Source organism: Schistocerca nitens, chromosome 9 (genome assembly GCF_023898315.1).
Source record: "Schistocerca nitens isolate TAMUIC-IGC-003100 chromosome 9, iqSchNite1.1, whole genome shotgun sequence".
Taxonomy (NCBI): Eukaryota; Metazoa; Arthropoda; class Insecta; order Orthoptera; family Acrididae; genus Schistocerca; species Schistocerca nitens.
The window spans coordinates 234,848,069-234,920,157 of NC_064622.1; positions in this window are offsets into that span (position 1 = coordinate 234,848,069).

Here is a 72,089-nt window from a genome sequence, read left to right on the forward strand (position 1 = left end):
ATCTTCCTCTTTAAGAGGCTGTTTCACTATGCCGCGAGCTTCACCAAAATGAGTCTGTTTGCCGCTCCCACCCTGGTGTTCTGCACCCGCTGACTTGGTGTGCTGTCTTAGTCTGATATATCTTTCATGTTCAGATATCCGTGTGCTGATGGATCGTCCCGTCTCGCAAACGTACACTAATTCATATTCGCACCCCATTTAGTATACTCCAGCGGCATGTGGTTTGCCAACTATATGTTTCGTTGTGCAAAGAACATCTCTTATTCTTTTGCTGCTTTGGAAAATCGGCTTGTTGCCTGCTCGGCGGAGAGTTTTGCCCAACCGTTCAGTGACACCTTGAAGATATTTTGTGCTTCCTTCTGCTCTTCTCAATTGCCTTCATTCTTTGTCGCCATAGTTTTATCAGTTAGTGTCATCTCATAACCATTAGTACCAAAAATGGACTTAGGGTTTTGTAGTTCACCCATTAGATCGTCCTTATCGATGACCCCGTGAGCCCTCTTGGTTAAAGTGTGCAGGGCGGATTTCTTCTCCCTAGGGTGATGATGAGACGAGGCATGTTGGTGCCTGTCAGTACTGGTTGACTTCCTGTATACTCCATGGTACAGTTGTCCATCAGGCTTTCCATAAACTTAAACGTCGAGGAAAGGCTGCACCCCATTCTTTTCTATTTCCAAGGGGAACTGGATTCAGCTGTGCTGCTGGTTGAGGTGTTGGTAGAAATTTCGTAGATGGCCAGATAAGGAACGTATCATCAACATGTCGGAGTCACCATTCTGGGCGTAATGGTGGGGAATGGACCGAAACGACGGAAATTTTACATTTTGACAACGCGGCCACAAACCAAGAAAAATTTTATTGATTGCACATTAGTATGTTTTGCTACCCAAACCACAAATAAAGTGACGCCAACAGGCAAATATTTTTGAGCGCTGCAGGAGCTGATGCTGAATAAATTACTGTAACTGGAAGCTTTAGACATCTGAAGGTTGTCATGAAATACCGCAACGGGCGATGCATAAAATAAGCTTTTTGAAAGCTTGTTTCGTTCTTCACCGACGATCATTAACTGCCGCTGAATTCATCAACACCAGCATGGATAAAAAAAGTACAGCTCTGTTGGTACGACAACTACAACTTTATTGAATACAAGAACTGTGATTATGGTAATGCATAATTATGGCTGGTGGAGGAAAAGTTCCAGTACTGAAAGTAGTTAGGCAACGCTTCTACACCACCTCACAAGCGGTTTCAATAACAGGCCTAACTACACTGAAAGTCATTTTGGACAGATCTAGCTGGAAAGTGTGTCTATAATGAAATTGGTTAGTGGAATTTATGGTAAGAACTTTGGGACCAAACTGCTGAGGTCACCGGTCTCTAGGCTTACGCACTACTTAATCTAACTTAAACTTAAGGTAACGACAACACACACACCCATGTCCGAGGAAGGAGTGGAGCCTCCGACGGAGGGAGCTGCGCGAACCGTGACAAGACACCTTACACTGCACGGCTACCCCGCGTGGCAATTCGTTAGTATATTTGTTCTTGTCGTCGAGTGGCTAGAGATTCAGAGACTGCCGCTTGCTAAATACGAGGGCTATTCGGAAAGTAAGGAATGATAGGTCGTGCAGTGAAAATCAAACCTGTTTGATTTGAAACGGTTAGCTACACCTTCCAGTCACTTCTCTACACAGTCGCCGCTCAGACTCCGACATCTGTCGTAGCTTTGTACCAACTTCTCAAATCGCTCGTTAGAGATGACAGCCGCCAGTGTTTTCGAAAATTTTCTACTCTGGACTGCAGCTCTTTGTGAGTGTCAAAATATTGTCTTCATAGCTAGCGGTTCATTTGAGCAGAGATTAACCTCAGGGGTAGCAAATTAATGGCTGTATTGTGGGTGATCATACACTTCCCATCGAAAACGCTGCAGGAGCGCCTTATTTGCCCCTGCAGAGTGCGGCCGAGAATTGTCGTGTAGAGCGAATCACATGATAGTCTTGTTATGTGGATTGCATAGCGTCAGGTGAAATCTTTCGCCAGGCCCTCGTAAGTGGCGGGAGACGCTAATTTCTAGCCATCTTTACGTTTTCACTGTGAGCTGAGAACTGAAAAGAGCGACATGATGCGATCGACAGATGTACTAGACACAGTGCCCAACTCATCTGTGCAAAGCTTCATCCGATTTTCACTGTACTTTCCATTTCGCGAGCAATCGTTTTGTACTTTCCGAATAACCATCCGAAAAAACTTTTTATTGTCATTCATGATTTAAACTATGACAGTAAGGTAGCCTTTATGCAAGGCATCCTAGATATGCTCAATAATGTTAATGTATGGGAAGTCTGGTGGCCAGCGGAAGTGTTTAAGCTCAGAAGAGTGTTTCTGGAGCCACTCTGTAACATCTGGATGTGTGGGATGCCATATTGTCCTGCTGGAATTGCCCACGACCGTCGGAATGCATAATAGACATGAATGGATTCAGGTGATCAGAAAGGATGCTTAAGTACGTGTCGGGGGTCTCATATCAAATGTTCAAATATGTGTGAAATCTTATGGGACTTAACTGCTAAGGTCATCAGTCCCTAAGCTTACACACTACTTAACCTAAACTATCCTACGGACAAACACACACGCCGGCCGCGGTGGTCTCGCGGTTCTAGGCGCGCAGTCAGGAACCGTGCGACTGCTACGGTCGCAGGTTCGAATCCTGCCTCGGGCATGGATGTGTGTGATGTCCTTAGGTTAGTTAGGTTTAAGTAGTTCTAAGTTCTAGGGGACTAATGACCACAGCAGTTGAGTCCCATAGTGCTCAGAGCCATTTGAACCATTTTTTTTGACAAACACACACACCCATGCCCGAGGGAGGACTCGAACCTCCGCCGAGACTAGCCGCACAGTCCATGAATGCAGCGCTCGGCGAATCCCACGCGGCGTCTCATATCACTCCAACTGCACACGCCTAGCAACGTTACAGAGCCTCCAAAGATTGAACAGTCCCCTGCTAACACGCAGGGTCCATGGATTCGTGAAGTTGTCTCCATATCCGTGCAAGTCCATCCGCTACATAGGATTTGAAACAAGACTCCTCCGACCAGACAACATCTTTCCAGTCATCAAAAGTCCAATGATGGTGTTGACGGGCCCAGGCGAGGCGTAAAGCTTGGTGTCGTGAAGTCATCAAGGGTACACGAGTGGGCCTTCGGCTCCGAAGGCCCATATCGATATTGTGTCGTTGAACGGTTCGCACACTGACACTTGTTGATGGCCCACCATTGAAATCTGCAGCAATTTGAGGAAAGGTGCATTTCTGTCGTGTAGAACGATTCTCTGCAATCGGCATTGGTCCCGTTTTTCTTCGATCTTTCTGTGGCCGCAGCGATGTCGATAATTTGATGTTTTACCGGATTCCTGAGATTCATGGTAGACTCGTCAAATGGTTGTAATGGAAAATCCCCATTTCATCGCTACCTCGGAGATGCCGTGTGCCATCGTTCTTGCCCCGAGTATAACACCCTGTTCAAACTTACTTAAATCCCGATAACTTGCCATTGAGCAGCAGTAACCGATCTAACATCTACGCAAGACACTTGTTGTCTTATAAAGGCATTTCCGACCACAGAGCCGTATTTTGCCTATTTACATATCTCTGTATTTGAATATGCTTAGATATATCAGTTAATTTTGCACTTCAATATAGAAACAGAGTACTAGCACCGAAACGGAGTACTAACACAGATGCACAGAGTTGGGCGAAAATATCTGTCACGAACTTTCTCAAAGAAACAATTAAACAATCACCTAAAAACTACGCCTAGGTGCTTAGCACAAGTCTTGGATCCCGCTTTTCCCGAAAACGCGTCAAGTGTCCTTATTAGTATCAGAAAATTACCTAGATTCTTAAAACAAAAGTGTGACAATAACTAAAAGATGATCGTGACTTGACAGGAATGTAACTGAAATTTAAGAATTCATACATTACGATGTCCATGAAATGGTTCTTTTTCCATTCAGCGAACTCATCTGTGCTAAACGTCCCGTTACACTCTACACGGCCGGCCGCTGTGGTCGAGCGCTTCAGTCCGGAACCGCGCTGCTGCTACGGTCTCAGGTTCGAATTCTGCCTCGGGCATGGACGTGCGTGATGTCCTTAGGGTAGTTAAGCATGCTTAAGTAGTTCTAAGTCTAGGGGCCTGATGACCTCAGATGTTAAGTCCCATAGTGCTTAGAGCGATTTGAAACATTTGACCACTCTACACGAGATCTATTCCTTCTCTGTCAGCTCTGAGGCTATACAGATCCTTTTTCCATGGCCGTGAGTCACATACAGTCAAATGCCAGTGACAGAGAAACGCTGCTGTAGGTTAAGAAACGCCACAATTAGCTTAAAACATTCGCCAGCTTCAAAACCGTACCACCTATAAAACCCAACCACTCGAAACTTTTCAACAGTGTCCTACTGCTCACACCCACGAAAGGATGAACCTTAGTCGTACTGTCTAATGAGTTCATACCGGACATCTTGTTACTGTAATTCCTGATAATGTGCATTTAGATTTTTCTTTATTCCTCTTAGCCTAGGTACACACCTGTATCTCAATTCTGAATTATTGCACCTAACTTTCTGTATACAGGCAACATAGACAAATTTAACGCAATCATAGCACAAGAAACCAAAACCTTATTCAATAAAAAAAAAAAAAAAAGAACCACGGAGTACTGCACGAAGGCACGAATGCATTTCCTATATTAACCATATGAAAAAAAAAACCTCTTATCCCTTTCTAGTAACTCTTGTCGCCTTCTACAGGATGATCCGTCACACAGTTTGTTGACATGAAGCATGGGTATTTCTCTTTTGTTCAAACAAAATAGTTTATTGCGGTCATAACTCGCATAAAATATTCCTGGCGCTCTATCGGTTTCGATCTGACTAATTTTCAATGTCAATCGTGCATCATAATGTCTAGCATCACCCGGCTACCGTGACACCTGTAGTAAGCATTTAAACTTAATAAATCCGATCTCATCTCCTTCCTATTTGCCTCACTCCAAAGTTCTACAAGGTATTCCAATCCAGTATCACCCAGTACATCCGTAAGCACGAGGACCATCTGCAGCAGCTTCTTACTAACGAGTTTGGCTTCTCGCCTTACTTTTCTTCCGGTAAACAAATACTATACTAGCAACGCAAGGAGCGCAAATAGGTTTTTTATATGCTTCGGCATAGGAAAAGCCTATTATCTAGTACTCCACTCAGAACCCATTTTCAAAACTCATGACGTATGGACTTACACCATACCCTACCCCTCCGGTTCACCTCCTCCTGTACGCCAACAAAACCGTTCTACCCAATACATTTGGCCCTCCAGAACCATCTCAGCCGATTTAAATCTTAAGACAATCAGTGGTCCCTCAAAATAAACATTTACAACAACCTGGGAGTAATGAAAGCGTTCATCTCATGCAGCTTAAGCGTTAACGACCTTAAACCAAGTACTAAGTCAATGATATACAATTAGATAGAACTAGAGCGTTTACACTTGCGTATTCTCAAATCTTATGCCAGCATACACCAACCTTAAAACTGACTTCTCCTGCCGGACACCCCACATGACATAAGCAACTTTAAAGGTATAACGAATATCAGTTCTATTTTCTGCGTACCATAGGACGTTTCTCCCTTCTGATACTGATTATAACAGCGTTATTCTACAAATCTTATTATACCTGAAAGAATCCTTCATATAAAAAACCGTAATATACCTTTCTTTTTCTTTAATAGCGAATCTACTTCAAACCTGTTGCTCAAAATCTACAAAATCCCTATCCTTACCCAAACGCAAAACGTGATATTGATTATGAACACCAACCAATTTCATCAATATCAAAAGTAATAAAAACAAAGTGCAACACCAGTTTTTGCATACATTGTAATAAATAATTAACAAAACTGATCATCAACGTTTTAAAATAAGTTATATTTTGTTTTAAAACCCGTATGTAGTTAGAATGTTTCTAATATTGACTATGTTCCGGCGTAAAAGTCATGCGCCGGCACAACGGTCAGGAACGGTAGAGCAGAAGGGGCCGTGAAATAGATAACAGCTAATAGTACGCTGACCGATCCCTCTCTAGGATGACACCGAGGCAGCAGCGGCCTCTAGGCGAAGAGAACATAAGCGCTGCGCCGCCTCGCAATGGCCCCAGTTGAAGACTAGCCGTTCCATGAGCTATACATCAACAACTTGGGAACTGTATTGTTTCACTTGTATTAGGACTTGTGTGTACTGAAGAGATTTTCCTATTTTGTCAGTCGCGCACTGCTTCCGATACGCCATTGTAAATTCTCATATTTAGGTATGGTTATTTATCTTCCTGTAATGAAAATTCATTAATGTGATTGTTGTATAGGGATCCGAGAAACGGTCTAAGGTGCTGCAGTCATGAACTGTGCGGCAGTCCCGGTGGAGCTTCGAGTCCTCCATCGGGCATCAGTGTGTGTGTTCGTCCTTAGGATAATTTAGGTTAAGTAGTGTGTAAGCTTAGGGACTGATGACCTTAGCAGTTAAGTCCCATGAGATTTCACACACATTTGAACATTTTTGATCCGAGAAAGCAGGTTTGCAAGGCACACCACAGTCGATCAGTATGCAGGCTGTATTTCATATTTTTTAACATACGTGATCTGAAGGGCTGATACTATTTTTACTGATGATGGAAATGTAGCCTGAGACTCTCACTGCTAAACCAGCCCCATATCCGCGCCAGCCATTAGCATTAACACGTATGCATTTTGTTGTTCCCGCTCTAGCAGCTACTGATTACAAGCGTCATAGTCATCATGGTGTAGCATTTTTTTTTTTAAGTAACTGTAGCGGATCAGAAATGGAGCTCCGACTGACAATGTTCTCTATCAAATCACTCACCAGAGGATCTTATGTCCCAGGCGACGGACTTCGTCTCTTCTACAGGTCTGTCGTAGCTCAGTAGGAATTTGGTTTACGAAAGGGACAGTTACGGAAGCCGTAGACAGTGAAAATCGGGGTAGTCTGGGGGAACATATTACCAGAAATGAATACATAAATTCAGAACTGCCAGATACTGAACTTCGTGATGTTTGCTCTTCTAGAAACTGCAACGGAATTGGGTTTATGTAAAAGCTAGGCCAATGAGCTAAGGTGCACCTCCGCGGTACGCGAAAAGACCCTCGTAGCCAATCTAACAGGGGTGAGAAATGGAACCGTCCCTGCAATTCTGGCCATCTGGAGAGGTAGAGTTCCACCCCTCATGTTGGGTGCACTAAACTGGCCAGAATTGTCAGAAGGCGGGAGAACCGTATGAGCGTCCGCCACCGTGTGGCCCTAACGACGATTTGAAATAACGGCCAGAACAGCTAGCTAGTTTTCTATGTTAATTACCAGAAAAAAAAGGTTCAAATGGCTCTGAGCACTATGGGACTTAACTGCTGAGGTCATCAGTCCCCTAGAACTTAGAACTACCTAAACCTAACTAACCTAAGGACATCACACACATCCATGCCCGAGGCAGGATTCGAACCTGCGACCATAGCGGTAGCGCGGTTCGAGACTGAAGCGCCTAGAACCGCTCGGCCACAACGGCCGGCTGTTAATTATCCCTTCTAACCGATCGCCCTCTACGTACACAATAAGTCGGTAGTGTCTGTGGACTTGGAAAAACTGATTTAGTGGGACTAATTCAGTGATCAAGTTGGATGAATTGTTAATTAATTATTCGACTGGTCGTAGTTAGGTATCACTTTACTCGGAATTTTATATGGAGTTGAAATCTGTGATCATAAATTAATAATTTTATTTTTCCTTCCTCCTTTGTGGTGACGACTGGTGTGGCCAGATGATGTGGCCTTGCTACGTGCTTGACAAAGTCGCAGCTTTGCAATGGGACTAGGAGGTACAGCACTTACAGATATGAAAATAGTGAAACGATTCATCTAACTTCCAGCGAGCAGTTGTTTGAGCTATTTTCTAATTGTGTAAACTGTTTTTACGGACCAACCTCATCTTTGATTATGCGTGTTAATTGCAGACTTTGTTTGATCGTTCCTTTCGGAATTATTGACTTGGTTTCATTTGTAATTAACCACAAGTGTATTATACTTCAGTGAGTTTGAATAAAGCATACTCCTGACATTGTCTGTCACGGGGTGATTTGCAGTATATGTCAACTGAAGAAAGCTTCAAAACCCAAGATCGCTTAAAAAAAAAAAAAAAATTGGGCAGCCGGTTAGACAGAGCTATGCTGTCATCTTTGAATTTTATACTTTAAATTATTAAAGCATATTGTCCATCAGTTCGAATAACATACTGTTCTCCATACGGAGAACGTGTCTCCCAGCTATCGAATGGAGAATGTGTCGCCGAATATAGTGGTACCTATTTCCCAGTTATTCTTTAGTTTGGGCTTCTCAAACGAAGGAACTAAGACCTTTAGGGCAGTGTCGAAAGAGTCTCCCCGAAGGCCGAATGAACCTCCTATTACAAGGCAGCGATGCTACCAACTGTTGGCCCGAGGATGGAGCCCTGGGAAAGACCGCAGAGCCAGGAGCCGGAATAATGCGCTTGCCATCCATATTCAGGAGACGCCAGCGCTCCTGGCGGCCGGTGTGGGCGGCTCTCCCCGGCCTGGCCCGGCGGAACCGCTTTTAAAACTTGAGCGCCGAGTACGGCTGTCTGCGCTGTAAATCTTTTCTGCCGCACTGAGTGTGAAGTTTCGGGTAATTAGATTACTGCTTGGGTAACGCTGGTAATTCTGAAGAGAAGTAATGTTAATGGCTTGTAGCGCCAGTTTATTGTGCTTGCCCCACTAGCGAAAACTTCTTTTTAAGAGACTCAGCTGCTTGTTCGTAAGAACGTAAAAGTGTCTACCGACAAAGGTGACGTACTGCGTACCATCAGCACCTTAGGTTGACCAAAAAAATTTAGAGATTAACGGTTCTCTATCGTGAAAAATAAAACCTTTCCGTCCCATCCCTAAAAAACTATATTACACCATACACTACTTATTTTAATATCGGATGCTCAAGCACGTGCCTGAAAACCGAAAGGTAATAGGAAAGCATCCCAATAGGACCATGGAATAACGTCTTCCTTCATCTTAACCTTCACTTTTCAATGATGTGAGGATTCTCCAGGAGGAGCTTGTAGTTGGGATTCCACGTTAAATTGTAGGTCGCCTTTTCCCAGTAGGCTTTGTGGAATAGGTTAGGGACATGCAAGAAGCCTAATTAGCACCAACTGAAACACGTGCACAAGGCCATTGAGTCACATTTAATTATTACTCCTTACCTTAATCGTTGCATGAGCTCACATTTTAGAGGCAGCGCATGCAAAATCATATGCATTATACAGCTGCTCGGTGTCAAGCGAATTGTTGATGTGTCTTACCTGAAGCTAAAGTTTTCATATATGAGGCTTCTACAGGTGGTTTTATACAATTTTTTGGAGTGTCCTGCAGTGCAATTCGTGTATGTTATATACAAAGCAAGAAATACGGCAATATCAATACAAAAACGAACAATTATAGTTTAGCTTCCAGAAGACAGTAAACAGTGAAGATGTTAGAGGTAGAGTGGTAACGAAAACAGACTGAAATATCCCCGAACAGGTATAGTCGTTGTGTTGGATTAGTACCCTATGGCGAAGCACATTTCAGTCACCAGGTTAAAAACATAATCTTTGATGCCATCATCGCTTCAGATCTTTATCTCGTCTACAGCAAATATTTGTGTGATGACTTTTGCCTCTGTACATTTTTCTTCTAATATCGATTTGTTTTTGAGGTACTTTTTGCCATTCTTCTCCCTTTTCTGCTACCCCTACCAGCGCCACATGGTGTGTTCATCGATACCTTAAAAATGCTCCATCATTCTACGAAAAGGGCATTTGTTATTCTTTCCAGTACATCTCAATTTTATACAACATTGGCTGTAACCTTCGTTTCATGTGCCACTGACGGAAAACCATACCTGCAAAACTCCTGATACTGATGCTGTTACTAATATTCTGTCGAGTCACATGAATGTCACCAGCTAGCGACAACATGGATAACCACATTATGCTGAGTGGATCGCTTCGAGACGTGATGAAAGATATTCAATGGGGATCTGGAAGGTCCCGACAGGGATGTGGAGCCATGCTGATCCCAGTGCAACGGTCAGCAGCGCCAAGTTTCTCGGTTGAGGAACCATGGCGCCAACAGTCCGATCGTGGTGGTCCCAAGGATTCCGTTGTCGGGGAACTACAGTGTACTTATCCTAGTGCTCTTAGATCCACGCACGTACACTACGAGCTGTGTGACACGTTGCATTTTTCTCCTGCTAGATGCCATAGAGCCGAAGAAACATAAACGCGATGCAGGGGTCGATGTGGTCCTCAATGATAGATGCTTAATCGTGCTAATACACTGTGCCCCCCAGAACGATGAGGTCACTCGGGGAATGCCACGAAAACATTCCCCAGACCATACCGCTTCCTCCTTCTACCTTTACCCTTCCTACGATTGTCTCAGGCTGTTTGATTTCTGTCCCATAATATAAACTGATTCACCTTAAAAGGCCACCTGTCCCCACTCAGTGGACCTCCAGTTGCGGTACTGGCGCGAAAATTCTGGCCTTCGTAGCCAATGAACAGCAGTCAGTATGGGTGCACGAGTAAGGTACCTGCTGCAGAGGCCAATACGCAGCAACGTTCGCTGAACGGTTGTTGAGGAGACGCTATTGGTAGCCCTTTGGGTTATCTGGGCGGCCAGCTGCTCCACAGTTGCGCGGCTATTCACCACACTCGTCTCCACAGCCATTGTTTGATTCTGTCACGTATGGCCCGTGGTGCATATCTGTTTCCACTGCACCAGTTTTGGATTGTGCCAATTTGCCATGCACGGTAGACTTTAACCACGACGCACGAAAACATTTTAATAAATTAGCCATTTCGGAAATGTTTCCAGCCTTGGCGTGAAAGCTAAAGCTCATGCGTATTACGACAATGACTGTGCCTCCCCGGTCCACCGAACTGCTTCACATACGCTCCACTGCTGGTGCTGACACCACAGTAACCAGTGAATGGATACTGCACGTTGACATCGAACACAGCCCCAAGTCACATTAACGTGTCTGGACCGCGTATTTTCACTTGAGTTATGGCAGCAGTTCCGCTAAAAAAGGAGCTATAATTCTCTAGTAGGCTGATGAACTGGAAATAAATGAAATAGAATTCAACCTAAATACACTGGGGCGAGTAGCAATGATGGTTGACTGGCACATTTCACAGACTAGACAACTGTTTCACCTGTGGTATGTAGTATGAAAAAATATGTCTACAGCAACATGCACTGATAAGTAGACACATTATGATCACTGCCCAACACGAGGTTGTATGCTGCCTTGTGGCGCTGACGGCAAGTGACCGGTAACTACACACATCAAAAAAAGTTTTGCAACACCTTGGTTCCGAGAGTTCCGGAACCTGTACAGAAAGTAGGAATAGAGATCAACATAAACGTCATTTCCGCCCTTTTTAATGGTCATGAAAACCACACATTGCATGTTGTACCACCATACAGCGAAACCTAAGAGGTGATGGTCCTGATTGTTGTACACACCGATACCTCCAATACACAGTAGCACGCCCTCTAGCATTGATACATGCCTGTATTCGTTGTGGCATACTATCCACAAGTTCATCATGCACTGTTGGTCCAGATTGTCCCACTCTTCAACGGCGATTCGGCGTAGGTCCCTCAGAGTGTTTGGTGTGTCATGTCGTCCATAAACAGCACTTTTCAATCTATCCCAGGCATGTTCGATACAATTTATATCTGGAGAATATGTTGGCCACTCCAGTCGAGCGATGTTATCCTGAGGGTAGTCATTCACGAGATGTGCACGATGGGGGCGCGAATTGTCGTTAATGAAGACTAATTGCTCGCTAATATGCTGCCGTTATTGTTGCACTATCGGTCGGAGGATGGCATTCTCGTATGGTACAGTCGTTACGGCCACCTTCCATGACCACCAGCGGCGTAGGTCGGCGCCACATAGTGCCACTGCAAAACAGCAGGGAAACTCCACCTTGCAGCACACGCTGGACAGAGTGTCTAAGGCGATCAGCCCGACCTATTTACCTCCAAACACGTCTCCGATAATTATCTGGTTAAAGGCATATGCGACATTCATTGGTGAAGAGAACGTGATGCCAATCCTGAGCTGTCCGTCCGTCATGTTGTTGGGCTCATCTGTACCGCGCTGCATGGTATCATGGTTGCAAAGATGGACGTTGCCATGGACGTCGGGAGTGAAGTTTGCATCATGCAGCCTATTGCGCAGAATTTGAGTTCTAACACGATGTCTTGTGGCTGCACGAAAAGCATTATTCGACTGGTGACGTTGCTGTCAGGGCTCCTCCGAGGCATAATCCGTCGACAGCGGTCATCCACAGCAGTAGTATCCCCTGGCCAGTGTGAGCGAGGCATGTCATGGTCAGTTCCTGCGTCCCTGTACCTCCACCATGTCCCAACAACAACACTTAGGTCCATTCCGAGACGCCTGGACACTTCACTTGTTGAGAACACTTCCTGGCACAAAATAACAATGCGGACGCGATCGAACCGCGGTGTTGGCCGTCCAGGCAACACGAGCCGTGTACCTTCTGCCTGTTAGAATGACTGGAAGTGATTGGCTATCGGACCCCCTCCGTCGAATAGGCGCTGCTCATGCATCGTTGTTTATATCTTTGGGTGGTTTTAGTGACATCTCTGGACAGTCAAAGGGACTGTGTCTGTGGCACAACACCTACAGCCAACTTGCATCTTCAGGCGTTCTGGGAACCTGGGTGATGCAAAACTTCTTTTGATGTGTGTATATGAGCGGTGGAGAGACGAATGGAGAATAATTTTAGCGACGATAGATGGCGCAAATGCTGAAATCCGCCGACATAAGCGACTTTGACAAAAGCCAGAATGTTGTGGCCCAGTGCTTGGGAGCGTGCATCTCGGAAACGAGGAGGTCGTTCGGCTGTTTGCATGCTACTGTAGTGAGCATCTATGGAAGTAGATGAAGAATGCTGAAACCACGAGTGGGCGACTAGAGGTTGGACGTCCATACCGCAGCATAGAACATAGGGATTGGAGGCTTTCCCGCTCTCTAAAGCATGATAGTCGGCGATCTGTGGCAGATCTGACGACAGAGTACAGTACTGGCGCAGCTATAAGTGTTTTTTGAGCACTCAGTTCAGCGCACTGTGTGGAACTCGGTGTTCCGCAGCAGAGGACCCTACGCGTGTGCAGATACGCCGTCATCAACGCGAAAGGCTGCGCGAAACATGCAGCGTGCCACGGATGTAGGCTGGTGGAAACAGTACTGCGTTACGGGGCATGTTCACTTGGGCTTCCATGGGGCTTGCTGTAGTAATCAAAGGCACCATGACAGTTGTGGATTACGTGAACATTATTAGGGACCACCTGTAGTCCCTTATGCTTGATGTCTTTTCCAGCAGTGCTGGCATCTTCCAGCAGGATAACTGTCCATGTCACAAAACCAGAAGGGTGCTGCAATGGTTTGAGGAGCATGACAGTGAACTTTAGTTCATGCGTTGGTCATCAAATTCTACTTAATCTGAATTCGATGAAACCCAAGTGGAAGGCTATCGCTCACCAGCTCCGCCCCCACAAACTACCCGCCTGTAAATTACGGGAAGTATGTGACCTGTGGCGACGCATCTGGCACCACAAACCTCTGTAAACCTATCGAGTATTTCTGAAATCCATGACACGCAGAATCACTGGTGAATTGTGTACTGGAGGTGGATAAACACGCTAATAAGTAGGTGATCATTATGTTTCGGGTCATCTGTGTGCTTCCTATATGTTAACTGGTTGTCAGTGAAGGAGTGAACTAACACTGTATTAACACCGAGTGGCTTAACTGTGGTGAGGCAGCCTGGACGCCGTTTCTCTGGGGGAATAGATAAACGAATGGTGGAAAAACAGTGATGGTCAAACAAAAAGCGGACCTGAGAGGGCGAATTAGGAGGTGCAAGTAGAACACTTTATCAAGGAGAAGGAAGAAGAAAATGATGAAGAAAAAGATGGGGGTATATTGAAGGAAGCTAAAATCGGAAGGGTTGAGAAATGTATAAATATTAAAGTAAATCAAGAAGAAATTTTTGTTGGAGTTCTTTGAGCAGTAGTTTCCCCTGTACGAAGAGGCTTGATTCTTTTGTTTTGTTTTGTTTTCAGCTACGAGACGGAGTCACTATCCTTATACCAAGCGAGACAACGTAGTGAAAGTCTAAAGACTGAATTTGGAAAGCGGATTACGATATTATTAGTTCTTAGGCTTCCACTGCCAATACCAGTTTCAATATAATCATTTTGGAGGCTACAGTCATTATAAAACACTAAGCAACTGCCAACTTTCCGACCGGATTCGCCGCAGTACTCTTCATAGCGACTAACTTCAAAAACCTTCGAAATGTCATTGTTTTAGTTTCTTGCAATGCCGCGTCCTAACACCAAAGCTGAATTAATTCATGCTAGCGATATTCTTCCGCAGATTGGGGCTTTTAACTGTGTGCTGTTTCATGATTTTAGCATCTTCATACTCGTATAAGAAGTAACTACTGAAACGAGCTTATTTCACTTCATTGTAACGTCGTGTTGTTATTAATAAGTGCACAAACGGACAAATTGGAAGTGACAACGAGGTTGAGGCGAGATATTGGAAAAGTGTGGGGGGTGCTGGGTTGGAGGTGGAAAGACAGAGTAGCAGTTAGACCTGGGCGCTATAACTGGCATTAGAACCAGTAACACCATAACTGGTAATGTAATGTTGTAGGTAATGTACTGTAATATTGTAGTTTGGTCTTCAGGGTGAAATATTTGTTGTAAACAGTTTGTACACCATGCAGTAACAACAACATATTAATCGGTATTCTTGCAGCACGTCACGTCAGGAATGCTAAGTATATATAAGGGGCAAAATTTACTACAGGAAAGGAGGTTGGTGCCCAGATTTGTGGCGATTTTTGATTAATTATGAGGGGAGGGCAAGAAGCTCGAACATCAGTGCCCTGTACGGGACGAGTGTTATCGTCGAAATGAAGTTGGATAACAGCTTTCCTGTGTCATGTAGGATGACTTTACCGCGAACTATTTGTCACATTCAGCAAGGCACTGTTACACAGAAAGTTAATATGTTAGTTTCCTGTGAGATTAGAGCAAACAAATGTTTGATTTCGCAGTACGGTATAGTTCCCACTGACCCACTAACCTACCTCAGCACTGAATGCTTCCCTTAAGGTACTAGTAACAGCTAAGAGAGGTAATTCGCAATGAGGGCGAAATTAGTAGTAATTTTTTCGTGGAATGACCTTCCTGTACTAGAAACGAGACACCATAAGTGAGAATCGCTCAAAGTATTTATGAAATACGAACAGCATGAAGTGAATTTACCAGACTGATTCTGTATCACTCCAGGAAGTATCTCAACTATCTCAGGGTTGCCGCACTTAATGTACGTTGTTACCAACCCTATCGTCCTCGCGTCAGGACGGAGGTGTCCGTGAACGTACGTGACCCGAAGATTTCCCAATAATGAACGCTTCGAGTGCTGTGAAGTCCATCCCGATGGAAGGTGCTCTCCTCGGTAAACAACAGAATAGCGGGAAGTCGGGATCTCGTGCAATACGTCGCAGAGACCACCGGCAAAACCATAACCTGTGTTCATAGTGGGCCACAAGATTTAGGTCTTGGACAAGGTGGAAACTAAATGGATGCTGGCCGTCATCCCTCAAAACCTCCCTGGCTAACCTACGAGTGACCCCCATGTTGTGTCCAACCGCTCGAGTATTTGTCGTAGTTGCTTTCTCGAAGCGCTCGCGAACAGTCTCTTCAAATGCAGCATCCCGTCGTGTTCGAGGTCTTCCAGCATCACCATGATATCCCGCTAACTAGAATGTTTCGCCAAGTCGCTGGTCAATTTCTGTAAACGTTTTCGGGTGTGGCTGGCGTCTTCCTGGGAACCGTTCCTCATACAACCTTTGGGCATCACGCGCATTACCGTCGGCTAGTCTATAAACAAAAACAATATCTTGTTGTTCTTCAAACGAATACTGTGCCGCCATGCTTACTGTATGACTAAATCGCAGGTGACGTGCGTGTGCTCCGAAGCGAAGCTTACGTGTGAATGCCTGTGACGTGAGGTGGAGACAAACAGCAAGACCTGTTCGACCCGTGCGCGTATCACGTTGGAACAGTGACGGGGCGAGGGATTTTTGTGTGTGTGGTCCGACAACCATATCGCTGCCCGTCAACCGACAAACGGCAACAGGGCAATCTTACGGCAAATCGGAGCGCATGGCGCCAAGTTTCCATACTTTAAAAATGGTGCATTGTCGACCTACACAACAATAGTAACCTTAGTTCCTACAGGTATCAGCTATTCAGGATTAAAATGTCGTGACATAAATTTTCTCCACGCTGTATTTTTTGACGCCATTAATTTTTTTTTTTATTCTAGTATGATGTCGTATATGTTTTACGAAGCTGATGATGGTTGGTGGACCCAAACTGATAGCTCAATAAAGGAATTTAACCAACAGCTCTTGGCGGGAAATCATGATATCCTTCTTTGGTGTTTGTTTATGTTCGGTCCGGTTTTTTGTGCTATCTGCTGCATGTCATTATTCGAATGTGACAGATTATTAAAATACGCTACATAGAGAAGTGAAGTATCCCGTCTTTCTTCCGTCTTTGACTACTGTTATTAGTCGAATGTGACAGAGTATAAAAATCGCTGCATTTTGGAATGAGGTATAATGTCATACTTTGTCTTTGACTGCTAGTATATCATCCCAGATAAGTCTTTCATGATGGATAAATACTTTCCAGCTGTACATGACAAACCTCTTAAATGGATAACACCGTATATACGACCCAGTTTTCAGGTTGTAAAACCCATCTTCAAGCCGTAGATTGTGTACGTCAAAAGTGTACCAGTCAATTAATACGAAATCAAGCCTATGAAGATGCGATTTACATAATGAAAACTGGATCGTGTGTACTAAGCTATCCAAATGAAAACTTTGTCATGTAAAACTGGAAAGGATTTATTCATCATGCAAAATGTCTGCATCAGTTATGGATGTCCCCCATAGAGTATATTAGGTAAGTGTGCTACATATGACTCTCGCACACGTCAGGAGAGTCCGGTGTCTGTGACGCCTTACCACTCAGGTCGCAGCCCAGCTTTCAATTTCGAGCAGAAGAGAGATGCGAGCGTGAAGGACGCAGTGGATTCGCTTGTCGGCACTCCCTTTCCATTCTGAAAATAAGGTTCCCGCAAACAAAACGGCATTCTATTCCGCGGAGAAGCCGTCTTCAACTTCGGATCTCGTAAAGAAAAAAAATATCCTGAGGAAAAAGAGACAAAGAGAGAGAGAGAGAGAGGGAGAAAGAGGGGGAGAGAGAGACCTCGTTTTTTTTCTATCCGCTTCCTGCCGACCGGCTGTCACAAACTACTGAGCATGAAAAGTGGCGGGTGCTGAAAGATGTGGACAAAGGAATAGTCTGGCGATCCCTGGGGGCCAAACACACTTACACGCGCAGAACACACGGACGCACAGTGCGAGAAGCCGCGGGTGTACGCAGGCCAGAAGTGGTCGCCCGGGAATGACCGCTCCCGCGCAGACCGGAAATTGAACCGTCCATCTCCGACGTCGGGAGCGGCAAGGGGGGCGGTGGAGGCGGCAGCGGCTGCGGTGGCGGTGGAGGCGGCAACGAGCGGGGGCGGCACAGGATACGGCTGTGCTGACGGCCGGACGTGGATAGCCGGCTTGGCAACGACCGCGCAAACAGCCGCGGCGCGGGATCGACTGTGAGTAGGGCGGTGAGGGGTGCAGGGCAGGAAGGGCGGCAGGTTTGGGGGTTGAAAGCAAGTGCTCAGTCACTCCAGACGTAAACAGTTGAAGGAGGTCCAGACAGATGCCGGACAAACAACTCGATATACAGGCACCGAAGTCAAATGGTAAATAGAATAACACGAGAGATGAAGCGTTTTGGATTAGACATTCAGGAGGAAGGAGAAAACTAGTGGGAGTCCTGATTAGGCGTCCAGGAACACTTGATTCATGGTGTATCTCAAGTAATAGATAAAACTGACACAGGTGAAAATACAGAGTAACAGAAGCTGCAACGCGAAGGGCGTCTGTGTTACCTTTCATGACATTATTTCTTGTAATAATGAACTCGGCTTTATTTAATTCATCAGCCTGTTGTTTGTTACTTGCTAACGTGTACGACAGGCATTCAATAAGTAATGCAATACATTTTTTTCTCGGCTAGTTTCGGTTGATAAAGTTGTTGCGAGTCATCGTGGAATACTCCAGCTTCAGATCCTACAGTTTAATGAAGTTCCGATAGGTGGCGGCGCTATACGTAGCTTTCAAAATGGCGTCTACAATGGAGGTGCTTTCTAAGCAGAGAGCTGTCACTGAATTTCTTATGGCGGAAAATCAGGGCATCGCTGATATTCGTAGGCGCTTGCAGAATATCTACAGCGACCTGGCAGTGAAAAAGTCGCTATGAGTCTTTAAGCGAGGTGTCTACCATCATAACAACAAGATCGCGCAAACCTGGCATATTTCCCGCGTGTCGGCCAGCCACACACAGCAGTGTGGGAACGTGCGGACACTCTCAATGAAACACCTTGCTACTCAACTGTACATCTCTGTTGGTTGTGCTGACAGAGTCACCCACCACTTGGGGTACTGAAAGGTGTATGCCCAGTGGGTTTCTTGCCGCCTAATAGAAAGCAATACAGAGCAACGAAAGATCATCTGAGCGGAATTGCTTGCACGTTACGAGGCTGATTGTGACAATTTACTGTCAACAGAAAAAAAAATGGGTTCATCACTCCGACCCGGAAACAAAACGGCAATCAATAGAGTGGCTCCACACCACCTCTCAAAGCTGCACCCTCAGCTGGTAAAGTAATGGCGACGGTCTTCTGGGACTATGAAGGAGTTATTTCGTATGATGTCCTCCTTCATGATTCAACTATGAGCTTTTAAGTGTGTCGTCTTACCCTCAGAAATTGAAGAGACGACTTTAGTGTGTTCGTCGCCACGAAAATGCAAACGAATATCTCCTTGTCCACGACACTACAAGACCTCACACATGTATGCGCATGTGTGAGGTGCTCAAAGAACTTTATGGACTGTTCTTCCTCGTCTACCGTATAGCTCGGATCTCGCACCTTCCGATTGCCACCTATTTGGCATAATAAAGGATGCACTGCGCGGGAAACAGTACCTGGATGACGGGGAGGTTACAGATGCAGCAAGACGTTGGCTCCTATGACGACCAGTAGAGTGCTACCCTGCGAGCATACGGTGAGGTGGCGTAAGTCCGTCGCATTGAACGGAATTGAAATAAAAGTTTTTTTTTAATAGCCAAACGAGTGGATATATGGTGTATCTGAACCTTGAATAAAATCAGACTGATTCCAGAAAAAAAGTATGTTGCATTACATATCGAATACCCATAGTAGTTACACCTGGGAGGAGGATTGCGTGGGAAAACAATTACACTGATTTTCTTTTCTTTTTTTTATTTCACTTCATCACCCTGTGTTACCTCCTTATTCATAATGCTGACTATGGATAGGTCTGTGACATACGAATGTATGGATGACTACAAGTTCATTAGTGGTTATTAGAACCAGAATAGGTTTGTTGGTTATTGCTGCAGAGGCGCGAGAACTTCCACTGAATTTCGTTTTCAAAGCTATCTTGTGGTTTGACCGGGATGGTCTCAACAGTTTGCATTGCTTTTTTTAAAAATCACGTGTTGTGATTGCTCAGGCCGACCAACATGTAAACTGAGGAGATTGGCACCGAACGATTGGCTGTCCTGTCCCCCTACACCATATCATGTGAGAAGATTTAGAAATTATCTCGGTTCGTGAGTCGGGATCTGACAATGTTGTGAGTAAGTCGTGCTGCTATCGAGTGTACCTGGGATTCCGATTAGTCGTTTCGTTTCATAGTACATGTAATTTCCGCAGTACTTAAATTCGATTACCAAAGGAGATGCGTAACTAAATTTCGCACTTCTCAATTTTGTCGATTACTACATAACTTTTCGAATGACAACCTGTTTTCGTTAGCCACCCGCGTTAGTACTTTACCAGTGTGCTCCACAGAATTTTCTGAGAATAATAAATGGTTACAAGCCACGTTTGATGGCAGCAGCTTGCAATACGTAGGAATTATTAGGAGTTTCTTTGATGTTATGATATTGACTTCTGGTGATTTCTTTCCTCGCATGTAGCCAGAGTTTGAGTTTTAGTGCCTTCGTAAGAGCGTAAGTGCCTCGTCTTTATCATGACATGACGATTTGCTCAAAGAATTATGTAGAGATTGTGGTTAAGAACTCACTTCCCACAAGGAACCATATTATGAATATTATTTTCTTAAAAATCACTAACGTCGAGTAGAGAATACTTGGTAGGGGTTAATAAATGTCCTCCTTCATGGAATATAGTTCGCCAGTGTTCTCCCCCACGATAATACCACCACTCCTTTTGCCACCTTTTGTTGTTATCAACAATAGCTGTCATGTTTGAGAATTATCTTTTCAAATTATTAATAAAATTTATTCCCTGATCAGTCATGCTGAAGTCGCTTAGTTATAGTCCGTTGCGCATTACACACTGGATGAAAGTCTGCCGCCGTGAGTGGCCGCGCTGCTCGAGGAACCATGTCACGGATTGCGCAGCCCCTCCCGGCGGAGGTTCGAGTCCTCCCTCGGGCATGGGGGTGTGAGTGTTGTTCTTAGCATACGTGAGTTTTAGTTTAAGTAGTATGTAAGTCTAGGGACCGATGACCTCAGCAGTTTGATACCTTAGGAATACACACACACAGCAGGTCTCACTGACGTAAGTGTCTTATAACTTTTCTCTAGGGAATTTAGCTGGTTCTGGTACAGTCGAAATTTCCCCAGCCAATTGCAACAGACCTTCAAAGTTCCAAAAAATGATAATTTAATAAAAAATGTACTACTCTTTAGGATTTCATCGAGCTTAACCGTTAACATATATTTCTCCTGTGGTGGGGTAGGAAGCAGAAAATCTCTACAACTACACGTCAGATTTTCTGTCAAGACCAAACGAAAATCATCCATGCACACACGTATTGGAACTTACTCCCAGTACTGAAATAATTACTATGAACTAACTAGAGAACTCCTTACTAAAATTTGGCTTCATGTTATTCCTTGTCTTTCAGATTCTTATCTTAACTAAAAACGTTTCAACTCCCGCAAAATTAATTTTTATGGAACACTGCCTGTCCTCACTCCAAACCGCAGGTGGTCTGAGATGACAGACTTTCCACTTCTCTACTTGCGAGGAGAATGCTTTCAGCATAAGACAACTATATGACTCTTCCATTCTACTAAGTGAAACTTCCCTTTGGTGCGCCAGCTAAAACCCCAAGGCTGCCGTAATTACAGTACTCCATCACCATATCAAGATGGAAGGAGTAATAGAAATAATTAGAATTGCAATCATTTGGAGTACTGAATATTGCTCGCATTTTTCATGCAGCGTTAGTGATTTGACTTGACAGACTACAGACCGTTAGAACTATTATCGAAATTGAAACCACACCGATATCGATGGATGAGTGAAATTATGAGAAAACAGCGTAAGATCGAAACTGCAATTATAAGAACTGTAGTGTGATAGCATATCTTCTGTATAGATTGAAGAAGTATGTCTATGTGATTTGACAGGATTCAACGTGCACAAAATTATGGTTGACAACCAAATATATCAGTTGAACAAAAAAATATCAACACACACACACACACACACACACACACACACACACACACACACATACATACACACACAAGCGCACGCGCGCTCACACGTGCGTCTAAAACTTTGTGCTAGTATAAAAGCATTAAAAAAGCAAACCTTGGATCCAAAAACCACGCACTACGTAATATTGAGAACAGTTAGTATTAGTAAATGTGCTTACAGTAAAGCAAGTGCTTTTGCTACCGTAAAACATGCTTGTGTATGATTTGACGGTTGCCTTCCGTTAGGTTTCCTGTGGTGGGAGCTGTTACAGCAGTCCTACTGGTACGTGACTGTAGTGACTAACCTGGAACAGGGCCCATCTAGAATATGCCTAAGTGACCCTTATTTCTATCTTCGTGCTGCAACTCATTAGACCCAACCATCACTACTGTCCCATAAGAACACAAGAACTAAGATATTGCGAAAACCTACGTACAGTGGGCAACTCAGATGTTCACATGTACTGAAGGACCAAAGAGAATTGCCTCAGAAAGTAACAAATTTCACGAGTACGGGAAGATATAATTTAACAGAATGATAGGAGAACAATTCGGAAGTTCGGTGAATTTAACACATTCAAAGTTGCGTAATTTGAATGTAAGTTGAGCTAAGTGTGCTGAAAGTTTCCTAATTGGAAGCGCTGACAAAGTCACGTCTCCACATCACTCGGTGCATTGAGAGCGCGCAGGGATCTAGCTATACCATTAACAACTTAAGTTAGCTATCTGTTAGTTGCAGAACATTTGATAAGTTTGAGAATAATCTCTGGGTCAGATAGCAGCATGAAGATTATTCTGCATGTACTCCTTTGGATTTTACAGGCATGAGGTACAGCCTAATTCTATTCGTTGATAAGTATTTTAAATCATTTCAGATTATCCACAGTCTTCTTCAGTTGTCAATACCAGTTTCAGAGAAATTTTCTGTAAATAAACTGCTAATTGAGGTTTAGAAATAGGGTATGATAGAACAACCGTTTTACCATCATTGTTTGAAACTATACAATTGGTGAACAGATTACATCATTCTGTGTTATTACTCACAATGTACGGCCTGCGCTTACCAGTGGTGAACTATTAATTGGAGAATCGATCCCATAGCCATGTACATTAATCTGCAGGCACCGCGGATCTGTTGTAGAAAAGAGGTATGTGATCCGTTCCTGTAACATCAGAGACGAGCCATCATTCTAAGATCTGGAATCTCATCTTTGTACAAGTTGTAGATAAGATTTTCCATACTGTGTTTTGTCCCTGAATTGATAATTTCTAAGAGAGTTTGTCAGTTAATCTTGCTAATGTCATGTGTGCCACTTTCTTCAAGCGTGTGATCCTGTGATCCATGTGAGTAGAGATAGCTCTTGATAGACAGGAACTTGCTACAGCAGAATGACAACTGATCGGGGCATCTCGTTCCCCATTTTAAAAGAGACACAACGCGCTCAATAAAGTCGAATGAAATCAATGTTAACATCACCAGTAGGGAGCGCTGTTCGGATTCAACAACAAGAAGAGTTAATGTAGATGTGGTGGACGGTCTGACGCACAGTACAGGGAGCAATTGCACAACTGGTAGCACTTCGTATTGGTGCCCCGTATGCCATCCTCAGAGGGGCATAAAAAACCGTAAGCAGCACAGTCGGCCCATCGGGGTTTGTGTGTTTACTTTGCAGCTAACTGTTTCCCAATGAGTCACTTTTTCAAGGCTCGTTTTCAGCGCAAACTTATCGTTATTGTTTCTTGGATCTCAGAAATTACATGTACGCTGTTAGGACACAGCCAAATGACTTGTAATTGGAGATGGAGTCAGATACAACTTGCTGCGAAACGAATATTCTCCAAGTGAGTGTGTAGGTTTCGACGATAACAGGTCCAATGAGTTCGCTATCAACGAAAAGGCACAGCACATGAATTGTAATAATCGTACTAATGGGACCGACAAAGAAGTTAATACCTAGAAACTGCCACGTGTGAAATGTCTGACCGTATCTGCGTCATGTAAAATAAACATTAATTTTTCAGCACAGAGATTCGTCAGAACAATTGAGCACTCACTGGAATTCTCCGCTCTGACGTACCCACTCCCTATAGTTGGTCACAGTGACTGTGGACAATTTTCTCTACTTGTTGTAACACATATGGCATTGCAGCACATAAAATAACTACCACATTGAATTATCAAAGTATTTCTAATTATGATCCATCCATCTAAACCTTTCTACAAGTTCTGTGTGTATCTCAATGTTGGTAATAAGCGAAGTGAAACAGCCAGTGAAGGAAACACGTGTTATATAGCTGTAATTCTGCTTGATTTCTTTGCTGTGGTTGTCATATATTCTAGTTTGTTGCGCCGCGTCATGTGTCTTCTACGCGATCGTTGTTGCAACTCCACTGCTGGGAGTCTTCTTCAGGATTTTGTGATGTTCAGATAACTGTGAATACCACAAGTTACTGAAGTTGACCCCAGGAAAGGGGTCGAAAAGTCGATCATGTAGAAGAAACATGACGCGGTCTAATAACCTAGAAGTTTTTTTTTTTTTTTTGCCTTCAAGAAGAGCGTTACCTGTAGGCAGTAACCGTATGTCAGAAATGATTAAGAACAGCGTTCCTTGTTACATTATCTCCTTAAAACAGACTGCAGTATTATGCGTTAAAATACCTAAATAAATTTCTGCTTTAAAGAAAAATTGAAAATCATGTTTTATAACCAATGTTATAGAGTACCTAAGGTAAACTCTAAAATATATTATACCTGCCAGGTATAACTCAGTATGTCACATATTTGCGTCAACAGGCACTTGGAAACTGAACGCATACAACACTCAACACTTCATTTGGCAAAATATTTTTATTTATAATTCCGATGATATATTGATAGCATTACTAAGATTCAAAATGGAAAAATACATTGTGACAAACGTTTTAAATAATTATACTTAATTCAGTATAGTCTTATTCATGAAATTTTCAGAAACACTTTACTCACTTGTTTAGAAACAGATGAATGTTACACCTACTGCACGCGAATACTGTCTTTTGCTTGACTGGTTGGTTCTTTACGTTCCTTGAGTTTGTAACCTTAGGTCAATGACCTGCCTCATCATTTCGGGTAGACTTACGTGGAACCAGTTTCGTTTAGCTCCGGTGCTCACCGTATTTTTGCCTCTATACTGGCTGCAGGCCTACTTCTCTCTCCTTTTCCTTTTTTTCACATGTGATTTCCCTGCTTGCAGACTGCCTGTGCTATTCTGGGTTTGAGTTCTAGTAGCTCATTTTGTTTATTCCGTGGAATTTGAAACTGACACAGTCCCTCTCCGCATGAGATACACGAGATTCGAAACGTCCAGTTACATCGCGTAGTTAACACCTCGGGGATCCAACGCTAATAGAACAAAATTTTCAGAGTATCAACTGTTTCTTAGAATTCCAAATTAATATAAAGGTGAAATGCAGTCTGTCGAAACTGTATTGAGGTCGAATGTTCATACAAATTATTGGATCTTGTAATAAATTATGGAAAATACAGGGTCGTCAGAAACTGTCTGAAAAGCTAGTAAGACTGTTGCAGGGTAGGGCCGACCTCTGATGGCCGAGCGGTTGTAGGCGCTTCAGTCTGGATCCGTGCGACCGCTACGGTCGCAGGTTCGAATCCTGCCTCGGGCATGGATGTGTGTGATGTCCTTAGGTTAGTTAGGTTTAAGTAGTTCTAAGTTCTAGGGGACTGATGACCCGAGATGTTAAGTCCCATAGTGCTTAGAGCCATTTTTTGTAGGGTAGGTTTTGTTAGGAAATAATTGTTAAGAAAAATATTCGATACGTTCTCATAATGTAGACAATGGCGCATGTGACTGCTCAGCCTTTGGCTTGGGTTCGATCCTCCCTGTCGTACCAATATCTTTATCGCTGTCTTGTTCGGTTCTAGGAAACCAAACGAAGAACACGTTTGTCGACACCATATCTGCAGGCCTCTCGAATTTGTATGTGCAACGGGCTGATAGGTTAACTTCAATACTAATTAACTCGGAAACGGTGCAACGTATCGATTTTCTTCCTTGTAACTATTTATCAACACAATCTACCCTGCAACGTCCTTCAAAAGCTTTTCAAGCTATTTCTGGCCACCAGGTATATGTAATAATGAACAAAATTCATAAAACGTAGGCTTTCACGGCCGGTGTTGTCTCCAGTTACAACTTCCGTGCTGAGAGGCCGTGGTCGATGTATAAAATTTCCACCTAACGTTTCGTCTCCATCTGCGGCAGACATCTTCTGAGGTCGTCCGGCTACTGCCACTGAGGCTCCAGGTACTCTCGCATTTATAGAGCGCATAGAGGGCACCAACCTTCGTCACGAGAATGATGACGCCTTCCAAAGACAGGCATAGTGTAGGTATCATCTGACGAATGTTGGTGCCCTCTATGCGCTCTATAAATGCGAGAGTACCTGAAGCCTCAGTGGCAGTAGCCGGACGACCTCAGAAGATGTCTCCCGCAGATAAGGACGAAACGTTAGGTGTAAATCAATGACAAATCCCCACCAATCAATGACAACCCATATGCTTTCATGCTTTCATAAGGGCAAGAGTTGGACCATCACGTTACTGACTTGGTCGCTTCGTGAAGCTCATTCTCTCGAAAAAGTTGTCCAGTTTTGTCTGAAACTGTAATCATTTGTTTTCCTGTACATGTACATCACCTCTACCGACTTTTTCGTCTTAGAGTGTACTCTGTTCAATAGCAGCGATGGTAAAAACTTACAGAGATGTTATTATTTGTGGGAAATCGTCTGATAATGGGAAAAATTTAGCACTTACACAAAACAACAATGGTGTAGGTTAAACGTACATGACGATGGGGTATTAAACCCTGAAATGCATTGTAAATTTTTAATAAGGTATTTAGTGAATACAATCCGTCTAATAACTGTGTAAAAGGACTTACGGGTGAATTATCTAGATTCAACTCTCACTGTTGTGGATACAATAATAAGATTTTGAAATTCTACGGCTCGAGTGTAGTGCAGTGTTGCATAGCATATAGGAAATCATTTTGTGGCAAGTAATCGAGTGCAGAACACGGCGGTTACGGAAGCAGCTGGGATAATGGGAATTTGCGCCCGAGCTAGGACAGCCAGTATCACTGTGCGTGGAGCCAGCTGCTGTGCCAATATGGGGGCTGTGGCGGAAGCCTGGCGTCGTTAGTGTCTTCCGCGTCGGCGCTGGGGAAGTCCCGCCGGATATGAGGCCCCCAGACTTTCATTTGTGGCGTCCGACCGCCAGCAAGACGGCGGCACGTGTGTGCGACGGCCGCGCGCAGCGGCGTGTGCGCAGAGGATGTCTCCTGACGATGCAAAACGGGGAAGACTGATTACTTCCTGCCGGGCAGGCCTGTATCCAAAGAGAAATTGCTTCCGAGCAACCTTGAGCTTTAATATTGTCGACATGTCAGAAAAGGAACAAAACGTGGGAGAGAGGGTACTGTGAACAAACATTATTCCTCTTTTATTTTTTTTGTATCGTTTTCCAGTTATTTTGCACATAATGAAGAAACGGGGAGTTACAAGGGGTGATCAGAAAGTTTCGGTTTGAGGGTGCTACTGCAGTGTACATGCAACGTAACCGTCATGTAGGCAAGGGATTAGAGAGGCATTAATGTCTTTCCTACGTGCTTACATCAAATACGGGATAGTGAACTATATCGACGTTATTTCCAAACAGGACCATAGTGATCGTATTCTTTTCTTGGCTGTCGAAAGACAAACACTGGTAGACGTAATTCTTCAAGGTTTCCCGGCGAGGCGTTGTCATGTTGAGTAATCGGGTTTCAGCCGGTTATTCGCGTCTTTCCTGCACGATATTTCAACTGCGTAACTCGCAATCTACTTCAGGTTCTGTCTAATACTAATTCCAGTGTGGAACGAGTCCGGTATTTATGCCTACGTTGTGCTAGGCGTTCCCTCTGCCGTCCGCGCCGCGTCTGGCGCTCTGTCCGTGGTGTGCGCCGACCAACTGCAGAGGCTGTAGCGTTTTCTTCTAGCCGCGGCTGTTCCGAACGCTGTGCGCCTACTTCGTGGTTATTATCCGTTGTCAATATAGACCGAGCGAGGTGGCGCAGTGGTTAGCACACTGGACTCGCATTCGGGAGGACGACGGTTCAATCCCGTCTCCGACCATTCTGATTTAGGTTTTCCGTGATTTCCCTAAATCGCTTTAGGCAAATGCCGGGATGATTCCTTTGAAAGGGCACGGCCGGTTTCCTTCCCCATCCTTCCCTCACCCGAGCTTGCGCTCCGTCTCTAAAGACCTCGTTGTCGACGGGACGTTAAACACTAATCTCCTCCTCCTCCTCCTCCTTGTCAATACAGCTGAGTTAAGGTCTGAATGGCTTCCAAGCTGTGCTAAACGTTTCATCTTACGATTGTCGTCATTTGAGTACGTCTTCAATTAGGACGTTCTGTTACCGTGCTGTGTCGTGTTAGGTGTTCCGTCCGAGGTTCCTGCCCCCCAGGAGCAGCTGCAGTGTCATTTTCAGGCCGGTTGTTTTCAGATCGTCGGAAGAGCGTTCTCAGATACTATGTCTGTTGTCTGAGGTGCCGTTTCATGTACCTCCTTAGTTACATGTACTGGGCTGTCATCTCTAATTCAATCCTTATACTTGTGTCCCTTATGGTCTGGATGTGGTCTACGTTGCACCCTCAGAAGATCGAGTGCTGGGTTCCAGACCGTGCTCAGCTGGAAACCGGTGACCCGGTTAATGAGATTCTCCGCAGTCTTAATTTCAATAGATTCTCTGATGACGCTGTTCCAGTACCTCGATGTTTGTGTTAAAATCTTGGCATCATTATCCTTCATAGAATGAATGAGTTTTAAACAATAATTGAAATATCGTGAAGGAAAGACGCGAATAACCGGCAGGAACCCGATTAATCAACATGACACGTAAACGTCGTTCACTGAAAAAAGAAGTGTGTGGGACACCATGTCTGTGGAAAACTACCGATCTGCTATGGTGCGACAAGTGCTGTTGCTCTTTCATGATAAAACATGGCCCCAAATCGCAAACGTCGTAACGCAGAAGTTACGCCAAAACAAGTGGGAGGCACCAGAGTACCCGCCCTATACTTCCCTCTCCCCATGCGATTATCACGTCTTCGAACCGTTAAAAAAGGTCAGGATGTGCAGCAGGCAGTTAAGGATTTCTTCACGGAGCAGAATATGAAGTTTCGCCAAACGGGTCTCTTAAACTTCGTGCGCCGGTAAGATGGTAACCTTAATGTTTACGGCGAATTTAACTGAGTGCACACCGATTCTGAGCTGTACGACCATCGAACGAAAACATGTTCTTCACCCCTGATACAGAGGAACAATCTTAACACCCACTGGCAACAAACTTCAAGTACTCCCAATAGTCAAATTAGTACTGGCTGTGTAGATACTTATACAGCTTCTTTTCTGTGATTACTTCTTAGATTCTTACTTAAATTGCGTGTGAGTTTCGTATAGGAGGTGTAATTTCGAGTTTTAGTTACTGTAATCGTAAATTAAGGCAGATTGTAGCGCAGTCGTTAGGCATTTATACAGGGTAGTTCATACATTCTTTGCTTGTTTCCCTTGCATTATTTAGGCACGGACTCGTGTTTCAGTAACTGTTGTTCAACATCGATTAGAATGGACAGGGACTGTGATTCCTGTGTTCGGATGAGGGCTGAGTTGGCATCCCTTCGCTCACAGCTGCAGGCGGCGCTGACTTCAGTCGCGCAGCTTGAGGCTGTTGCCAATGGGCACCACTGTGGGGAGCCGGACTTGGGGTATCACGGGGATGTCAAACTCGTCCAGTCTGTCCCCAGATCGGTCAGCCGCTGTGGTTGCCCCGGTTGCTGCCCGCAGTGGGGCTGAGCCCTCTCCTGTGGTTGATTGGGAGGTCGTTCCAAGGCGTGGCAGGCAGCGAAAGACGTTCCCAGAGGCTGATCAGAAAGCCTCCCCGGTGGTCTGACAAACAGGTTTCAGGTATTGTCTCTGGCTGAGCCAGATGCTACTGCCTACCCTGTTTCAGAGGATGATTCTGAGCCTTCAAGGTCTGGGGTGGGCTTATTGGTATTTGGGAGATCCAATGTTTGGCGCGTAATGGGGCCCCTTAGGGATATGGCGGCTAAGGAGGGGAAGAAATCCAGTGTGCACTCTGTGTGCATTCCAGGCGAAGTGATTCCTGATGTGGAAAGGGTCCTTCCGGATGCCATGAAGAGCACAGGGTGCAGCCAGCTGCAGGAGGTGGCACATGTCGGCACTAATGACGTGTGTCGCTTTGGATCTGAGGAAATTCTCTCAGGATTCCAGTGGCTATCTGATTTGGTGAAGGCTGCCGGTCTTGCTTACGAGATGAAGGCAGAGCTCACCATCTGCAGCATCTTGACAGAACAGACTGAGGACCTTTGGTGCAGAGCCGGGTGGAGTGTCTGAATCAGAGGCTCAGACGGTTTTGTGACCGTGTTGGCTGCAGATTCCTTGACTTGTGCCATAGGGTGGTGGGTTTTCGGGTTCCACTGAATAGGTCAGGAGTTCACTACACTCAGCTGGAGGCTACACGGGTAGCGGTGGCTGTGTGGCGTGGACTGGGCGGTTTTTTAGGTTAGAAGGCCTCGGGAATGTACGGGGTAGGCTGCAATTTCAAAGGGTGCATGGCAAATACAGGACGTGCTTGGATCAAGGAACAGTTGGAATTGCAGTTGTAAATTGTTGTAGTCGTGCTGGGAAAGTCCCTGAGCTTCAAGCGCTAATAGAAAGTACAGAAGCTGAAATCATTATAGGTACAGAAACCTGGCTAAACCCTGAAAAAAGTTCTGGAGAAATTTTTACGAAGTCTCAGATGGTGTTCAGGATAAAAAGATTAGGCAGAATTGGTGGTATTGGTATGGGTGGAGGTTATACTTAACAGCCGAACTAAGTTAATAATTGGCAATTTGCTCCTTCTACGGACCCCCAGACTCCGATGATATAGTTGCTGAACAGTTCAGAGAAAATTTTAGCCTCGTAACAAATAAATACACCACTCATACGGTTATAGTTGGTGGGGACTTCAACCTTCCCTCGATATGTTGGCAAAAATACTTGTTCAAAACCGGTGGTAGGCAGAAAACATCTTCCGAGATTATCCTAAATGCTTTCTCCGAAAATTATTTCAAGCAGTTAGTCCACGAACCCACGCGAATTGTAAATGGTCGCGAAAACACACTTGACTTCTTAGAATCAAACAACCCAAAGCTAATAGAGAGCATCATGACTGATACAGGGATTAGTGATCACAAGGTTGTTGGAGCTAGGCTCAATACCGTTCCTTCCAAATGCACCACAAACAAATCCAAAATAATTTTCTTTAAAAAAGCGGATAAGTGTCACTGGAAGCCTTCCTAAGAGACAATCTCCATTCCTTTCGAACTGACTATGCAAATGTAGACGAGATGTGGCTCAAATTCAAAGATATAGTAGCAACAGAAATTGAGAGATTCATACCTTATAAACTGATAAGAGATGGAACTGATCCCCCATGGTACACAAAACAGGTTCGAACGCTGTTGCAGAGGCAACGGAAAAAGCATGCGAAGTTCAGATGAACGCGAAATCTCGAAGATTGGCTAAAATTTACAGACGCGAGAAATTTCGCACGGACTTCAATGAGAGATGCATTTAATAGGTTTTACAACGAAACATTGTCTCGAAATTTGGTAGAAAATCCGAAGAAATTCTGGTCGTATGTAAAGTACACAAGCGGCAAGACGCGGTCAATACCTTCGCTGCGCAGTGCCGATGGTACTGTTACCGACGACTGTGCCGCTAAAGCGGAGTTATTGACCGCAATTTTCCGAAATTTCTTCACCAGGGAAGACGAATGGAATATTCCAGAATTTGAAACACGAACAGCTGCTAGCATGAGTTTCTTAGAAGTAGATAGCTTAGGGGTGCGAAGCTACTCAAATCGATTGATACGGGCAAGTCTTCAGGTCCAGATTGTATACCGATTAGGTTCCTTTCAGATTACGCTGATACAATAGCTCCCTACTTAGCAATCATATGCAACCGCTCGCTCACCGATAGATCTGACCTACAGATTCGAAGATTGTGCAGGTGGCACCAGTGTTTAAGAAGGGTAGTAGGAGTGATCCATCGAACTTCAGACCTATATCAATGACGTCGGTTTTCAGTAGGGTTTTGGAGCATATACTGTGTTCAAACATTATTAATCACCCCGAAAGGAATGATGTATTAATACGTAATCAGCATGGTTTCAGAAAACATCGTTCTTGTGCAACGCAGCTAGCTCTTTATTCGCACGAAGTAATGGCCGCTATCGACAGGGGATTTCAAGTTGATTCCGTATTTCTAGATTTCCGGAAAGCTTTTGACACCGTTCCTCACAAGCGACTTCTAATCAAGCTGCGGGCCTATGGGGTATCGTCTCAGTTGTGCGACTGGATTCGTGATTTCCTGTCAGGAAGGTCGCAATTCGTAGCAATAGACGGCAAATCATCGAGTAAAACTGAAGTGATATCAGGTGTTCCCCAGGGAAGCGTCCTGGGACCTCTGCTGTTCCTGATCTATATAAATGACCTGGGTGACAATCTGAGCAGTTCTCTTAGGTTGTTCACAGATGATGCTGTAATATACCGTCTAGTAAGGTCATCCGAAGCCCAGTATCAGTTGCAAAGCGATTTAGAAAAGATTGCTGTATGGTGTGGCAGGTGGCAGTTGACGCTAAATAACAAAAACTGTGAGGTGATCCACATGAGTTCCAAAATAAATCCGTTGGAATTCGATTACTGGATAAATAGTACAATTCTCAATGCTGTCAGTTCAACTAAGTACCTGGGTGTTAAAATTACGAACAACTTCAGTTGGAAAGACCACATTGATAATATTGTGGGGAAGGCGAGCCAAAGGTTGCGTTTCATTGGCAGGACACTTAGAAGATGCAACAAGTGCACTAAAGAGACAGCTTACACTACACTCGTTCGTCCTCTGTTAGAATATTGCTGCGCGGTGTGGGATCCTTACCAGGTGGGACTGACGGAGGACATCGAAAGGGTGCAAAAAAGGGCAGCTCGTTTTGTATTATCACGTAATAGGGAAGAGAGTGTGGCAGATATGATACGCGAGTTGGGATGGAAGTCATTAAAGCAAAGACGTTTTTCGTCCCTGCGAGATCTACAGTATTTACGAAATTTCAGTCATCAACTTTCTCTTCCGAATGCGAAAATATTTCATTCAGCCCAGCCTACATAGGTAGGAATGATCATCAGAATAAAATAAGAGAAATCAGAGCTCGAACAGAAAGGTTTAGGTGTTCGCTTTTCCCGCGCGCTGTTCGGGAGTGGAATGGTAGAGAGATAGTATGATTGTGGTTCGATGAACCCTCTGCCAAGCACTTAAATGTGAATTGCAGAGTAATCATGTAGATGTAGATGTAGATGTAGATAGTAAAGGAATATGCTATCAATGAAATAGTCACAAGGATGCCAAAGCATTGCATTAGGCTCATAATGTCTTAGTCATTATTGCACTTTTATTATGTTAACTTTTGGTGAACTGCATAATATAAATCCTCAGAGGTGGTATTTACAGCGTATTTGATGGAGTATTGTAATGGCTCTCCAGTTTTTTTAATGTAAGAGCTGTCATGACAGCCAAATTTTATTAATGTCGAGGGTGTCACGGCTACTAGTAGAAGAGAGAAACTTTATTACATAATGAATTTTAAACAATATATAGGTGTGTTGTTGGGAACGCGCGATTAGTGTAACGCAGGGCAGGCGGAAAGACGAGCAAACATAACATTGGCCACACGCAGAGGAGGCGAAAGTGGTGTTAGTAATGGCCACTGCAATGCATAACAGGCCTGTATGTAACAGTAGCTGGACAGCAGAGGCAAAACATCAAAATTACAGCCAGGTCATCTGTGTTTGAGAACCTTTTAAACCGAGGTTCAACGTTTGCGGAAATTAGGAAAGCAGTTAGCTGAAAACGAAGCTACGAGAGAAACTCGTGGAAGGGCTAATAAGCATCGACCACAGGGAATCAGATAGTCGGTATCATGGGTTAGAAGCAAACATTACCAGGAAGGAAATGAAGCAGTTGACAGTGAGCGAGTGTCTGAAAGAAGTACCACTATTGAGCCTGTAAGTCACTACAGAGTGATTCTTCGATGCTGCTGCTGTGAAACTATGAGAAGTATGTCCACATCTGTGGGAGGACAACAGAGTTTGCAGTAAGCATCCAGCAGCAGTTACTGTCTCGAGTTTCCTGCCTGTGGGAGAAGAACAAGCAATACAGAGTTTGTTTCTAGCAGCACTTCGTCTCCTGTTGTTAATAAGGTCTCTGCGTATAGCTGCAAACAGTAAAGGTTGATACTTTCTGTTTGTCAGAATACAAAGATAAATAAGGACTTCTTGGAGTTGTCTCCAATTGTAGTTTAGGTATTTGATGACGTATTGTAGGAACAAGTTGCAAGGAGAACACTGGTGTCTAATAGCCAATATACTATTTTTTTATTTCCATAAGAGCTATGGTGTAGGGGTCCATCTACATCTACAAGGATACTCTTCAAATCACATATAAGTGCCAGGGAGATGATACATCGAACCACCGTCATTATTGTCTGTTATTCCAATCTTGTATAGCGCGCGGAACAAACTAACACCTGTATCTTTCCGTGCGAGCTCTGATTTCCCTTATCATACTATGGTGATCGTTTCTCACTATTTAGGTCAGCTTCAACAAAATATTTTCGCATTCTGAGGAGAAAGATAGAGACTCCGCCGCAACGAAAAGCGCCTTTGTTTTAATGATCTCTACCCACAAATCCTGTATCATTTCAGTGATACTCTCTCCCCTATTTCAAATAATAAAAACTTCCTGCCTTTACTTGAATTTTTCCGATGTATCCCGTCAATCGTATCTGGTAAAGATCCAACCCCACGCAGCAGTATTCTAATGGAAGACGGACAAGCGTAGTGTAGGCAGTCTCTTTAGTAGTTTTGTTACATTTTCTAAGTGTCCTACCAATAAAACGCAGTCTTTGGTAAGCCTCCCCCACAACATTTTCCATGTGTTCCTTCAAATTTAAGTTGTTCGTAATTTTAATTTGTAGGTATTTAGCTGAATTTACGACCTTTGGATTTGACTGATTTATCGTGTAGCCGAAGTTCAAAAGATAACTTTTAGCACTCATGTGAATGACCTCAAACTTTTCGTTATTTAGGGTCAATTGCCAATTTTAGCACCATACACATATATTTTCTAAATCGTTTTGTAATTTGTTTTGCTCTTCTGATGACTTTTCTAGTAGATAAACGAGGGTGTCATCTGCAAACAACCTAAGACAGCTGCTCAGATTGTTTCCCAAATCTTTTATATAGATAACGAACAGCAAAGGGCCTATAACACTACCTTGGGGAATGCCATAAATCACTTCTGTTTTACTCGATGACTTCCCGTCAATTACTAACTGTGGCCTGTATAACAGGAAATCACGAATCAAGTCACATAAAAGAGACGACATTCCATAGGCATGCAATTTCACCACACGTTGCTTGTGTGGTACAGTGTCGAAAGCCTTCCGGAAATCCAGAAATACGGAATCAATTTGAAATCCCTATTCGATAGCACTCAACACTTCGTGCGAATAAAGAGCTAGTTGCGTTTCACAAGAACGATATTTTCTAAATCCGTGTTGATTGAGTGTGAATATCCCGTTTTCTTCGACGTAATTCATAATGTTCGAACACAATACATGTTCCAAAATCTTGCTGCATATCGACGTTAATGATATGGGCATGTAATTTAGTGGATTACTCTTACTACCTTTCTTGAATATTGGTGTGACCTCTGGCACTTCCCAGTCTTTGGGCACGGTTCTTTCGTCGATCGAACGGTTGTATATGATGGTTAAGTATAGAGCTGTTGTATCAGGATACTCTGAAAGGAACGTAACTGGTATGCAGTCTGGACTGGAAGACTTTCTTTTATTAAGTGATTTAATTTTCTTCACTACTACGAGGATATCTACTTCTGCGTTACTCACGCTGGCAGCTGTTCATGATTGAAATTCTGGAATATTTTCTTCGTCTTATTTGATCAAGGAATTTCGGAAGACTGTATTTGGTAACTCTGGTTTGTCAGCTCTGTCGTCTATAGTATTTCCATTGCTATCGCGCAGAGAAGTTAGGTCGTGGTTCGCCTTGCCCACGCGTATCGGCGTCCTTGCTGATAGCTGAAGGTAGAACTTAGTAACTGGGAGTTGCTCGAAAGGCCCAACATAAAGAGTGGTACGGTGTACTCACCGATCTTCAAAGATATACAGCTACTGCAAGACACCTGTTGTAAAATGTCCGAACTGCTGGAGAAGTAAATTTACCTTAAACTGAATCCGTAAGTATTTACACCATTATGCACTTCCTACAAATCAAAACGTCTCCTCTCCGTTCTAGAATCACATCATCTCGGTCAAAAGTGTCGCAGTAGACCTCAGTACGCATTGTCATCAACATCATGATTGTGTTACGCAGGACACTCCTTCGCCCTAGCTGGTGACTGGACTTGAACTGGGACACGGCAGTGTGGGCAGTGTTGAATGTGCTACAGAGTATTGGTTCGAGGCTCTGGCCACTTTCCGAGAACGAGAAACATAGGGTACATTCGGCTCCGAGCAGTACAAGAGAGACCAAGGGTAACATCTACACAACAATAAAGACATCTGGTCGCAACTGTACGACGACATGCAGTGATGTTGAACACTATGATCTACCTCACATCGACCTACTTAATTGCATTTCTCAAGCAAACGGCGTAAAGGGGGGCTGAAATCAATCTACAGCCAATATTTGCAAGAATTCATCTGCGAGTGGGGAGGGGCGGGAGGAGGTGACATCATTCTGAAGGAACTGATGAGAAAGATACGTTCCATGTAGCGAGGCAAGGGAAAAGTAACGGAAATTCAACCTTGCTAAATCTGGAATGTGTTAAAGATCCGTATTTTCTAGTTATTTGTGGAGAGTACTTTAACCCATGGATCAAAAAAGCATTTGATCTCAATAAAAAGTTAAAATAAGCACTGTAGCAAAATATTTTTGGGGCTGGTGCTGTAGTGTGACTTTACGAAACAACAATACGTTGACAGAAACTAAGAGACAATTGGTGTTCAGAAAACCTTTTGAAAAGGGGTAGATCAGCTACAGTTATAGTGCTATGTTCGTATGTTGGTTATCGGACGAGGGACTGTCACAGACAACTGGGACCCCTGCCATGAGCACGAAACGCCGTTGACCACGGAAAGTACAGATGGAAGCTTGCAGGAAAAACTGAGGTAAAATAGGAAACTGTCCCAATTACAGTGGGACTTGCAGCTTTTTGTGTGGTAAAAGAATTCACATAATAGAGAGAAAACTAAAATATACTACAATGATGATTAAAGAGATGTATTCGTTTATACTGAAAACGACAGTTTCGGAACAGACCATGCCTGAGTGGAGAAATGTGCTCTCTGATACCCCTTCCTGCTGAAGACTGAATTTCGTCTGAAGGGAAAGTGGTACTTGTAGAGACAGCACGAGCAAGCTAGAAAGGCACCAGTTGCTTGGCAGCATTAGTGTGATTCCGCTATGAGGAGTACCATTTTGAGTTCCGATACGAAGTTTCACATCTTCTCCAGCGATTGGAGGCGCCAGAGTTTGATTCAGTGGGAGAGTTACTGCAGGTGAAGTTACTCACAGAATGCGATGACCAATGAAGTCTTCGAATCTGAAATATTTGGCTTTTATTTATGTTACAACAAGCCTGCAAATTGTTAATTTCGTCAAAAACAGGGCAAAATGAAAAGTAGGGAAGTATATTGGAGAAGGCCAGTTTGTATTTAGATAACTCAAGAACAAGAAAAGCAATTTTGACTTTGATCGTGCTACTGGAGCAAAGGATGGATATGAATAGAACTTACCTGACCTTCATTGATATAGAAGCTTTTGACATTATGAACCCCGAGCCACTCTTTCGAACTATGAAAAAACTGGGACTTGGCTAGATGGATAGAAAAATGATTAAGTCTCTGTAGTATTTAGTATCAGAATCAAAACCAAAGAGCAAATTTAGACGAAGAGGCCAAGCAAAAGTTTTAGATAATGAACTCCCACATCCCCACATTTATTTAATGTATTCATTGAGGAAGCTGTTCAGATCGCGAAGGGAGAAAACAAAGGGAATAAGATCCCGTGAAGAAACGATACACAGTATTAAATTTTCTGATGACATCGTGATAATTGAAGACTCCGAGAAACAAATCCTGCCAGACACTTTTGAACTATGGAAATCAGATTGAACAAACGGAAAACAAAAGTATTGGTAGTACGGAAACGGAAACCAGTACAAAAGTTGATGACGTCAGAACTAAGCAAGTGAAACAATTTTGTTATCTCAGTAGCATACATACAAAAATAGAAGAAAGAGTTTAATAGAAATGAAGAGAAGTATAGTACTGGCAAAGCAAGCAGTTGTGACTAAGAAAAATATATTTACCAGCAAACATATGAACAAGGACGTCTGAAAATCCATTGTAAAATCATTTGTGTGGAGTTCATTGCTCTGTGGATATGAAAGTTGGACTCTGGGTACATTGGAACGGAATCAACTTCAAGCTGGTGAAATGTGGATATGGCGAAAAATGACAAGAAAGTGCTGGACGGAGGGAGAAACCAACGTGGAAACTTAAGGAATAATAATGCGCAAACAATTGTTGAGAACATAGCGGATAGACCATACCTGTACGCGTTTATCATGTGGTATTTGTTTTACTTGCGACGTCTCTGTACCAGTATAGACGCATGTGAGTGATTGTTACGATTTAGCTTTGAGGGAAACTTATGAAAATCGCTGTTTAGTTGAAAATTACAAGATAATGAAAGGTGTCTGATATGACTCGTAAATATCTTCGGAATGATAGGAAACTCAAGTCAGACGAAAGCTCGTTTTGAAACGAATCCCAAAAGTCTAAAAAGACCACTACCGAACGAAAGCGAGAGCCTCGAAAATAAATGAGGAAAAAGAAACGAACGGCGCAAAGCCAGTATGTAGCTCGTCCACAGGGCATACAGAGGCCATCGTGTGTCCAAACGCTACAGATCACGAGCATGTCTCTTATGAAGGCAATAAGAGGAACAGTGATAATATAGACGTAGATAGCAAAGTGATAGTGCCAGACGAGTATGTATAGCGACGACCAAATCGTGTTGTCAGCCGACGCTACATTCGATAAACTTTTGATTTATGTGTTCTATAACCATTAACCAGTATTAAAGAGAAAAATTAAGAGATTAACGCGACACATTATGATTTAATCCCGACGAATTAACGAAAAATCTACGGCGCGCACTCGAACTGCGCATACAGAATTTCTTTTACCTTCCTTTATGTCTATCTTCGATCTCGAGATTTTTCTAATTACACGTGTTCGACACTGGTGTGCACCGCAAATCCTTTGGTTAAGCTATACCTTATTCTGTAGGATTTTAGACATCTTCTTGAGGAAATAAGCGACGACATAGTACTTTCGGACACACAGTAAGTTTACTAAGAAGTACAGAAAATGAGTTAGGAGTTGTACGATATACATTATTCATAGAAGTGATGTGATCTACAGTTGAGTTGGCGTAAGCTGACCACTTACAGTCGCAGTGGGCTCGGCGCAGCAGCTTCGCGAGGTGACCTCAAACAGTAACAGAACGCGACTTCGTAAGCGTCTCTCTGGAAACGCCTCAGTGTTGTCACAGCCCTGCAGATGGCTACTGTCTGTGCCTACAGACGTTAGCGCTTCACATCTGAAAAACGGCAACAGTGCTACGAACTGTCAAGGATAGTCTTAGACATTCTTGACTATAGAAGGAATGTTCTTATAGGAAGTGTGGGACTACATGTCGTTGTGAATTGTAGCAAAAGACCCACTGGCTCTTTCATCACATTTCGCAACGTAAGCTGCTGCTTCATATCTAGCAACACCTCCACCCGAAGTGAGCGCCAGCCGTTTCCTGCTTTGATTATTTAAGGACTAACAATGCAAAGGGAGTATATAATAAAACCAGAATTCTCAGGTAACATGCAACACATCTCAGGAATTAAGAAAAGATAAAATCGGGATAAGGGAGCGCGCACTGCGAAATTAGTACCGAATACGATAAACCGAATTCACCTGAAGTAGACGTTAAATGAGACAAAAGAAAGGAGCGGCCAGCTGATCAATGACAATATTTTTCACGGCATAGAATACGAAAAGAACAGATAAAGGCGATACTGAGGAGTAACAGAGAGAGGAGCTGTCAGCGCAGCATCAAAACTGCGAATGACACATCAGCAGAAACATCCTTAGACCTGCTCTAACTAGGTAGTAAAACTACACAGATTTGGAAGCTTACGAGAGTGCTGAATAGGGATGGTGGTTATAGCTGAAACGTTTTGTTTTCCGTATTCTGTTTAACCTGACTGTTAAAACCGCGCAAAATAACAGATTTTCGGTTTTCTTAGCGCTATTATTTCCAATATAATCTAGAAACAAAGGTTCACAAATTGAAGGTGAAGGAGTAGGTGATCGCGCTTGATATGAGGCTGCGGCTGTGGTAGAAATTGGCGGCCAGCAAAGATGTCGAAGACGAAGGAGACGTACGCGGCAACAGCGAGAGCGAAGGGTCACAAGTTGACTCAACTTTTGAACGGCATCATTTTTTCACTCTGAAGCAACCACAAAATTAAGAGTTCAACTATTATACTAAGTTTGTAACACATTTATAGGTGTATCTAACATATTTACCTTCTATTCCAATGGATATTGTGGATGTTTCCTCCTGATACGATGTCGCAGGTTTGTTGTGCCACTTCCCGTTTTTAATCTTTTAAAGGAAATGCAGCATTGAATTTAACTGCTACCGCACATCGTAAAATATTTCCAAACTAGGGATGGTGCAGTTGTGCAATACAACCCATGTCCGAGGACGACAGCGAGAGAATACCCTGTAGACCAAGCTGGGGGGGGGGGGGGGGGCAAGTTTCGCACACTACATGTACGCAAATACCGTCCAAATAGGCCACGCCACACGGCAGCAGGTACGTCAACGTCTCAGCAATGTTGTACCGATTCTTACACTATGTGATGAAAAGTATCCGGACAGCCCCAAAAACATTTTTTTTTCATATTAGGTGCATTGTGCTGCCGCCTACTGCCGTGTACTCTATATCACGACCTCAATAGGCATTAGATATCGTGAGAGAGCCGAAAGGGGCGTTCCGCGGAACTCACGGACTTCGAACGTGGTCAGGTGACTGGGTGTCACTTGTGTCATACGTCTGACGTGAGATTTCCACACTCCTAAACATCCCCAGGTCCACCGTTTCCGATGTGACAGTGAAGTGGAAACGTGAAGGGGTACGTACAGCACAAAAGCGTACAGGCCGACCTCGTCTGATGACTGACGCACATCGTCGACAGTTGAAGAATGTAGGCAGACATCTATCCAGACCATCACAAACGAATTCCAAACCTGTATCAGTATCCACTGCAAGTACTACGACAGGAGGGAGGCGAGAAAACTTGGATTTCATTGTCGAGCGGCTTCTCATAATCAACACATCACGCCGGTAAACGCCAAACGACTCCTCGCTTGGAGTAAGGAGCGTAATCATTAGACGATTGAACATTGCGTGGAACTATCACAACTAAGGCCTACATTGACGTTCTGAGCACCTTCTTGCTTCCCACTGTTGAAGAGCAATTCGGGGTTGCGACTGCATCTATCAACACGATCACCTGTTCATGACGCGTGGCCTTGGCGGAGTGGTTACACCGCTATAACATCCCTGTAATGGACTGGCCTGCACAGAGACCTCACCTAAATACTATAGAACACCTTGATTGGGAACGCCGACTTCGTGCAAGGCCTCACCGACCGACATCGATCCTCTTCTCATTGCAACACTCCGTGAAGAATGGGCTGCGAAGTAGGGAGATCCATGGATACTTCTTTCAAAAATTGATGCTATGTTGAGGCATTCACTGCATTTTTAAAGAGTAGTTAGCTTGGCGCTTCAAGAAACGGTAGAAGAGAATACTTTTGGGTGGCAAGCAGAGACTAAAAAACTAAACCCGATGTTGCCTTCACCTTGCCCACTATAGCTCCTCCAGGACTACCGAAAATTTTCCATTACGTCATACCATATGGCATATAATCACACTTTGATCCCCGGCAAACACAGTGGCAAGTTCAGTGTACCGACACGAATCCTTCAGTGGACGTAGGAGTGATTTTTCGAGCACTCTCTCAGTCGTTCTATTGAACGCTCCATGCAAATGAGAACAGCTATCAGGAAGAACGACATTCAATTCCTGTGAAAGTCATATACGTAGAATCATCACCTGTGGATTCATGTAGTATATTGCTGTTCTTAATAATGATAATAAATATTGAATTTGCTTTAGCTATTGCGTTTTCTCCGTTTCAATTATGTTTCAACTTGGAACATTAATTTATGTTGTTGCATAAGTTTTTTAGAGTTTTTGTGTACAATGTTCTTATTTGTAGATCACTGTAGCTATTTGAGTTCACATGTTGTCATTTTCTCATTTGGAGATAGTGAGAGGAGGTGTGGACGCTAGGAAATAGGATGCCAACATTTCTCAGATATTCTTCTGTTTGAGTGCAGTAAAGGCGTGACAGTAGCGAAAGTAGCCAGCAACATATGCGCCGTGTGTAGGGAAAATGCCGCTGGAAAGAGTATGGCAAGAAAATGGTTTTATCGTTTTATGGAGACGTTAGCAACTCTCCACTTTCAGAAAGACCTTCGGAATTTAATGAAAGTAGTTTAAGCGCATTAATCCACAACGATCAACATCAGTTTACTCGAGAACTGGCTACTCTGACGAACTGTCATCGTGCCACCATCGTGTGGCATTTGGATGCAATGGGGAAAGTTCAAAAACCGGCTGTCTGGGTACCGCATACTCTAAGCCAAAGTCACAAAAATTAGAAGGTGGTCGTGTGTGCATCTGTTCTTGCTCGTCGTCAGTTGGTTCGTGAACAGCCCTGACCATTCCTATCCTGTACCGTTACAAGAAATGATGTCTTTATGATATCATAAGGAAAAGAAGGGAATGCCAGAGCCCAAAAAGAGAGGCAACTGGCCGTACGAAGACTTGCGCCCATCAACAAAAGAAAATGGTATGCATTAGCTGGAACAGTGACGGTGTGGTGTACTACGAATTGCTTCCACAAGATGTAACCATCTCTGCTGATTTTTATTGTCAGCTACTGAGACGTCTTGCAGACGCAGTCCAAGAATAACGACCAGGGAGACTGCTCGAAGTGATGCTATTCCACTATAACATCTTCCCGCATTCTGGTAGACTGACAAAAACTGTACACAGGGGATGAGTTTGGAAGTCATTCCGTACCCACCTTATTCACCTGATCTTAAGCCCAGAGATTTTCACCTTTTCCGCTCTTGATCGAACAATCAAGGAACTTTCTTCCTGAATGAAAATGCACTCTGAACATGGCTCGACAAGTTCTTCACCTCAAAGTCACTTGTTTTCTAGAGTTGTGGAATCGGAAAATTATCACAGCGCTGGCAGACTGTTGTAAATAGTGAATGAGAATATGTTACTGGTAACATAAGTATCTGATATGCATGCCTGTTGCGTTTATTTAACTTATCAGACCCCGCTAGGAACTTACTCGCCAACCTAATAACAATGACAGGTAAATCATTGCAGGTTACGGCTACTCGCATTTTGTATGTAGATTGTAGAGTTATCGTCACTTACTTGCTTTTTCCTCGACTTATGGAAACGTGTAAAGCATTTCTATCTAAGAAATTCTCGTTGGTAAGTTAAAGAACGCGCTGTCTGCAGAACAGCATTTTCGCTCCTATTTGTGCTTCTCTATCCACTGTTCTCGAAGCTTCTCTCTTAAAACGCTGTAGGTTAAAGTAGCTGCAACTGACAAAGCATTAGCACTTCAAAAAACAGCGTTAGTCCGTGCTTAGTATAGCTTCCGCCATTGATTTAATTAAACTGTGCTGCTGTTACCAAAAGATGACACTTGTGATGTTGAGCCGGTAAGATGAAAACCTCTGCGAATGCCTCGCTCTTTCTAATAAAATTACAGCGCGAATGTCTGAAGGGTTGGGAGCTGGGAGTAATTTAATCAGAAACAGATATAATTGAAGGTGTAGGCTTTCCTGTGAGTGCTGCAGATAACACCGGACGAACGGCAACACAATTACAGAGATTCCGGGTTTCTTAACTCGTACTCTCTGGTATGAGAAAAAACTGCCTCCATTTCGTTTCAGCTTTTATTTATCACTCTGATCCTTGGATTTTGTTCCACAATATTTTTTTACAGCACCATCGCTAACTGTACTTTGGCGATAGCCATTCATGATATAATGAAGTATATGCGTGCACTCGTCACAATTACGTCTTCTGTGACTGACACACGAGAAACCGCCCTTTTGAGAGATGGTGCCTAATACAGTTAGTATATTTCAAATTTGGAAATGGAACCATCACGGTGTAATCTGTGACTTCGGCAGCGCAGAATAGTTCATAATCTGGAAGAGAAATCAACCAACAGCAGTACTTTGAACTCGGTGCGAGGTATGTACCCGATACACATAACAAGAGCGTTTTATTCAAGGTCTCACGATTAGATGGTTCAAGAAAATATGTCATAAAAGTAAGCAGCGAAAAATCACAATAACATTGCCAGGAAGCGGAAGAAAAGGAAGTGGTAAATGAAATTTTACAACAAAACTAAAAATTTTAATGTTGCATACTACGCTTTAAAGCTGAGAGAAGTGTACTGTATATGACTACAAAAGCTTTGGTGCAGATAACCAAATGACATGAATTAAATCCCTCTTAACTATTAGAAAGGAAGGTGTTGGCAGTAAGACGTAGGTAAGGAGATTCTATAATCATGTGCTATCAGAAAATCAGCTGCTAGTCGAGTCGTAAATACATTGTCTACAGAAGGTTGTTGAAATGGTTAAGACATTGGAAACGTGTCAGCAGTCAAAACCCTCTACGAACACTCTGACTAACATTTCCCATGTTTTACTAAATCCATGAAAGAACGATGCAAGGACGTATTTTCTCTGTTACACTTGCCCCAGTGTCATAGAGCAGTAACGACTGAGCTGCCGACGAGCCCAAATCAAAAATAGAAATATGTAGGAACTAATTAAGTTTATCCATTAGGTGTGTTCTAAGATCTGTGACTGCATATTTCAGGCTCATCTTCAGATGGGGCGCGTGCAACATACAGGTTAGTTCCATATCCTGATGCAGGGTATTAGCTCGCTGCAGTATGCGCAGCTTAATGGTTGGTATTCACCTAGCAGCTCCCACCGTTATTGCCAACTGAGCACAGACCGTTGAATTTTCCATATGAATACAAATATGCACTATCTGATCGAAATTATGTGGATACTTATTAACTGCGTCCGAACAGGCCCTGAATGATCCAACGGTACCGACCGGTCGCCGTATCATCCTCAGACTACGGGCATCACTGGCTGCGGATACGTCGGGGCATGTGGTCAGCACTCCGCTCTCCCGGCCCTATGTCAGTTTATGGTTCCGGAGCCGCTACTTCTGAATCAAGTAGCTCCTCAGTTTGCCTCACAAGGGCTGAGTGCACCACGCTTGCCAACAGCGCTCGGCAGACCGGCTGGTAACCCATCCAACTCCTAGCCCAGCCCGACAGCGCATAACTTCGGTGATCTGACGGGAATCGGTGTTATCACTGCGGCAAGGCATTGAACATTAATAGGGGTGTGTCCATTCTTCGCTTTTATGACGGCTTGATCTCTGCTGGAGCACTTACAGCGTGGTGTCTGAACCTCTTTGGAGAAATGGCCGCCCATTCCTTCTCAGCATCCGACGGTAGTTAAGCTGGACTCAGAGGTCTGGAGCGAATTTGATGTTCTCAATCATCCCAAAGGCATTCCGTTGTGTTCAGGTCAGACCAGTCCATTTCATTTATGTTACTGTCCGCAAAACTGTTGACTTACATGTGCTGCTTTATGAATGAGTGCACTGTCATGCTGATAGAAACAATTACCATCTCTGAGCAGTTCCTCTACAGTGCACAGTATACAGTGCTGTAAAATATATTCATATCCTGCCGCATCTGGCGTTTTCTTAATGTAAGGGAACCCATTGTAACCACGAAAAACACTCCACACCATAAGACCACCTCCTCTGTAATCTACTGTTGGGCCTACACATGTTGGCAGGTAATGTTCTCCAGATATTCTCCAAACCCATGTCGTCCCATCGGATGACACAGGGTATTGCGTGATTCATCGCTCTAAATCACTTCCTTCCAGCCACCCATTGTCCAATGGCGTTCCTCTTTACACCACATCAAGCATTGCTTAGCACTGACTACAAAAACGCTTACTTGGAGCTGCTCGACCTTCGTTAACTACCTACCCACAGTCATTGTGCTATACGAACTGCTGGTAGCAGTAAGGGAACCCATTGTAACCACGAAAAACACTCCACACCATACGACCACCTCCTCTGTAATCTACTGTTGGGCCTACACATGTTGGCAGGTAATGTTCTCCAGATATTCTCCAAACCCATGTCGTCCCATCGGATGACACAGGGTATTGCGTGATTCATCGCTCTAAATCACTTCCTTCCAGCCACCCATTGTCCAATGGCGTTCCTCTTTACACCACATCAAGCATTTCTTAGCACTGACTACAAAAACGCTTACTTGGAGCTGCTCGACCTTCGTTAACTACCTACCCACAGTCATTGTGCTATACGAACTGCTGGTAGCACTCTGAAACTCACGAGTTTCCTTTCGCTGGTTTCAATCAATTTGTTACAGCCACCACCCTAAATACTCGACGGTTCCAGTCCGTCACTACATGAGGTCTACCTTGTTTTGGTTCACGTGTGGTTGTTCGACCTCGTTTTCACTTCAGAATCGCATCACCAACAGTCGACATGGAAGCTTCAGAATGGTTGAAATGTCACTGACGGAATTGTTACTCAGGTGACGCTCGATGACTAGAACACGTTCGAAGTTACTGAGCTCTCTTGATTTACCCCTCTACTGTTATCGCTCTTCTAACGCCGACACAGTATTTGCCTCCTGCTTTTACACGGGCCATTTCGCCTCTCGTGACATCTACTGGTAAATTTCTCATTACAGCAGTGTATTCGGATACTTCTGATCAGACTGTGTATACCGATTGTGGCATTAAATCTGCCAGCTTCCAGCGTGTGCTGTGCTACCGGCAGAGCACTTGCTGCACGCTGGCTGTTTCATCTTCACGGTATTTCAGCATGTAGGGTGACTGAGATGTCGTTAAACGTAGAACTGGCCGTCAGAAGGAGGCTCGATCGCTGCCTGAGAAAAGCGGGCAATGACAGCGCGCTCTGATAGCAGCCTGATAAAGGGCTTCAAGCCCTGAGCTTCCCACGTCTCGCCCTTTTTAGGGTCACAACGATTACTTAGCTTCGGAAATACTGTGGCAACAATAATCAACTGCCATGGGCAACAACGTGTTGGTCGCAAGAATCTTCGTCGACTATCGCGATTTATAATAGCTTCTGCATCGGCTTCAGTGCCGGAAATAACCCTTTAATTTAGTCCTGAAAGCAAATACCGATGAGCACTCATTCCATCCAAATGACATGGCCTGAAGAGCTGTCCTGAATTGCGACATAATGGTTTGAGGGATACCTCCTTGCGGTCGTCTCCACGCTACCCTTCCTCACATCGTCACAACCACCCAACCCCCTCCATCGTTCCCATCCGATCACACGTAACCGTACCTCGGTTACATAACGCAAGCCGGCCGAAGTGGCCGAGCGGTTCCAGGCGCTACAGATGTCTACGGTCGCAGGTTCGAATCCTTCCTCGGGCATGGATGTGTGTGATGTCCTTAGGTTAGTTAGGTTTAAGTAGTTCTAAGTTCTAGGGGACTGATGACCTCAGAAGTTAAGTCCCATAGTGCTCAGAGCCATTTGAACATAGCGCACGTTCGGAAAGCCTTAAGCGAATAGAATGCCCCTTGGAATCAGCTCAGACAAATATCATTGAGTTACTGCGGTCGACTGAGTCATGATGGACCAGGAAGGCTCCCATATGGTTTCAATGTATAGTGGGGCTCAAATGTAGTGCAACATTCTATTAGATAGCTGCTTCTAATTCCGCTGTTCGTTAGCGCAATATTGCATTATGTACGAAGAGACACTTTCCCCAGAATGAGATACATTTATATTTCTTTTTTCGTGTGACCAAGGTACATCGTTTTCCAATTCTGTTTCGAATATTTAAGCCATCATCAGAGTCATGATGGACCAGGAAGGCTCCCATATGGTTTCAATGTATAGTGGGGCTCAAATGTAGTGCAACATTCTATTAGATAGCTGCTTCTAATTCCGCTGTTCGTTAGCGCAATATTGCATTATGTACGGAGAGACACTTTCCCCAGAATGAGATACATTTATATTTCTTTTTTCGTGTGACCAAGGTACATCGTTTTCCAACTCTGTTTCGAATATTTAAGCCATCATCAGAGCACAATCAAATATCTTTCTCGTTTTCTGTACTATGTTTGCTCCTCAACCGCCTTTCAAATATTCAGATCATCACCAGAGCACAACTAAATGTCGCGACGGCAAGTTACACAAGCGTGAGAGATGCCGAGGTTGTAGTTAATAATAGGAGTCACCACATACCCAAATATAAAGCTCGTACAGATTCCACAGAAAGAGAATATGTCACCATTTAAAATCAAAAGCTAATCACGTAGTTCCGTCTGCTAGCTCAGTGGAGCACACATTATGTCATCTTGCGTCTGTGTCATACGGTTATTAATTGCTAGTATTTCCAGTTATTTCGAAAATTTAGTGCTCACAACAATTAATAGCATAAGTCTTCTTTTCATTCAAAATTTGGTAGTAACATTCTGAAACAATAGAATGAACTCCTTAGTGTGTATCGTTATTTGTTGTTTTGTTGTGAAAAACGAATGATAAGGACTTCGTAATGTTTGTATACAGATATAGAGGTTTATAGAGGTTCTTTCCCATGCAGTCGACAGTTTTATTTCATTGTCTTGGAAGTTCAAATGTTCAAAGAAGCTATTTTATTGTCTTGTTTCCTCTGTCAAATTAGTAGTGCAATTCCGGGAGGACTACAGATATCTTTGTAAGATGAACATAATCGATTTTCACACAACGTTGCCTCTATATCCCCGCTCACTTCTTCCACTCTCTGTTTCTCTCTCTCTCTCCACTTTCTTTCTATTATCCACATTCGCTCAACTGTAACTTGGAAAGTACCAGTGTGTTAAACAAAGTTATACTGAAGAACTCCACACGCTGTTCTTAATCACGTTTGTCAACTAAGATTCTTATGATGAGCACGTAATACTAAGAAATACACTTCACAATAGGGAAAACTTTTCTTGTGAAAAAATTGTACGTAATTGCATTACCCACATTACCAAAAACTTTAAAGTAAGGGCCATAATTTCAGCAGGACCATTTTTTATTTATTAGTTCTGTCACAAAAATGAACTGCCAATCTGTTCTTTATAATTATGTGTGTTGCAGATGTGCTAGGGCACTAAGTAGCAATTTCACAAATTAGATTCGGTAGGACACGAAAGACTCGTGAAAATCCTGAATATACTTCTCAGTGCGAGCAACAAGAATTGTTCAAAACTTATTACAGACACGCACACATACATACTAATAACCGAGAGTAGAATGCCGCCAGTCACAGACTGAAATCAATTTTTTTCTCGAGCTTAGAATTACTGCACAGGAGGTTCATCTGATATGCGCAATGGCATTTAACTGCCATCTTCGTGGCCTTGAAGTACTGATATCTCCCGCTTTCTTACGTCCCATTCTGGATTTATTGCCCCTCAGATTCGATTTAACTTGGGCGTCTGCCTGGCACTACATCCGCTTGCGGTCGTAAAAGTTTACTTCCGAGATTAGTACGCGGGAAGGAAAATAAAACGCGTCCAACTTAGGCAGAGGAGATCCGCCGTGCATAGTGACTTTCCGGCACAGAATTCTTTCCTCCAGGGAATCAACAGTTAACCGCGAATCATTGTAAGAGCCTGAGTTGGGCACTGAAGTTGACGGAAATAAAAAGAAAAAATCAAGAAGTTATAGGGGTCAATTTCCTTGCAAATTGGACTTTTAAGGATCACCGCAGAGGTTCTAAAGGTGATTACTGAATCAAGGCACCAGGGAGTGAGGGGTATTTCATACTGACACTCATATTGTATATACCATTGTTAACCATATCTGATGTACTCGGATGTAAAAACAACCGAAAATACTGCATTTTATCTCTTTTAGCTTGGAGAAAGTTCTTTGCCAATGACTTGTATGTGCATGTTATATGATCATAAGCTCTTTTATTGCATGATATTTTCTTATTCTCTGCCAAATACTTTCAATAATAAATCGAGTATGTCGGCGAAGTGGAGGCAGATGCTCAGCTTTTTTCAGAACTATAAACAATTTGTTTACTGGTTCAAAAAATGGTTCAAATGGCTCGGAGCACTATGGGACTCAACTGCTGAGGTCATTAGTCCCCTAGAACTTAGAACTAGTTAAACCTAACTAACCTAAGGACATCACAAACATCCATGCCCGAGGCAGGATTCGAACCTGCGGCCGTAGCGGTCTTGCGGTTCCAGACTGCAGCGCCTTTAACCGCACGGCCACTTCGGCCGGCTGTTTACTGGTAAGTATTTATACTATGTAGACGTATATATAGCTGGAGATACTAGGACTTCTTCAGGCTAGAAAAAATGCAAGATTAACTGCTAAACTCTGTTTTCATATGTTTGTAATGGATTAATGGAATCTAGTCATTAAAACAGGACCGAACGAGGTGGCGCAGTGGTTAGCACACTGGATTCGCATTCGGGTGGACGACTGTTCAATCCCGCGTCTGGCCACCCTGATTTATGTTTTCCGTGATTTCCCTCAATCTCTACAGGCAAATGCCGGGAGAGTTCCTCTGAAAGGGCACGGCCGACTTCCTTCCCTGTCCTTCCAGAATCCGATGAGACCGATGACATCGCTGTTTGGTTGTTTGGTCTCTTCCCTCAAACAATCCCCTCTCCCCTTTATAACAGGCAGTGCTGAGGGAATAAGACTGGAAATTGGGTCATTGAAGGTATTAGACGAGTTTTGTTATTTGGGCCGCAAAATAACTGATCACGGGCGATGTAGGGACGATGTGAAAGGCAGACTGGCAGCATCAAGGAAAACTGTTCTCAAATCTTAACGTCGAATATAAATATCTCAGGAGGTCTTTCCTGTAGTTATTTGTGTAGTGTGGAGCCTTCTAAGGAAGTAAAATGTGTTCAGATAAGGAAAGAAAAGAAGCAAGTGATATGTGCTAATACAGAAGGATGTTGAATAATAGGAGGTAGTGAATCGAATTTGGAAGAAAATGAAATATTTAGCATGACAAAACTAAAAAAAGAAGTAATAGAACAGATCTTGAGGCGTGAATGAATCGTTGGTTATGATAATTCGAGGAAGCGTGGAGGGCTAAAGACTATAGAGTGGACCAAGGCCTGAATAGCTACGCAGAGCTGAGGAGAATTCCATAGAGTAGACTGAATTGGTGCATCCAACCAATTCTTGGACTAAGGACCGTAACTGTCTGATTATCAAGAATAGAACGACCATATCGACCATTTAACAGGACTCCAAATATTCATTGTACACTATCAATGTGGAAAAGAGGTACTACACTAACTCTAAAATAGTCGATAAACTTTTACATTTAATTTCTGAGACCAGGGGCAGAACAACAAATGGACCATAAAAAGAGTTATACACTTAAAAAAAAAAAAGAAAAACACATCTCTGCTGTAGCCCCGAACAGCGTGCACGTCACTTTGTGTGTGGAACGTGAAATAGAATACGTTCGCCATTGAGGGTCTGGAAGGACCCTTCATGGTTTAATAACAGCATCATGAAGTTATTATAAAAACGGAGAGAACTGCGAAGCAGATGTAAATTACGCCGAAAACTTGTTGATAAACGAAAGTTCAACGAAGTCAAACAATGCCCAGGAGGCCAGAAAGAGCTATGAAAGGCAAGTTCAATCATCGCTACATTTTGGTTCACTTGCTTAGTTGCTACTCGACCCTGCAATATTTTCGTGCTATTTAAATCATTTATTGCAACGAAGTCGTTTATCCAAAAGCTTCTCTATCATGATATCACCGAAACGGAATGAATGCTATGTGTCTACGAATTTCTACTGTAATACATCGCCGCCAGGCTCTAAGGGCAAAAGGGGATCACTTAAACCGCCCTTGGATATAGCGATACTTTACCGAAAGTTCGACCGGTAGGGTTTACCTTAGCTGTATGCTTCACTCTGAAAGTTTTGTCCCTTTTAAAAAATATCGCGGAGAGCCCCTGCCGAGCCCCAAACGCCTTGAGGCGCTCGTGCGGAGGTTTACAGGTATTACCACTACAACCAAGTGGAGTTGTTGCTGTGTTCTAGACTTTTTAACAATTCAGGAATGCATACAAACGCTTCAAGTAATACACTCCTGGAAGTTGAAATAAGAACACCGTGAATTCATTGTCCCAGGAAGGGGAAACCTTATTGACACATTCTTGGGGTCAGATACATCATATGATCACACTGACAGAACCACAGGCACATAGACACAGGCAACAGAGCATGCACAATGTCGGCACTAGTACAGTGTATATCCACCTTTCGCAGCAATGCAGGCTGCTATTCTCCCATGGAGACGATCGTAGAGATGCTGGATGTAGTCCTGTGGAACGGCTTGCCGTGCCATTTCCACCTGGCGCCTCAGTTGGACCAGCGTTCGTGCTGGACGTGCAGACCGCGTGAGACGACGCTTCATCCAGTCCCAAACATGCTCAATGGGGGACAGATCCGGAGATCTTGCTGGCCAGGGTAGTTCACTTACACCTTCTAGAGCACGTTGGGTGGCACGGGATACATGCGGACGTGCATTGTCCTGTTGGAACAGCAAGTTCCCTTGCCGGTCTAGGAATGGTAGAACGATGGGTTCAAATGGTTCAAATGGCTCTGAGCACTATGGGACTCAACTGCTGAGGTCATTAGTCCCCTAGAACTTAGAACTAGTTAAACCTAACTAGCCTAAGGACATCACAAACATCCATGCCCGAGGCAGGATTCGAACCTGCGACCGTAGCGGTCTCGCGGTTCCAGACTGCAGCGCCTTTAACCGCACGGCCACTTCGGCCGGCACGATGGGTTCGATGACGGTTTGGATGTACCGTGCACTATTCAGTGTCCCCTCGACGATCACCAGTGGTGTACGGCCAGTGTAGGAGATCGCTCCCCACACCATGATGCCGGGTGTTGGCCCTGTGTGCCTCGGTCGTATGCAGTCCTGATTGTGGCGCTCACCTGCACGGCGCCAAACACGCATACGACCATCATTGGCACCAAGGCAGAAGCGACTCTCATCGCTGAAGACGACACGTCTCCATTCGTCCCTCCATTCACGCCTGTCGCGACACCACTGGAGGCGGGCTGCACGATGTTGGGGCGTGAGCGGAAGACGGCCTAACGGTGTGCGGGACCGTAGCCCAGCTTCATGGAGACGGTTGCGAATGGTCCTCGCCGATACCCCAGGAGCAACAGTGTCCCTAATTTGTTGGGAAGTGGCGGTGCGGTCCCCTACGGCACTGCGTAGGATCCTACGGTCTTGGCGTGCATCCGTGCGTCGCTGCGGTCCGGTCCCAGGTCGACGGGCACGTGCACCTTCCGCCGACCACTGGCGACAACATCGGTGTACTGTGGAGACCTCACGCCCCACGTGTTGAGCAATTCGGCGGTACGTCCACCCGGCCTCCCGCATGCCCACTATACGCCCTCGCTCAAAGTCCGTCAACTGCACATACAGTTCACGTCCACGCTGTCGCGGCGTGCTACCAGTGTTAAAGACTGCGATGGAGCTCCGTATGCCACGGCAAACTGGCTGACACTGACGGCGGCGGTGCACAAATGCTGCGCAGCTAGCGCCATTCGACGGCCAACACCGCGGTTCCTGGTGTGTCCGCTGTGCCGTGCGTGTGATCATTGCTTGTACAGCCCTCTCGCAGTGTCCGGAGCAAGTATGGTGGGTCTGACACACCGGTGTCAATGTGTTCTTTTTTCCATTTCCAGGAGTGTAGTTTTCGGAGCTCACGAGAAAATCCGACTAGGAACTCTCCCTGACAAATGTATCAATGAGAAATACCTGACTGCGAGACGGGAATTTTCAAGAGAGACGACAGCTGCTACCGACGTATTTCTCGACTCAAAATATCGAGAATTCGGCCACTCTGTGTCAATCATACTATGAATGGGGGTGCAGGAAGGAGGGGTGATGAATCAGCATTCATTGGCTGTGACTGCTACTTGAGCCCACCAGTGATAAAGAGAATATCATACATGGTGTTAATTGGGTGGGAGTGCGAACAGAGCACATCAACGACGAAGTACGTAAGACACGAAATTCAGCACCCTGAGGAACAGCGGAAAGGCCTGAACGAAATTGCTGGACAAGGGTAGCTGCAGAGTCTTTTGAGCAATAAGGGTTCGGTTAGTAAGAGGAGGACCCTGATGAGACAGAGAGGAAGTAATATGAGTGCTGCTTCCCACAAAGAGTTCTTACTGTGCCTTCTGCAAGCATGTCACCCTGAAGTCGATTCAGTTTTCACACTTTGAGATGGACCCCTGCATGCATTCCACTGTCCCTCATATCTTTGAGATGTTTAAATTTCCCATCCCATGTTCGATGGACATTCTTGTGTCCCGTTGCTTGATTCTTTAATCATGAAACTATGTGTCCCTTGATTGGTGTCCGGTTAGAAATATCACACTGACGCTGCCCTTTCAAGCTAATCACAGCAGACAATAGATACTTGGCGTGCAGACCATAACACCGTGAGAGCCGCTGAGTGGCCTCTTTCTGGAGGGATTGGGCAGGCTGTCATCCAGTAGAATACTGAGGAATTGAGTAGGCCAGGATTTCCACCTTAGAAATGTCTGACACCCGTCAGTTATAACCCCAGAAATAAGGACAGGTCGTCACATCAGCCATACATGCTGGCAAGACTCGAGCTCAGTAACTTCTAATGACCAAAAGAAGGGTACCATGAAACGGTAAGCTAAGCCCCCAATCGAACTCAGCAATTCTGTACTTAGTTAATAGGGAGGAGTCAATGGAGTTGGTGTTCCTGGCCATGTTGTTCTGCAGAGTTATGTATAATAGAGAAAACTTATTTTCGCGTTTCGAATGCACTCATGACCACTTGCTAAACAGGAAAACGTTATCGAGTTGTTCTGTGAAAACAAAAAGCAAAGATCTGGGTGGAAGACTATCAAAGCTTATACGCACAGAAATATATTCGGAACAGTATTACTCACGCTCGTTAAAGAAGTAAGCGGAAACTGTCAAAATCCGTGATGGAAATTCAAGTTCCCTTATCGCGGTTGGATGGCATCACTACAAATGGCAAAGCCTTTGTCCTTAATAGTGGTATGGAAAATGATCATGTGGTTTTTTCAAAGACTGCAGTCTACAGTACCTATGTCAGCAGGAAATTATAAAGATGAAGGGTACTTTTCAACAAGCAGCGCACCACTTTCTCCAGTTACATACGACCCACAGTTATTATGGAGTTTCTCACTTACCTTTAGTGTTCAAGATAAGGAGGAGGCAACACATTTGAAAATCATGCAGTGTGTTCAGAATGGATGTAAGAAGTGGTAATTGACTTTCAATCCAAAAACGGCGATAAATGACTTTGGACAGTCAATCCAGGAGAGGATCAAGGTTGCCTTTCCATCAATAAATGTTAATACTTGTCGGTTTCATCTGGCTTAAGCTTGACAAGTACAATTACGATAGTTATTTTAAGCAAACAGTTTTACTGTTGAGCGTTTAGCAGACATAATTAGTATAAAGAAGGTACTATGCCATTTTTCCCAAAAATTAAGTTATTCCTAAAATTATCTATAAAACATTCCCACCGTTGTGTACATTACTTACGCAGTGGACCTCAAAAACGACTCCTCTTAAACTTACATAAACATATTTTTTTCTACGTACTTCGGGTGGCGAGAAATACGTACATTTATTTTGGATTCGATGTACAAAGACAAGAACAGTGAAAAAGGCCAGTGCTGCATTACGTCTATCTAACTGGTTATTTAAATCCTCAAGATGTTCCTGATTTTTATGCTGACCTGGTCAGTAAACAGTCAAAAAACCGAAAACTCATCAAATTTGCCGATAATGGAACTGAAAATTACATTCGTGACGAAGAAGATGCGCTATTTTCATCTCACGTTTGGGTAACAGATTGGTCTCAGTCGGACATGTCCGAAAGAACAGACACCAGATCCAAATAAGTATATAGTTCTGGCAATACCGGCCATCACCTTCTTCTTCTGTACGGATGCACACATATTCACCCAACCTCTTACGGGACTTGCTAAGAATGTCTTCCATGAGTAATGAGTGTGTTGGGGTGGGACACTAGGAATGTAGTTTGTGGACATACAAGGTGAGAATGTGGGTCTCGCGGGAGGCGTGCGCGAGATAGTCCCTGCAGTCGTCCTGTCCTCTGTATCCTTGGTGGCTCAGATGGGCAGAGCGTCTGTCACGTAAACAGAAGATCCAAGGTTCGAGTCCCGTTCGAGGCACACATTTTCACCTGTCCCCGTTGATATATATCAACGCCCGTCAGCTGCTGAAGGTATTAATATAATTGTAATAATTTGTATGTTTGTCCGCTCGATCAATTTGTACTTCATCGCACTATTTTATGGAGTTGACACATTGCTGTAAGTACATATGCAAAAAATGCTGTCCTGTAACTTCCGCATATGAAATTCGAATATTGGTGTTTTAAGGTTTTCCGCAACGTAGAAAGACGACTGCAGTGAAAGACAAAGGCATGCCTTCGAAAATTGTTATTTCTTCCTCATTTCAAGATGGGTGAAGTTGGAAGCTCAATAAATACTACAAAAGCTATACTATTTTAATGTCCAGAATCATTTTCATATTAACTCTTTCCGAGATGGAAATATTTAGTAGAGTTTGAAGGAACATTCAGTGAGAATGAGAGTGTTTGAAGACATGTTCCTAAATCCGCCTACTCCTGTTAATAACATGGATTAATGTGCTATAATGAGAATTTGCTACAGAAAATATCCGTCAAACGTAATAACTGTAAAATTAGAATTTTCCTGCATAATGCGATGTGGACTGGGTTTGAAGACCAACAAGGAAATTGTAGTTATGCTGACGATAAATGAAGAATATCCCAGTTTTTCTTTTTAAGTTCAATTTATTGCAACTGAAACCAGAATTTAAATATTCAACAAAGAAGAGTTACATCCAGCTGCTGAAATTAACAGAAAATTCAGATTCCTAGTGTTGAATTTCTCTTCCAGGTCAGATCCAACTGCTTGTGACCAGCTATATCGTTCGCCTCAGAAAATTGACGGGGAGAAGTGTGCTTGACAACTAGTTTGATGAAGATCTGCTTTATGTCAGTCCATGTAATTATCTCTTTGACATTCGTCGGGAGTTTAATGAGATATATTAACTGCCACAGGGCAGTTAGGAATTCGTTTGTAATACTGGTACTTGAATGCTTTGTAAATCGCTACAGTTTCATTTCATACCTGTATCCATTTGTCACAACCCTTCGGAATATCAAAACGCAAGTGGAAAAATTAACTGCGAAACATTCTTTACTGAATGACACACTACTGTCTATATTTCTGTTTAGTCAGATATACCAGTATGATACCATGCTGCTGAATCATCATATCGTTCGTTGTGATGGAAAAGCTGTTTGTTTCAAAATGTCAGATAAAGTTCATGTTGTGATGTCGGAGTTATTAAATGGGACATATAGCTCAACCGTGTAGTTGCAAACTTTACTGGAGAAATTCTACTCGAGTTGTCAGCATGGTACAGTGCCCGATAAGTGGTTGCAAGGAATTGTTCAACTTCGCGTTAGACATAAACATTTAGAATTTCGTTTAATGTACGTAACGAATAACATATTGTGCTATACTTTGCTAGTCATGTAAATTAACTAAACAACGATGCTAAAGCTAAGTTTCATAATGTCTCCGCTAAAATGTCGAATTTACTTTGAATTTTTATGTGGTGCCGACAAGGTTTCAGTCTTCGATTGCTGCGTTTTGCGTACGAGTTCAGGGAGCTGTCATTTGTTTTAGTCGAGAAAGCCTCACGAAAAGACTTGACATTAGTTGTTCCCAATAACTGTCAAACACTTTATTTAAGCACTGACTTCCCCTGACACTTCCTACTGTGCACCATGAAGGATTTCGGCTGGCTACTGGGGTCTATGCAACCGACCCTATACTGAGCCTCTGAGTTGAGGCTGTTGAGCTGCTGCTTCACATTAGGTGACGTCGCTTTACGGTGCGTTAGGGCTATAAAACGTTGTCCACGCCATACACACCTGCATACCATACCGTGGCTCAGCCACCGACGGGAAGGCTCTTTCACACTCGACTACCGAGCGACGAGATCCTATGCGATTCACGTGAAGAACTACCTTTTGGAAATGGCTGTGGCTGGTTTAAATGTTTTACGCCAATGTTAGAGCAGGTCTTTATCTAGGTTTCTGCAGAGGCATTAAAGTATATCAGATTTTAGAAATAAAAAAAAATTCCACTCCAAAATTTGCTTTACAATCTATGATTTAAGCACATTTTGAAGCATTACAACTCAGCCGCTTTTTTTTACAAGTACTTCATTTATTCTACATTGCACGACAAGCCAATTTCGGTCTTACAGACTGTATTCATATGCAGAATTATCCTGTTGATAAACGGCGATATAGCCGATGTGAAAGCGAACTCTTAACGTGCATGCGTCATAATTAAACCAGCTCTCTTTCATAACTTATGTAAGTAGGCTGTTTAGGTTTTTAAGTTGGTAACGCCACGTAGCGCTCTGTATGAAAATCACTGGCTTTGCTGTGTGCAGTCTGTGGCTGGTTTGCATTGTTGGAATATTCTACTGTTTGGCTGTTGGATGTGAACAGCGCGTAGCGTTGCGCAGTTGGAGGTGAGCCGCCAGCAGTGGTGGATGTGGGGAGAGAGATGGCAGAATTTTAAGAGCGGACGATCTGGACGTGTGTCCGCCAGAAAGTGTAAATTTGTAATACTGGGTATCATGATCTGATATATATATATATATATATATATATATATATATATATATATATATATATATATATATATATATAATGACTTTTGAACACTATTAAGGTAAATACATTATTTGTTCTCTGTCATAATTTTTCATTTGCTTAGTATGCCTATAAGTAGTTAGTGCCTTTAGTAGTTAGAATCTTTTATTTAAGTGGCAGTATGGCGCCCGCTGTTTTGCAGTAGTTCGAGAATCGAAGATTTTTGTGAGGTAAGTGATTCATGAAAGGTATCGGTTATTGTTAGTGGTGGTGGTGGTGGTTAGTGTTTAACGTCCCGTCGACAACGAGGTCATTAGAGACGGAGCGCAAGCTCGGGTTAGGGAAGGATTGGGAAGGAAATCGGCCGTGCCCTTTTAAAGGAACCATCCCGGCATTTGCCTGAAACGATTTAGGGAAATCACGGAAAACCTAAATCAGGATGGCCGGAGACGGGATTGAACCGTCGTCCTCCCGAATGCGAGTCCAGTGTGCTAACCACTGCGCCACCTCGCTCGGTTATTGTTAGTCAGGGCTATTCTTTTGTAAGGATTATTGAATGTCAGATTGCGTTGCGCTAAAAATATTGTGTGTCACTTTCGTGTTGATCAGAAGACGTAAAGAACGAAATGTCTGACTACGTTCAGTTCTGCCCAGCTGTTTAAAAATCAAATAACGTAAGGGGTTTACAAGCCCAGTAGTTCATAAACATTTCTAAAGGGGCGTTTCACTTGTGCCACGTTATAAGGCACTTTCTTTGTCTAAACGCTTTCCTGTGTGACAACGAAAGTGAGCACCTAAGTGCCCTATACGTAGCGTCATAATTAAACCAACTCTCTTTCATAACTTATGTAAGTTAGTAACGCCACGTAGCGCTCTGTATGAAAATCACTGGCTTTGCTGTGTGCAGTCTGTGGCTGGTTTGCATTGTTGGAATATTCTAGTGTTGAAGGTGATTTTTACTGAAATTTGCACCTTTTTTTACTCCCTTGGAATGTCCCCAGCATCAGTAGACGAAATGTTAAGAACCGAAACATGCAGTATACGTAGGCCTAATTCTCATAGAATACTTATCACTGAGGACGTAAATACCGGTCGCGAAGATTTGCATTTGCAGGCGCTCTCTCTCTCTCTGTTTGTACGGTATGTGCACGTTTTCGCTTGGCGGCGCGCAGCACGAAGACGCGTGTAGCGCTTGCGGCACGCGGGGAGTTGGGAATTTGCGAAGGGGTTCGTTTCTCGTTAGCGGTGTGATGAACGCGACCAGGGGCGGGCGTTCGAGGCGGCGCCGCGCGCCCGTATTTCAGAAAATTGGATTCTGCGCCGCGGCCGTGGGCGCCCGTGCTGCGCTACGAGGCGCCGCGCCCTGGTCACAGTGGCGCCGGCGTAACGGCCGTGATGAACGCACGCTGCGGCACCCGGCAGGTCTGCGTGGGGCGGCTTTCTAACCGCGCGTGCAGTGCGTGCGTGTGTGAAGCGGGCGCGTCCACGAGCACCCTCGGCCACACCACTTTTCTACTTCGCTAATTCGGAAAAAAGTATATCCACCTATCTACAAACTTGGTAATACACTAGATATGTCCACCATGCCTTGCAATCCTTTTTTTTTTAATTGGGTACACACACAAGAATCAGAAATATTTACCTGCGTTTTTTATTTACTTTATTGAGTTTCGATTCCTCCCGAAGGCGCCGCTCTTCAGCCTATAGAATTTCTTTTAAAAAGATGAAGATAATAAATAATAAAAGCAGGCGATAAAATCGGTGACTTAAATGGTGAAATGAAAGAAAATTGTGAAACTTAAAACGTAAAACAAAGGGTTGATGATGCTAATAAGATACACAGGAAGCAGACAGGTAAAATAATAGACAGACAATTAAAAAAAACACGGCGACAGTCTGGTTTCTGTTGGCAAGACATATGAAATTCACACCCAGCGACAGCATGATCTGTGTTTGCAAAGCATTGGAAAGACGCACAACACTGAACACTCACTTGAACACTGCACTAAAAAGTTGCCACAAATATGGCATACCACAGCCGAGGGCGGTCGGGGGGAACCTGGACAGACGATGGGAAAGAAAAGGGGGCAGGAGAGGAAAAACGGTGAGGGGGGAAGGAGATGATGGAGGACGACGACCTGTAAGAGGTGGCTGGGCAGACCCTAGAGGGAGTGGGGAAAGGCAGAGGAGGGGAATGCAGAAGGACTTGGGGGGGGGGGGGGTGAGAAGGGAGGCAGAGAGAGGTTAAGCAGGGAGAAAACAGGGTGGAAGAGGGAGTCCTTGGAAAGGACAGAGGAAAGCCAGGGGAGATGAGGATCAGAGTTGATAGGAGGGATAAATGGACGGAGAGAGGGCATCATACGCCGGCCGCTGGTGGCCGAGCGGTTCTGGCGCTACAGTCTGGAACAGCGCGACCGCTACAGTCGCAGGTTCGAATCCTGCCTCGGGCATGGATGTGTGTGTGTGTTGTCCTTAGGTTAGTTAGGTTTAAGTAGTTATAAGTTCTAGGGGACTTATGACCTCAGCAGTTGAGTCCCATAGTGCTCAGAGCCATTTGAACCATTTTTGAGGGCATCATCTGGGAGGGGAGTTGACAGAAGCCACCTAGGGAAAGGAGATGAAGGGTGTAGAGATGGAGGGTAGGGGGCACAGTTCACAGTTCACAACAGTGAAGGCGTGGCAGAGTGCAGGGGTTGGAGAGGAGTGGAGCAACCAGGGGATGAGGGGGATCAAGGCGGAGGGAGGTGTAGAGTATGCAGATATGTTCGAGGAATAGGAGCAGCTGTGGGAAATGAATCAGGTCATAGACGATCCATGTGGGAGACGGGAAGCTTACACGGAAGGCGAGGTAGAGTGCATGACGCTCTAGGATCTGGAGGGACTTATAGAATTTGTGGGGGGCGGGCGGATATCCAGGTGGGACTGGCATAACAGAAGATGAGACGGATTAAGGATTTGTAGGTGTGGAGGATGCTAGAGAGGTTCAACCCCAATACCGGCCAGAGAGGAGTTTAAGGAGTCGGAGGCAGTTGTGGGCTTTGGATTGGATGTAGCGGAGGTGAGGGATCCAGGTGAGGTGACGGTCAATGGTGAGGTCAAGTTAGGTGAGGGTGGAGGAGAGGCGGACAGGACGGGCGCAGACGGTAAGGGAGAAATCCAGGAGCCGGAAGGAGCGAGTGGTACGACCTATGATGATTGCCTTGGTCTTGGAATGATTGATTTTCAGGAGCCACTGGTTACACCATGCGGCAATAAGGTCAGGGTGATTCTGGAGAAGGCGTTGGGACGGTAGGAGGGTAGGAGCGAGGGCAAGGAATGCGGTGTCATCGGCATACTGCAGGTGGTGTACTGGAGGGGTGGGGGGTTGGGGCATATCTGCCGTGTACAGGAGGTAGAGGAGAGGGGAGAGGACAGAGCCCTGGGGCACACCTGCAGAGGGGTAGAAGGTGTGGGAATGAGCGTTATGGATGAAAACGTAGGAGAGGCGGCGGGATTTACCTTCGTATTTAGACTATCCATATAAAGTAACGTTTTGACCGTGTACCATACAAGTATTCTCTGTGTAAGTGTAAATCTAAGTACTCTTTCCAGTATTAATGGATTGTACATTTTGTAAGGCATTTTTTAACATCATAATGTACTCTGCTTACACTGACCACCCAGGACACTATGACCAACGATCTATTATCGACCTAAGCCCGTCCAGGCGATAGCAGAGTCACCTGGCGAAAAAGGACTGACAGTCTGAAACAAGCACGGTGCACGCAGTATCAGTGAGGATGCTGTCCGTGTGTAGAACGGAGAAGGACAGCGATCTATCTGAGTTGAGGGCAGATTGTGATGGCCCGGAGGCTCTGCACGAAAGTTACGGAAACTGCACGACTTGTCGGATGTTCGAGGAGTGTGTGGTGAGCGTTTTCGACATGTGGTGAAACCAATGTGAAAAAACGTCCAGACGTAGTGGGGTTGGGCAGCTACCCCTCATTACAGATGTTGGACGTCAAGATCAATCACCACACTCTTTCGTCCGCCTTGTGCCTTAGCGTTTGATGCTTGTCCGATTTACCTGTATTGGACGTAAGTCTTCGATACGATGCCTCTTGAAACACCAAACACTTCCGCAACCTTGGTCATTGAAACATCCACTATACGAGCACCAACAATTTGGCCAAATGAATTCACTTATCTGATACATAATGCACTCACAACTACACGGAACACGAATCTCACCTCGACGGATACATCGAGCGTAGTGGGAACATTTGCAGATTTGGCATTGGTCGTGGTCAAGTACAACAGTGCAACATGCAGAATCTACATTTATGTTCAAGCATGGACTTTTGGCGGTATTTCCATATTTCTGTCACATCCCTGTATATTTTACTCCTATTTAACGTATTTCACACACGTTTGCTGACATATTTCATATGCATCTCTAGCGAAATTTTCCCTGCAGTTTCCTCCGTATTCTGAGGAAACTTGTCATTTTTACAGTAACTGAATGTTGTAACGAGAAGAAAAGGACTATCGGCGACAGCTATGAGATTCTTCGTGGTTTTAGATGTTGCGAACTCTAGAGATGACGTTACGTGTATCTGTGGTATTCAGCTCTGTGGCGTGATATTTGGCCCAGAAACACGACAGCGAAATTATTGGGCTCACTGAAGTTCTCATTCTCGCTATATGGTTAGTACACAGATAACATAAATAAGAAACTGACTGCGCTACATTCTTTGACGTGCACCAAGTCAAGTAATTGCTGGAAACAAATACCAACATATTGTTTTCCCACGTCTCTGCATATCACCCCTTCTCTTCGTCAACTCCATCCCTAGCGGTAGCAGGGGTATGCGACGTTACCGAATAGATACTCCGCTGAGTGGCTTCCCTAACCATCACTTCATATGAGGAAACCTAATACGACTTTTTTCGTTGTTGCCAGCACCTTAGGTAGCGGTGCTATGCACTACTTAAAATGAATAGCTCGGTAATGTCAGAGGGTTGAGCCGCACAAAACTGCTTTCATGCCCAGTAGATAATAAGCCCCGAATAATAACCTGCAGCTGTGATTCTGCAAGCAAATAGTCTATGCATTGGAGAGGATTGTGACTTAACAAAATAAACAGAAATATTAAATAAAACACAAATGACGGATTAATACAAATGTTTCTATTCCAACGTTAGTAATCGATGTAGTCTACAACAGAGACTTGCGCTGAACAATTTTTATTCAAGAAAGTAACTCTCAAACACACAGAAAGTGGTCCTACAGTAACCAGTTATAATATACACAAAAACCAACCTTATTAAATGCAGCAAAGTGGCTTTGAGAGCGTTGCGTGAATGGTAACAAAACTCCCAAACTAGTCATCAAAGACACGAGAGAAGCTAAGTCAGTTGCTTGTTCTCAATACACGAAATATTTGCCAGCTCAAAATAATTGTAATGTCTGTGTGTCAATCTGCACAATAAAACATGAGAGATAACGAGTAGGAACTGATAGTCTGTCGCTTCTCAATTCCGTAATACAAGCGAAAAAGATAAAGTTTCTGCACTGGAGCACGTTCAGGCCTCACAAGAGTTAGAATTCTTTCTAAAGTTGCTGTAGCAGTCGCTCACCTCCCAGAGTCAATCACCAGCACTACCAAATGTCTCAATAATCCACAGAAAGGTCTGCCTTCTTCAAGAACATGCAGAAAGGTCCCCAGAATCGCTCCAGTGAGTTCACTCCTCAAAAAAGTATGTGTTTCAATTTGACTCCAGTAGTGTTCCACCATTGTCTAACTATAATTTGCTGATGGCAATCCCCACCAAAATACACTGTCCTTACGTTCTACAGACATGACTTTACTCAACTTTAATAACTCCATACTACACTAATATATTACCACAGTTTTTAAATATGGAAGTATCATAATTATTCTTTCACAGTCTGCCCATTCACAATAAATGTAAGCAAAGGTTTATTCATAAATAAAGAAGCCAACATTTTTGCACAAGAACACTCACGCTGAATGACAAAAAAACGTTGTTTAATATTGTTTAAGCAATTATTTATGCCTGCTCTATAGAGGCGTCTTTTGGTAGTTTTTTCAATGGTGCTGTCAGCAAACTCATGCAATTGACCACTTTTAAATTACCTCATTTCTAGTATCAATTGTAAAGAAAATTTAAATGAAGTTACCGGAAAAATAGTAAGATATTCATCAAATTACTACGCAGGTATGTCAAGCTGTGATGTATTCATGCTGCATTCAGTTGCTGTGTTACTGTGGCGGATACGATGTTCTGACAAATATTTGCACAATGAAAAGGATGTAAGACGTAAAAAATTCATAAATAAAATAGGTACCGATACGTAGCGTTCAGAGATGATAACTTTAGTGAGATGCTATCACCTGCGATATTGCTTGTTGAACTCGCAAGTGCTTTCTCGGCTGTTTAGTAACTCCAAGTATGTGTGGGAACAGCAAGCCGTCAATGCTTATTTTCTCCAGGGTAGTAGGTCAGCTGTTGATGTATGGACGCTAAACGGTTCGTCTATTCAGAGAGGTTTACTAAGCTTTGTGGTGCAGTTAAGACCGTGCAGGTACCATCAGGTCGCAAACTTTGAGACATTTACTGGAATGATTGTTTGATGGAGAGAAAAGACAACCAACACACTAATGTATGTACATATTAAGGTACCACACATAAAATTTCTGCACTTCTACGCTTTACATCCTGTATATTACATGTGTTGCAGGATTAACTTTGTACGTGGCTACATTTCGTATCCGCTTTCGGTAACACGCTGGTACTGAAGATCCAAGATGTACTTCCGTCTAGCCGCTTAAGTTACTCTAAACACTTTTACACGAGCAGTTTCGGCCCTTAGGCCACTCTCAAGTGTTCACAATAGACTTCAACAGTAAGACAACGAGTATTTTAAAATAATGCAACAGCATATGTCCAAAATGTAACTACGGATTATAACGCGAGAACGTCACGGAAATGGAAAGACCTGAATTAGCAGACTCTTAAATAGACGACAACTCTCTTTCGAATGTGCACTGGAAAGTTTCAGGAACTAGTATTACGTGAAGAACCTAGAGATAGCCTTCATCCTCCGATGTATCGCTCTCGTAGCGACAATGAGGACAAAAGTAGACCGGATACTGAGAGCAGAGAGGCATTTAAACAGGCACTCATCTCCCCACGCGTTTGTGAAGGGCAGAAAACTTCATGTGTGACACTAATCTAAATACCCTCTGCCACGCTCTTCATAGCGATTTGTATGGTACATACATATAAGGGGCAGTCAAATGAAACCGAGAGGAGTGAGAAAAACGCACATTAAATGTTTATTGTTGCTAAATTAATCGCCAAAACTGTCTTTCTCCAGGGACCCAAAAATATGGATAAACGCAGAGGGAGGTATCGGGACTGTATGGAAGGTGCGTAAATGATTCCCAACGAAACTTCTGTATCGTATTCGAAACAACTTTGGCCACTTGTGGATGGGCATTATCCTACAAGGTATCAAGTCCAAACGCCCATGATTGTTGACGGACGTCATCATTCCGTTGCAGGATAATTCCGGCCCACTTGTTGCAAAGGTTTTATCGACTACACTGTAGAAGACTTATGTCGACGCCATTACACGTCCTCAATTCAGTCCCGACCTGTCACCTTGCGATATCCACATTTTTGGAGCCCGGAGAAGAGATATTAACGGCCGTCGATATGCTTCAGACTAAGAGGTGCCACTATAGTTACAACCATGATTCCGTAGGCAACCGCAAACATTTTTATATGACGGCATTCACCGTCTTGTCTGAGAGCGCGATATACGGATATGTATTATCAGTATTGGCCATTCTTTGGAAATAATAAATATTTTACTTATTTTTTTCCACGTGTCTCGTTTTCATTAGTCTGCCCCTTGCAGATGTAGGTGCAGAATGATGCAAAACAACTCACCGTAAGAAGAAGATCCACATGACTCGTCAGAACAGAACATTTGCTAGCAAAATTATGAAAGAATAAACTTCTTGGGTTCTTACCCAATTTTCAGTTGAAGTCCTCACGAGGGCCAGTCTAGTAGGAACTGTTGCCATATTAAGGACTAAAGTGACTGAGACAGAGAATGATCAGATTGCGAGGCACTCGGACTAAACAGCAGTTCTATACAATTAAATACAATTTTTTTAACCGAATGATGAAGAAATAATATGAATTACTGGATAAAATATTTGAAAAATCAACGTAGTACGAAAGTATTAGACTTATATTTTAGAACTGCAAACGATCCACGTTACATGCACTGTCCATCACACTAGGCCTAGGATATCTCAGCGAACGAGTGAATGACAGGTCAGCGAAAACAGGTTTCGACAAGCCCCTGCACATCTCTGCACGCGTACATCATGTTTACCTAGGGATAAAGCATGGTTTGCTGTACACATGTTGGACACAGACAAAACCTTACGTGCACTGAGGCACACAATTAGGCAAATATACTTACGAAAGAGAAAGGCACACTTACGTAGAGAAATATTAAATATATTTCCAAAGGTGTTAAGAAACCCGACGTTTTTCAAACTTCTCCCTTCATGATTACGTTTTTCAATCTCTTCTTGTGGTTTTTCTTGAACAGGTAGCATGCCGCAGTACATTTCTCCGAAGCGTAATTCCTTCAGACTTCGTAATGTCCCTTGTGTCAGTTTCTAAGCTTTCTACTGGTATGGACGATGTAACACGTTCGCACCCACTGCATTGTATTTTGTATAGCTCTGCTGCTTTTTGTTATGTATCATTGTTCTACCATTGTTGTTGGTAATTTTGAAATTGAATTTGACATTAAATTAACGAAAAAGCTACTAGGTCCGTACGATACTCTCTTTAGAAAGGAATCATGATGTATTTTAAAATTTTGTATCATTACACATTACCTGGGTAAACATATTATTCAGTTACTCCTATTACATCTCAAATGATGATTGACGTACGAGTACTGTATTTGCGCGTTACTCAGTTTACAGCAGTTTTTGCTGTAATTACTCGTAACATCATGCTGCCTGACGTAGGCCTAATTAGGCTAAGCTTGAAAATTGGCTATGATATTGAACGAAAATTTAATTGCGACTGGTATAAAAAATTTTGTGAAGCTTAGTGGGATGTACGCAGTGCTTCCCTTTCAGAAGCACTGAATGATATTTCGCTGTAGCTAGAATCGCACTTAATTAATTCGCACTAATTCCCTGTCATTACTTCGACGTTGACGGTATTTACTGTTCGAGTTAACGCCTAATTACCCGTTATTTAGAGTAGAACGGCAACATCTCGGCCTAATGAATCATTGTTTACACGAAGACACAACATAAACTCCAAGGTAGCTGCTACCGTCCACGGCTGTTCTGAATATATGGCAGACGCCACAAGGTCAGAATTAAGAATTGTATGGGGTGTATTTATTTGCTGCCATAGACTACTGCTCCATGTTAACTGAAGTAATACATACAGCCTATTTCTCACTGTATGAAGATGTTGTACCGCTTTGCAGAAGGTGATAGTACTAAGGAAGGAAGGCATCCTCCAAGAAACAAGGGGAAGGGAACAGACAGCAATGAATATAGTTTGATACTCGAGAGCATTTTGACGTTGTTTATGTGTAAAGGTTATCCACAAACAAGTTATCATGTTAGGAAATATTGAATATAATTAAATTTTTTCTTAATACTACAGGGTGGTCTGTCTCTTGACCGAAATAGTTAGCTGTAATGGGGAAGTTGCACTGCCGGCCGAAGTGGCCGTGCGGTTAAAGGCGCTGCAGTCTGGAACCGCAAGACCGCTACGGTCGCAGGTTCGAATCCTGCCTCGGGCATGGATGTTTGTGATGTCCTTAGGTTAGTTAGGTTTAACTAGTTCTAAGTTCTAGGGGACTAATGACCTCAGCAGTTGAGTCCCATAGTGCTCAGAGCCATTTTTGAAGTTGCACTCAGCTCGAGAGTACCGAAATAGTTACATACTGCAAAGAGGGAAGCGGCAGAACTGAGTGTTTATGAGCTTTCGCATTCCAGCTGCGCGATCCTATTCTGATTATTACGCTCCCGTGAGTGTAAAGTCGAGTTAAAGAATACGTTCAGTGTTCGCGCAATGTGAGGTTTCTGGGGAATCAACACGAACATTTAAGAATCAGCATGACTTTTGGGCGAGAGTTCTTGTTATATATAGCTCACTCTGTTTGTCCTTAGGGTCCATAAGGCCGCAGATAACGGCACCCAAGTCTACGCATTGTTCATTATTTGCGGAAGTATGCCACACAGTTCCACACTCAGGTTCACACATTATCGGACACGCTTTGTTACTGGGTTCAAGACTTCCCAGCAGATAAAACTCAATGCGATGTTCTTAACATTACGAAATTTAAGGTATTATTCCGTGGATAACGGCGAAAGCCCCTGCTACAGTTCGCGGACGTTCTGTTTTATATAACAAAGTTGCAATCCCACGAGTTTGTCAGTTGACGTCATCAGTTTGTTGTTCATCATGTGATCCCCAGGCTCATTTCCTGCTGATGCAAGGCCATGCATGAATCTCATTTTATTTCATCATGGTTTCTAAGCACCTTGCCCCATACGTCGTAACATGGGTAATGGAGTATAAGTGTAGAGAGTCACTAACTGTGCAGAGAACTAAGCTTATCCTGTTGAATACGAAACTTATTCCTTGTCATCAGGTTTCTACTAATTGAGTTCACTCTGCTTGTCGATAGTATGTCTGAAATTAGAAAAAAATGTCTAATCAGTTATGCCCTCTGAACGGTTGCGCAAAAGAATACTGAGAGTCTTCCAATCCCGAGACAAAGACGGCGAGCTTCTTCATCCAACAGAAAGAGCGCCCACGTACGTCCATGCGAAACGCCCGTTGATTACTTTTCGTATTCCGTTTGCGTCTGATATGTAATGTATCAGTTTCACGTTAGCAAACAACAGTATAACTTTTTATATAAATATTTATTCGGTTATTTCACCTAGCAAGATTTAGGTCTTCACATCAGGAGTTGCAAGTAACGGAATATTTTTGTAAGTTAATGTAACAATATGTGTAGATCAACAGAACTACATATCAATAATAACAACACCAGTAATACTACTACTACTAATTATAATAATGATAATAGTAACATGTAATACATACATTCAGCAGTAGTTGGAATATGAAGAGCACATAATGTTAATGATAATAATAATTAAAATAATAATACTTAGAACTACGAATATAAGATGCATTAGAAATATTAGTCTAATTAACCCTTTGCTGAATAATATCCACGTTACGTTTTGTAACGCTATCTAACAAAATTGAATGGCAACAGTAAGAGCTTCATAATTTACTCATATCGACGCAATGAGTTGAATATGTACAATGTGTTTCCTGATGTCTGCTGCTTCTGTGTTTTGACTGTTTCAGTGCGGTACCCAGTAAGTGTCAATATGAGCTTGGCGAAGGATATAATGATTTTGATTGTGTGAACGACTGGTAGCATGTGTGGTGGTTACGTGGACATGTGTTGGTGTAATTGACATGATCAGATGTGTGAAAGGACGAAAGAGTAAGAATTTATTGCTGATAAGTACACACAAACTTTTTTTTCCATTGTGTTTTGGTGCCAATTATGCTTGCGTAGCCCTTGGAAACCGGGCACTGTGCTGGAGGTTCAATTTCCGGTGCATACAGGGCTGGTTATAGAAAATTTTTCACGCAAGTCCCTCCGTGACTGAATGGCATTGGTCATATTTTTCACATGGTGGATCTGGATTGGATCATTGTTGAGAGCACCAGTTGAAGCTTACTTGCCCATGGCGGCTAATGAAAATATTTGTACCCAGCTGTAAGCAACACAGGATTTTATACTTCAGCATCTGTAAACTCTACAATAATTTCTTACTACATACGTGGTGTTTCAAATTCTTTGCAATAAACATCTGGGGGTGATAGATTATCTCATGGACAACAACTTTTGTTAGAGATAAAATGTTCACTGACACCTCCCGGCGACTCCAGACAGCATTTTGTTGAATTCGCCTGTCCTGTGACCATGAAATTTCACCGAACTACCAGCGTCTACTAAAAATGTATGCTGCATGGCGGTAAATGGTTACCATGATTAACTACAAGAAAACATTGAAAGTAAATGCCTCTAAGTAAGGAAAGGTATTTTACAAACGAATAAGGCACTTCAATTCTGCTATGCCATGTGGGGCCATATCAGGAGCTACTTGACCGAGTTACATCAGTTTCAGGATCAAGAAACCCCACAAAGATCTGGAGCGCGGTGTGCAGACCACATGTCACTCCATATTGCATCCTGGATGATGGACCGTCATTTTGTCGGGTCTGACGGAACATTACCCTACCTATCTTTAGCTAGTCTCTTTTAGACGGAGCAGATGACTGTTACAAGCAACATTATTGCATGCATGAGCCGCAGGGTGCCTACACCTTGCTCCCACTCAGGGAAATACCCAGAAACAAAAGACGCCTAAAATCGCTGGGAAGCTTCAGCTAACATTTCGTCTCCGATAAATGCTGTTCCCCATGATACGACCTATCAGCCCTAGACGTTCAATGGAAAAACTTTGAGAAACCCTAGGTGTATGTACAGTATGTTCCAGGAGGCACAGCCAATATTCATAGATATGACAGGACCACCATTTGAAGCAAAAGAGACTAGTAATTATGCTATCTAAAATTGATACCTTAAAAGCAATGGGCATGTCATCATCTTCGCTACTGTAAAACACATCTCTTCTACAGAAAGCTCTTTGCTTTCGATGATTTGGCAGATGGTAGTAGGGATCAAAATAA